Source organism: Tamandua tetradactyla (assembly GCF_023851605.1).
Source record: "Tamandua tetradactyla isolate mTamTet1 chromosome 22 unlocalized genomic scaffold, mTamTet1.pri SUPER_22_unloc_3, whole genome shotgun sequence".
Lineage (NCBI taxonomy): Eukaryota > Metazoa > Chordata > Mammalia > Pilosa > Myrmecophagidae > Tamandua > Tamandua tetradactyla.
Window position 1 is genome coordinate 465972 of NW_027518253.1, and position 72089 is coordinate 538060.

The 72089-nt window shown below is 35.1% G+C and overlaps 1 protein-coding gene and 4 pseudogenes across 1 annotated transcript; all 5 read right to left on the reverse strand.

Moving 5' to 3' along the window:
* Positions 1-4769: 4769 nt before the first annotated feature.
* LOC143673008 (olfactory receptor 5M9-like) lies at positions 4770-18606 on the reverse strand (annotated as a pseudogene).
* Positions 18607-29184: 10578 nt separating this feature from the next.
* LOC143672962 (olfactory receptor 5M9-like) lies at positions 29185-30126 on the reverse strand. The gene has a single exon (XM_077147375.1). It carries the CDS (start codon positions 30124-30126, stop codon positions 29185-29187), a length of 942 nt encoding a protein of 313 aa, XP_077003490.1.
* Positions 30127-34137: 4011 nt separating this feature from the next.
* LOC143672963 (olfactory receptor 5M3-like) lies at positions 34138-35063 on the reverse strand (annotated as a pseudogene).
* A 13219-nt stretch (positions 35064-48282) lies between these two features.
* LOC143672997 (olfactory receptor 5M3-like) lies at positions 48283-49569 on the reverse strand (annotated as a pseudogene).
* Positions 49570-64598: 15029 nt separating this feature from the next.
* Positions 64599-65502, reverse strand: LOC143673006 (olfactory receptor 5M5-like; annotated as a pseudogene).
* Positions 65503-72089: the final 6587 nt, after the last annotated feature.

Sequence of the window (72089 nt, forward strand, 5' to 3'; positions counted from 1 at the left end):
GTCATATTTTCCTTCAACTCATTAATTTGATTTAGAAAATTTATATGAACATCCTTAATTATTTATTTCAACTCCTGTATCTCAGTTGAGGTGTTAGTTTGCTTCTTAACTTGGCCATAATTTTGTTCTTCCTGATTTGAGTGATGATGTTTGGCTGTTGTTTAGCATCTGATTTTCTTACTCATTTATTCTGGAGGTAGTTTTCTCTCTTTTGCCTATGGTTTTCTTGTGCTTTTTTTCTCTATTTGCTCATCTTTCTCACAAGCCAATTGTCAGATTGGCACTGTCCCCCAATATCTCCCAAAACTGGGCTTCCACCTCAGGCTGACTCAGAGATATTGGGTAGGCACTGTGCACAATAGCTCTGTTTTTTCACCTGCTCATGAGAGCTTTGTTTGTTTTAGGGCTCTGCATTAACAATTGCATAATCCATATTTCTCAGCCAAAACAGATGTAGGTTCCTGTGAAGGGGATCTAGACCAGATCCAGAGGTCCTGAGACAAGTTCTGTAAAGTCTCTGAAAATCCTTTCAATTCTCTTGCACTTTCCTGTCTGCCTAGAAGTGGGTGCTGTTCAGTAATTTGATTGTTCTCAAAAAATGTTTACCCTTTTGTGTCCAGGCTGTGTATGACTGAGCAGATTTGAAACTGTGAGGTTCCTCTTCCCTCACTTTGCCAGGAAAACTTTGGCTTAATGTGGGGCTATGTCACTGTGCTGCTTTGAAACTATTATGTATCCCAGAGAATCCTGTCCTCTTAATTCAAATCCAGTCTTGTTGGGGCAGACCTATTGTTTCGGTGGGCCTTTTTGACTAGGTTGTTTCCATGAATTCAACCTGCCCATTTGAGTGGATGGAGATGTGACCCCAACCATTAAGGATGGGCCTTAAGCATTTTACTGGAGCCATGCATACACCTATAAAGAGAATAAAAGGCATAAAACATAAAAAGACCCCAGAGCCAACACGGAGAGCAGAGATGAAACCAGGCCCAGTTGTTTGGAGATGCTAAGAAATTAAATCCAGAGTTTGCCCTGAAGAAGCTAAGAAAGGATTCATAGATGTTTAGAGATGCTGATAGAGCCATTTGAAACCAGAAGCTGGAAGGGAAGGACAGGAGACATTACCATATGCCTTGCTATATACTAGAGAACCCTGGACTTGATTGGCCTTTCTTGATTTAAGATATCCTTTTTTGTGTATGTGCCTTGGTTTTGACATTTTAACGGCCTTAGAATTGTAACTTAGAACTTAATAAATTCCCTTTATAAAAGCCAGCCCCTTTCTAGTATATTTTATTCTGGTAATATTAATAAACCAAAAGAATTCTCCAATTTATTTGTGAAAGAAGACTCCCCCATCTCTCCTGTCTCCCAGGAAAGCTTCAAGCTGCCCACTAAAATTTCTTCGAGGAGTTGGAAAGGGCATTTGGACCCAGGACTGAAAACACAGCCTCTGCCATGTTTACTCAGATTTTTGCCTCTCACTATCCTGGGGCCTTGAAATGTCCTCTGCTATCACCCAAGCTTCCAAATAATGGGGCTTTATCTCATTTCGCTGAGGGTTTTTATAGTCTGTGTCCCTGATCAAAGATGAGAAGGGCTATTTCTGTGCCCTTCCCATACCGAAAACGAGTGAGGGGAAGGTGAAAAAACCAGCCAGCTTGAGACAGAATTTTCTTTCCAGAATTTGTTTTTCCTTTTTTGGCTCAAGAATTATAAGGTCCTTCTCCAGTCTTTATCCTCCTCCAAAGTTCAAATAATTCAAAATTGTCTTTATTCTCATTGCATCTTTCTGGGGAGAAACTTTCAGTAGCTGTTTATGTCACCATATTGATCATGTTACTCCATGGAAGTGTTAATTCTTGAATAGTAATTTTTGGTTTTCTTGTTGAAAATATTCTGCATTTTTCAAAGCAGGAATTAATGTTATTTTTCACTGAAAATTAATTAGATATTGAAAAAACTAACTGATTATAAATTTTTGAAGTAATTCACATGGAACATTATCATTTCCTTTAGCTTAGAAAAATGACACTTTTAAAAACATATTATTGGTGTACACAGGTAGTTTGGTGAGAAGGCTCACCTTCCATGTGGAAGACCTGGATTTGACTCCCAGGTCATGCACCCCCCACCCCCCCAAAAAAAAATATGTTATTCCTGCTCGCAAATTTATACTCATATTTTTAGAAAGTAGTGTTTGAAAATGAAATGGTTACCAACTTATTCAAAGTTTTCCTGAGTTCACAAGTAGATATATTTAACTGTCCTATTAATTTTTTTCATTGAGTATTACGCTTAACCCTTTATTTAACATAATATATTTTTATAAAGATAGGTATTTGTAGACTAATATTTTGTTCCTGCAAGGGGAAACAAGGTAGCAGGGAATAAAAAATTGTCTTCTTTTTCTTATTCAATATAATTTAATATTTTCTGAATGTGAAAAATTAAATACCTTTACAAACATATACAAGTTTATTTTATTTTGCTTTGATTCTATCTTTAGTATATACCCTTCAATTGACATGTTTTTATTCACCCTTTTGATTTAGCCCTACATAAATGTGAATAACCATGGTGAAGAGTTTGAAAAGGGATGTGTTTATGTGTTCAGAAATCTTTCTGCACTGAACAATATCCTATCACAAGTCAAAATACATATAATGCATCTGATTACAATTCTGTGGCCCCAGTAATTTGTCTCTGGCCCGACCTTCTTTTTTCTCAGCAGGTAAGAGACTGGAATGAATAGCTGCAGGAACTAGCACCAGGGTTACAGAATCAATGCTTTATAACTTTTTTGTTCTTAGAGAGATTAAAACGATTCTTTCTGCTCATTTCAGCTCTAAGCATTCTGATTTTGGTACTGAACTTTGGGAAAATTTCATTAATTTCTTTTGGATTCTTGACTCCATACACTATTACGCTTTCTGCTCAGTAACCTGGCTTTTTGGACCTTTGTTACAACTCTTTAATAGCCCCCCCAGTTCTTGGAGACCCTCCTTACTAAACACAAATATTTATCTTTCAATGCACGTGCAACACAGCTGATTTCAGAGATGTTCTTGGTTGCTGTACTGGTTTATGATTATTCTGTGGTCATCTGCAATCCTCTTCTTTGTGGGATGTTCATGCCCCCAAAATGTGTCTGCAACAATACAGCTTCTCAGGATACACCCAGATGACATAAAAGTAGGAATTCAAACATACCTTTTGAATAGGGACATTATTCACAGTTGTCAAAAAATGGGGAAAAAGGTGTCCATCGACCCATCAATGGAAAAAGAAAATGTGGTATATACATATGATGGAATATTATTCAGCAGTAAGGAGAAGTTGAATCCTGAAGTATGCAACAAAATGAATGAACCCTAGGGACGCTATTTAAAAGTAAAATAAGTAAGACACAAAAGAAAGCATATTGATATGAAATACTTATAATATGTAAATTCATCGACATAAAATATAAAACAGAAGTTATCAGGACCTAAAATGAGGCCAGAGAATGGGGAGCAATTGCTTATTATGTACTGAATGTTTTAATTAGATTGTACTAAATTATATCAAAATGGAAAAGGTGATGGTAGTATGTTATTATGATAATAATTAGCAGTACTGAATAGTGGGTGAATGTATGGAAAGGTGAAATTAGAGTCATTTATTTCATCATAAGGAAAGTTGGAGTTTAAAACATGGACATGCATAACAGTGAATATTATGGTGGACTGTGATTGTGATTAAATAAACAAATATAAAAAGTATTAAAAAGTTCTTTCATGAACTAGAACAAATGTAAGACTATTATAAGGAGTTAATTATAGAGTGGTATAGAGACAAACTTATCTATTGCAAACTATGGACAAGAGTGATACTTTAATATTCTCTCATCAAGTAACAAATGAACTTCACCAACACCATGGGTCAACTCTTAGGTAGAGGAATAAGAGGTATAGGAGTATTGGAGACTTACTTTTTTGTTCTTGTTTCTTCTTTAGATTAATGAAGATATTCTAAAATTAATCATGAGATATCATGAGATCATGAGTTAATGTGAACCATTGATTTTATACTTTGGATGGGTTATATACAGTGTGAATATATTACAACAAAGTTACAAAAAACAGGTAGGCCTCGGTGGCTCAGCAGGCAGAGTTCTTGCCTGCCATGCCTGAGATCCAGGCTTGATTCCTGGTGCATGCCGATGCAAAAAAAAAATTACAAAAAAGTTAATATTACTATTAAGAGGCTGTAATCAAACCACATTTTCAAATTAGATTATTAGCCAAGGGGTTAATGGGACAACATTATATGGCCTAAGTTCAGAAGTTAAACATCAGAAAACACATACTCATACATTCTGTGTTTATGATTGTTTTAATGAGGACTTTTCAAAGATATTCCATCTTAAAGTTCAGAAAAAAATACATCAGAATATACATGAATGAATAGAGTTAGGGTGGTAAAACAGATAATTAGAATGCAAATGTTGCTTCCTATCCAATGTCACATATTGAGGACAAATATTATTATCACATTAAGTAATAACTTTTTTAAACTACTAAAATGATGTCAGTTTTAATAAAATCATTAGATATGTACAACACAGCATGACAAGTCTGCACAGTCCATTCTTGAAGTAAGGCATAATGGTGTTTGAATCTATTAGTGTAAGCAAGAATTGCCCATAGAAAGTCATTTGTGAACAAGGACATTTATACTTTGTCATTTATAATATTTTCCAATGTAACAAAATAACTATTGCAGTTTCACCATCTCAAGTTAGCCTTGATGATTGATTTGTTGGCCACCTCTTTCACATCCTTGCTTCTTACACTGTAGGTCATGGGATTCAGCATGGGAATCACCATGGTATAAAACCCAGCCACCATTTCCCCCTACCTCACAGACTCCTCCATGGGCTGCCTGAGATACATGAATATGAGGGTACCATAAAACATGGTAACAGCTGTCAAGTGGGACCCACAGGTGGAGAAGGCTTTCTTCCTCCCATCAGCAGAGCACATGTGCAGCACAGCTACTACAATGAGGGTGTAGGAGATGAGGACAACAGAGAGGGAATATGTGAGGTTAATGCCAGCCATGACCATCATTGTGTATTCTTTGATGTGGACTCCACCACAGGCAATCTTGATGAGAGGGGGATCTGCACAATAGAAGTGGTTGATTTCAAAATTCCCATGGAAGTACAAGCCATAGGTCCACAGTGTGCACATTAGACTAACAGAGAATACCTAGACATAAGGCACAGAGATGAGTTGAACACAGGCTGTCCTAGACATTTTGTTGCCATAAAGCAAAGGACAGCAGATGGCCATGTAGTGATCAAAGGCCATCACTGTGAAGTTGTAGACTTCCACATGGATGAGGGCAATGGAGAAGTAACATTGCACAAAGCACCCCACATAAGACATGGTTTTTTTTTTTTTTTAATATATTTTTTTTATTAATTAAAAAAAGAATTAACAAAACAATTAGAAATCATTCCAATCTACATGTACAATCAGTAATTCTTAATAACATCACATAGTTGCATATTCATCATTTCTTAGTACATTTGCATCGATTTAGAAAAAGAAATAAAAAGACAACAGAATAAGAATTAAAACAATAATAGAAAGAAAAAAAACAAAAAAAACAAAAACAAAATACCTATACCTCACATGCAGCTTCATTCAGTGTTTTAACATAATTGCATTACAATTGGGTAGTATTGTGCTGTCCATTTCTGAGTTTTTATATCCAGTCCCGTTGTACAGTCTGTATCCCTTCATCTCCAATTATCCCTTCTCTTTTTTTTTTTAATTAACGGAAAAAAAGAAATTAACCCAACATTTAGAGATCATACCATTCTACACATGCAATCATTAATTCTTAACATCATCACATAGATGCATGATCATCATTTCTTAGTACATTTGCATTGGTTTAGAAGAACTAGCAACATAACCGAAAAAGATATAGAATGTTAATATAGAGAAAAAAATAAAAGTAATAATAGTAAAATCAAAACAAAACAACACAAAACAAAACAAAAACCTATAGCTCAGATGCAGCTTCATTCAGTGTTTTAACATGATTACTTTACAATTAGGTATTATTGTGCTGTCCATTTTTGAGTTTTTGTATCTAGTCCTGTTGCACAGTCTGTATCCCTTCAGCTTCAATTACCCATTGTCTTACCCTGTTTCTAACTCCTGCTGAACTCTGTTACCAATGACATATTTCAAGTATATTCTCGAATGCCCGTTCACATCAGTGGGACCATACAGTATTGTCCTTTAGTTTTTGGCTGGATTCACTCAGCATAATATTCTCTAGGTCCATCCATGTTATTACATGGTTCATAAGTTTATCTTGTCTTAAAGCTGCATAATATTCCATCGCATGTATATACCACAGTTCGTTTAGCCACTCTTCTGTTGATGGAGATTTTGGCTGTTTCCATCTCTTTGCAATTGTAAATAATGCTGCTATAAACATTGGTGTGCAAATGTCCGTTTGTGTCTTTGCCCTTAAGTCCTTTGAGTAGATACCTAGCAATGGTATTGCTGGGTCGTATGGCAATTCTATATTCAGCTTTTTGAGGAACCGCCAAACTGCCTTCCACAGTGGTTGCACCCTTTGACATTCCCACCAACAGTGGATAAGTGTGCCTCTTTCTCCGCATCCTCTCCAGCACTTGTCATCTTCTGTTTTGTTGATAATGGCCATTCTGGTGGGTGTGAGATGATATCTCATTGTGGTTTTGATTTGCATTTCTCTAATGGCCAGGGACATTGAGCATCTCTTCATGTGCCTCTTGGCCATCCGTATTTCCTCTTCTGAGAGGTGTCTGTTCAAGTCTTTTTCCATTTTGTAATTGGGTTGGCTGTCTTTTTGTTGTTGAGATGAACAATCTCTTTATAAATTCTGGATACTAGACCTTTATCTGATATATCATTTCCAAATATTGTCTCCCATTGTGAAGGCTGTCTTTCTACTTTCTTGATGAAGTTCTTTGATGCTCAAAAGTGTTTAATTTTGAGGAGTTCCCATTTATTTATTTCCTTCTTCAGTGCTCTTGCTTTAGGTTTAAGGTCCATAAAACTGCCTCCAGTTGTAAGATCCATAAGATATCTCCCAACATTTTCCTCTAACTGTTTTATGGTCTTAGACCTAATGTTTAGATCTTTGATCCATTTTGAGTTAACTTTTGTATAGGGTGTGAGAGATGGGTCTTCTTTCATTCTTTTGCATATGGATATCCAGTTCTCTAGGCACCATTTATTGAAGAGACTGCTCTGTCCCAGGTGAGTTGGCTTGACTGCCTTATCAAAGATCAAATATCCATAGATGAGAGGGTCTATATCTGAGCACTTTATTCGATTCCATTGGTCGATATATCTATCTTTATGCCAATACCATGCTGTTTTGACCACTGTGGCTTCATAATATGCCTTAAAGACAGGCAGCGCGAGACCTCCAGCTTCGTTTTTTTTCCTCAAGATGTTTTTAGCAATTCGGGGCACCCTGCCCTTCCAGATAAATTTGCTTATTGGTTTTTCTATTTCTGAAAAATAAGTTGTTGGGATTTTGATTGGTATTGCATTGAATCTGTAAATCAACTTAGGTAGGATTGACATCTTAACTATATTTAGTCTTCCAATCCATGAACACGGTATGCCCTTCCATCTATTTAGGTCTTCTGTGATTTCTTTTAGCAGTTTTTTGTAGTTTTCTTTATATAGGTTTTTTGTCTCTTTAGTTAAATTTATTCCTAGGTATTTTATTCTTTTAGTTGCAATTGTAAATGGGATTCGTTTCTTGATTTCCCCCTCAGCTTGTTCATTACTAGTGTATAGAAATGCTACAGATTTTTGAATGTTGATCTTGTAACCTGCTACTTTGCTGTACTCATTTATTAGCTCTAGTAGTTTTGTTGTGGATTTTTCCGGGTTTTCGACGTATAGTATCATATCGTCTGCAAACAGTGATAGTTTTACTTCTTCCTTTCCAATTTTGATGCCTTGTATTTTTTTTCTTGTCTAATTGCTCTGGCTAGAACCTCCAACACAATGTTGAATAATAGTGGTGATAGTGGACATCCTTGTCTTGTTCCTGATCTTAGGGGAAAGTTTTCAATTTTTCCCCTTGAGGATGATATTAGCTGTGGGTTTTTCATATATTCCCTCTATCATTTTAAGGAAGTTCCCTTGTATTCCTATCTTTTGAAGTGTTTTCAACAGGAAAGGATGTTGAATCTTGTCAAATGCCTTCTCTGCATCAATTGAGATGATCATGTGATTTTTCTGCTTTGATTTGTTGATATGGTGTATTACATTAATTGATTTTCTTATGTTGAACATCCTTGCATACCTGGGATGAATCCTACTTGGTCATGATGCATAATTCTTTTAATGTGTTGCTGGATTCGATTTGCTAGAATTTGTTGAGGATTTTGCATCTATATTCATTAGAGAGATTGGTCTGTAGTTTTCTTTTTTTGTAATATCTTTGCCTGGTTTTGGTATGAGGGTGATGTTGGCTTCATAGAATGAATTAGGTAGTTTTCCTCCACTTCGATTTTTTTGAAGAGTTTGAGGAGAGTTGGTACTAATTCTTTCTGGAACGTTTGGTAGAATTCACATGTGAAGCCATCTGGTCCTGGACTTTTCTTTTTAGGGAGCTTTTGAATGACTAATTCAATTTCTTTACTTGTGATTGGTTTGTTGAGGTCATCTATGTCTTCTTGAGTCAAAGTTGGTTGTTCATGTCTTTCCAGGAACCTGTCCATTTCCTCTAAATTGTTGTATTTATTAGCGTAAAGTTGTTCATAGTATCCTGTTATTACCTCCTTTATTTCTGTGAGGTCAGTAGTTATGTCTCCTCTTCCATTTCTGATCTTATTTATTTGCATCCTCTCTCTTCTTCTTTTTGTCAATCTTGCTAAGGGCCCATCAATCTTATTGATTTTCTCATAGAACCAGCTTCTGGCCTTATTGATTTTCTCTATTGTTTTCATGTTTTCAATTTCATTTATTTCTGCTCTAATCTTTGTTATTTCTTTCCTTTTGCTTGCTTTGGGGTTAGCTTGCTGTTCTTTCTCCAGTTCTTCCAAATAGATAGTTAATTCCTGAATTTTTGCCTTTTCTTCTTTTCTGATATAGGAATTTAGAGCAATAAATTTCCCTCTTAGCACTGCCTTTGCTGCGTCCCATAAGTTTTGATATGTTGTGTTTTCATTTTCATTCGCCTCGAGGTATTTGCTAATTTCCCTTGCAATTTCTTCTTTGACCCAGTCGTTGTTTAGGAGTGTGTTGTTGAGCCTCCACGTATTTGTGAATTTTCTGGCACTCTGCCTATTATTGATTTCCAACATCATTCCTTTATGGTCCGAGAAAGTGTTGTGTAAGATTTCAATCTTTTTAAATTTGTTAAGACTTGCTTTGTGACCCAGCATATGGTCTATCTTTGAGAATGATCCATGAGCACTTGAGAAAAAGGTGTATCCTGCTGTTGTGGGATGTAATGTCCTATAAATGTCTATCAAGTCTAGTTCATTTATAGTAATATTCAGATTCTCTATTTCTTTGTTGATCCTCTGTCTAGATGTTCTGTCCCTTGATGAGAGTGGTGAGTTGAAGTCTCCAATTATTATGGTATATGAGTCTATTTCCCTTTTCAGTGTTTGCAGTATATTCCTCACGTATTTTGGGGCATTCTGATTCGGTGCGTAAATATTTATGATTGTTATGTCTTCTTGTTTAATTGTTCCTTTTATTAGTATATAGTGTCCTTCTTTGTCTCTTTTAACTGTTTTACATTTGAAGTCTAATTTGTTGGATATTAGTATAGCCACTCCTGCTCTTTTCTGGTTGTTATTTGCATGAAATATCTTTTCCCAACCTTTCACTTTCAACCTATGTTTATCTTTGGGTCTAAGATGTGTTTCCTGTAGACAGCATATAGAAGGATCCTGTTTTTTAATCCATTCTGCCAATCTATGTCTTTTGATTGGGGAATTCAGTCCATTGACATTTAGTGTTATTACTGTTTGGATAATATTTTCCTCTAACATTTTGCCTTTTGTATTATATATCATATCTGATTTTCCTTCTTTCTACACTCTTTTCCATATCTCTCTCTTCTGTCTTTTTGTATCTGACTCTAGTGCTCCCTTTAGTATTTCTTGCAGAGCTGGTCTCTTGGTCACAAATTCTTTCAGTGACTTTTTGTCTGAGAATGTTTTAATTTCTCCCTCATTTTTGAAGGATAATTTTGCTGGATATAGGAGTCTTGGTTGGCAGTTTTTCTCTTTTAGTATTTTAAATATATCATCCCACTGTCTTCTAGCTTCCATGGTTTCTGCTGAGAAATCTACACAAAGTCTTATTGGGTTTCCCTTGTATGTAATGGATTGTTTTTCTCTTGCTGCTTTCAAGATCTTCTCTTTCTCTTTGACCTCTGACATTCTAACTAGTAAGTGTCTTGGAGAACGCCTATTTGGGTCTAATCTCTTTGGGGTGCGCTGCACTTCTTGGATCTGTAATTTTAGGTCTTTCATAAGAGTTGGGAAATTTTCAGTGATAATTTCTTCCATTAGTTTTTCTCCTCCTTTTCCCTTCTCTTCTCCTTCTGGGACACCCACAACACATATATTTGTGCGGTTCAAATTGTCCTTGAGTTCCCTGATACCCTGTTCAAAGTTTTCCATTCTTTTCCCTATAGTTTCTGTTTCTTTTTGGAATTCAGATGTTCCATCCTCCAAATCACTAATTCTATCTTCTGTCTCTTTAAATCTATCATTGTAGCTATCCATTATTTTTTCTATGTTTGCTACTTTATCCTTCACTTCCATAAGTTCTGCGATTTGTGTTTTCAGTTTTTCTATTTCTTCTTTATGTTCAGCCCATGTCCTCTTCATGTCCTCCCTCAATTTATCGATTTCATTTTTGAAGAGGTTTTCCATTTCTGTTCGTATATTCAACATTAGTTGTCTCAGCTCTTGTGTCTCATTTGAGCTATTGGTTTGTTCCTTTGACTGAGCCATATTCTCAGTCTTTTGAGCGTGGACAGTTATCTTCTGCTGCTGGTGTCTGGGCATTTATTCAGATTTCTCTTGGTGTTGGACCCAGCAAGGTTGTAATATTTTTCTGTGAAATCTCTGGGTTCTGTTTTTCTTATCCTGCCCAGTAGGTGACGCTCGTGGCACCTGTTTGTCTGCGGGTCCCACCAGTAAAAGGTGCTGTGGGACCTTAAACTTTGGAAAACTCTCGCCGTCCTGGGGGTTCGCTAGCTGAAGTGGCTTGAGCTGGCCCGGGGTCCGAAACCAGGGAGGGTTGCTGGTCGCTGCAGCCAGGGAAAGAGCCCGTCCGAATTTCCTAGTCGGCCCTGGGCAACAAGCGTGGCAGGAGGGCGCCAGTGGCAGCGGCCCGCCCGAGAGAGTGCACGTTCCCCGGGAGTCACGGGGTCACCGTTCTCCGCAGCCTGGGGGTTTCCGATCCAATTCTCTCAGTTGATCCGGGGGCTGCGCGTGGTGTGGGCGCCAGCCGTCTTTGTTTCAGGGGACCGCCTCTCCAATTCTCCCAGCTTGCCCGGGAAGGGGGAAGGGAGTAACTCCAGCCGCTTGCCACCCCGCCCGGTAAGGCCCGCGCGCCTCGGCGATCTCACCCGAGCTGCTTCTCTCAGCCAGCCAGCCGTTCCAGGATGGGGTACGCTGTCTTTTTTATCTCTGTTGTGGCTTTGGGCGCTTTCTGTATCGTTTCTACTCCCCTAGTAGGTGTCCTGGAGAAGAAACTAAGATCCGCGCGTCTTACTAAGCCGCCATCTTCCTGTACATCTAAGACATGGTTTTTACCTCTGATAATAAGTTTCCCAGCATTTTGGGGGTGACATTGGATGAGAACCAGATATCTACAAATGACAAATGACTCAAGAAAAAGTACATTGGGATGGAGGAGGCGCCCATAGTTCGTGGTGTACTTGGCCCATGTGTATGGGAGTAAATTACTTCTTGTTCATGCCTGAAACTGAGGCAATTTATTCAAATTTTATGAACAGAAACAATGAAAAGAATTGTTGTTCTTTAGGAGGTGGGGCTAAGATGGTGGCTTAGTAAGGTACGTGCATCTTAGTTCCTCCTCCAAAGCAACTACTAGGTGAACTGAAACAGTGCAGAACAGCTCCCGGGGCTATAGCAGGGGATGGACACACAGCATACCCCAGTCTGGACTGGCTAGTCAGGCTGCAAGACTCGGCTGTGGTGAGATCCCTGAGCGGAGTGTGATTTCCCAAGCAGCGGCAGCTGCGGCGGCTGGAGATACTCCCTCCCTCCTTCCCTGGCCGGCTGAGAGTCTCAGAGAGGCAAGTTTCCCAAGCCAAGGCGGCCAGCGCCCCTCTTTTGAGGGTGGCTTCGAGTCTCGGCTTCGAGTCCGCGGCTATGAGTCTCGGATCAGAGGGCTATCCAAGCCGCAGTGGCCCTACTCCGCGGGCGGCTTCCTGGTACGGTGGGGAATTCCCCAGGCTGCGGCGGCCGGTGACTGACACCCCTCCCCCATGGGTGACTTCCTGGTCCGGTGGCGAATTCCCTGGGCCCGCTGCGGCCGGCGACCAGCCACAGGGTCCCCTCAAGCCGCGGTGGACAATGACCCCACCACACGCGACCCCCTGAACCAACGGAGAGAATTGGATTGGAAATCCCCAGGACACGGAGATCGGTGACCGGGGAGATCCATTCCAAACACGTGAGACAAACGCGTGCCATGAGCGCCACCTACTGGGCAGGATAAGAAAAACAGAACCCAGAGATTTCACAGAAAAATCTTACAACCTTGTTGGGTCTGACACTCAGGGAAATCTGACTAAATGCCCAGATGCCAGCAGCAGAAGATAGTGGTCCACGCTCAGAAGATTGAGAATATGGCCAGTGAAAGGAACAAACCAATAGTTCAAATGAGATACAAGAGCTGAGACAACTAATGCTGAATATACGAACAGAAATGGAAAACCTCTTCAAAAATGAAATCGATAAATTGAGGGAGGACATGAAGAGGACATGGGCTGAACATAAAGAAGAAATAGAAAAACTGAAAAAACAAATCACAGAGCTTATGGAAGTGAAGGATAAAGTAGAAAAGATGGAAAGAACAATGGATACCTACAATGATAGATTTAAAGAGACAGAAGATAGAATTAGTGATTTGGATGGAACATCTGAATTCCAAAAAGAAACAGAAACTATTGGGAAAAGAATGGAAAAATTTGAACAGGGTATCAGGGAACTCAAGGACAATATGAAGTACACAAATATACGTGTTGTGGGTGTCCCAGAAGGAGAAGAGAAGGGAAAAGGAGGAGAAAAACTAATGGAAGAAATTATCACTGAAATTTCCCAAATCTTATGGAAGACCTAAAATTACAGTTCCAAGAAGTGCAGTGCACCCCAAAGAGATTAGACCCAAATAGGCGTTCTCCAAGACACTTACTAGTTAGAATGTCAGAGGTCAAAGAGAAAGAGAGGATCTTGAAAGCAGCAAGAGAAAAGCAATCCATCATGTACAAGGGAAACCCAATAAGACTATGTGTAGATTTCTCAGCAGAAACCATGGAGGCAAGAAGACAGTGGGATGATATATTTAAATTACTAAAAGAGAAAAACTGCCAACCAAGACTCCTATATCCAGCAAAATTATCCTTCAAAAATGAGGGAGAAATTAAAACATTCTCAGACAAAAAGTCACTGAGAGAATTTGTGACCAAGAGACCAGCTCTGCAATAAATACAATAAAGGGAGCACTGGAGTCAGATACAAAAAGACAGAAGAGAGAGCAATGGAGAAGACTGTAGAAAGAAGGAAAATCAGATATGATATATATAATACAAAAGGCAAAATGGTAGAAGAAAATATTATCCAAACAGTAATAACACTAAATGTTAATGGACTGAATTCCCCAATCAAAAGACATAGATTGGCAGAATGGATTAAAAAACAGGATCCTTCTATATGCTGCCTACAGGAAACACATCTTAGACCCAAAGATAAACATAGGTTGAAAGTGAAAGGTTGGGAAAAGATATTTCATGCAAATAACAACCAGAAAAGAGCAGGAGTGGCTATACTAATATCCAACAAATTAGACTTCAAATGAAAAACTGTTAAAAGAGACAAAGAAGAACAATATATACTAATAAAAAGAACAATTAAACAAGAAGACATAACAATCATAAATATTTATGCGCCAAACCAGAATGCCCCAAAATACGTGAGGAATACACTGCAAACACTGAAAAGGGAAATAGACTCATATACCATAATAGTTGGAGACTTCAATTCCCCACTCTCATCAATGGACAGAACATCTAGACAGAGGATCAATAAAGAAATAGAGAATCTGAATATTACTATAAATGAGCTAGACTTAACAGACATTTATAGGACATTACCTTCCACAACAGCAGGATACACATTTTTCTCAAGTGCTCATGGATGATTCTCAAAGATAGACCATATGCTGGGTCACAAAGCAATCTTAACAAATTTAAAAAGATTGAAATCATACACAACACTTTCTCGGATCATAAAGGAATGAAGTTGGAAATCAATACTAGGCGTAGTGCCAGAAAATTCACAAATACGTGGAGGCTCAACAGCACACTCCTAAACAACGAGTGGGTCAAAGAAGAAATTGCTAGAGAAATTAGCAAATACCTCGAGGCAAATGAAAATGAAAACACAACATATCAAAACTTATGGGACACAGAAAGGCAGTGCTAAGAGGGAAATTTATTGCCTTAAATGCCTATATCAGAAAAGAAGAAAAGGCAAAAATTCAGGAATTAACTGTCCACTTGGAAGAACTGGAGACAGAACAGCAAACTAATCCCAAAGCAAGCAAAAGGAAAGAAATAGGAAAGATCGGAGCAGAAATAAATGAAATTGAAAACAATAGAGAAAATCAATAAGGCCAGAAGTTGGTTCTATGAGAAAATCAATAAGATTGATGGGCCCTTAGCAAGATTGAAAAAAGAAGATGAGAGAGGATGCAAATAAATAAGATCAGAAATGGAAGAGGAGACATAACTACTGACCTCACAGAAATAAAGGAGGTAACAACAGGATACTATGAACAACTTTACGCTAATAAATACAACAATTTAGAGGAAATGGACAGGTTCCTGGAAAGACATGAACAACCAACTTTGACTCAAGAAGACATAGATGATCTCAGCAAACAAATCACAAGTAAAGAAATTGAATCAGTCATTTAAAAGCTTTCTAAAAAGAAAAGTCCAGGACAGACGGCTTCACATTTGAATTCTATCAAACATTCCAGAAAGAATTAGTACCAACTCTCCTCAAACTCTTCAAAAAAATCGAAGTGGACGGAAAACTACCTAATTCATTCTATGAAGCCAACATCACCCTCATACCAAAACCAGGCAAAGATATTACAAAAAAAAGAAAACTACAGAGCAATCTCTCTAATGAATATAGATGCAAAAATCTTCAACATAATTCTAGCAAATCGAATCCAGCAACACATTAAAAGAATTATGCATCATGACCAAGTAGGATTCATCCCAGGTATGCAAGGATGCTTCAACATAAGAAAATCAATTAATGTAATACACCATATCAACAAATCAAAGCAGAAAAATCACATGATCATCTCAATTGATGAAGAGAAGGCATTTGACAAGATTCAACATCCTTTCCTGTTGAAAACACTTCAAAAGATAGGAATACAAGGGAACTTCCTTAAAATGATAGAGGGAATATATGAAAAACCCACAGCTAATATCACCCTCAATGGGGAAAAATTGAAAACTTTCCCCCTAAGATCAGGAACAAGACAAGGATGTCCAGTATCACCACTATTATTCAACATTGTGTTGGAGGTTCTAGCCAGAGCAATTAGACAAGAAAAAGAAATACAAGGCATCAAAATTGGAAAGGAAGAAGTAAAACTATCACTGTTTGCAGATGATATGATACTATACGTTGAAAACCCGGAAAAATCCACAACAAAACTACTAGAGCTAACAAATGAGCACAGCAAAGTAGCAGGTTACAAGATCAACATTCAAAAATCTGTAGCATTTCTATACACTAGCAATGAACAAGCGGAGGGGGAAATCAAGAAACGAATCCCATTTACAATTGCAACTAAAAGAATAAAATACCTAGTAATAAATTTAACTAAAGAGACAAAAAGCCTATATAAAGAAAGCTACAAAAAACTGCTAAAAGAAATCACAGAAGACCTAAATAGATGGAAGGGCATACCGTGTTCATGGATTGGAAGACTAAATATAGTTAAGATGTCAATCCTACCTAAATTGATTTACAGATTCAATGCAATACCAATCAAAATCCCAACAACTTATTTTTCAGAAATAGAAAAACGAATAAGCAAATTTATCTGGAAGGGCAGGGTGCCCCGAATTGCTAAAAACATCTTGAGGAAAAAAACGAAGCTGGAAGTCTCGCGCTGCCTGACTTTAAGGCATATTATGAAGCCACAGTGGTCAAAACAGCATGGTATTGGCATAAAGATAGATATATCGACCAATGGAATCGAATAAAGTGCTCAGATATAGACCCTCTCATCTATGGATATTTGATCTTTGATAAGGCAGTCAAGCCAACTCACCTGGGACAGAACAATCTCTTGAATAAATGGTGCCTAGAGAACTGGATATCCATATGCAAAAGAATGAAAGAAGACCCATCTCTCACACCCTACACAAAAGTTAACTCAAAATGGATCAAAGATCTAAACATTAGGTCTAAGACCATAAAACAGTTAGAGGAAAATGTAGGGAGATATCTTATGAATCTTACAATTGGAGGCAGTTTTATGGACCTTAAACCTAAAGCAAGAGCACTGAAGAAGGAAATAAATAAATGGGAGCTCCTCAAAATTAAACACTTTTGAGCATCAAAGAACTTCATCAATAAAGTAGAAAGACAGCCTACACAATGGGAATCAATATTTGGAAACGACATATCAGATAAAGGTCTAGTATCCAGAATATATAATGAGATTGTTTAACTCAACAACAAAAAGACAGCCAACCCAATTACAAAATGAGAAAAAGACTTGAATAGACACCTCTCAGAGGAGGAAATACAAACGGCCAAAAGGCACATGAAGAGATGCTCAATGTCCCTGGCCATTAGAGAAATGCAAATCAAAACCACAATGAGATACCATCTCACACCCACCAGAATGGCCATTATCAACAAAACAGAAAATGACAAGTGCTGGAGAGGATGCGGTGAAAGAGGCACCCTTATCCACTGTTGGTGGGAATGTCAAATGGTGTAACCACTGTGGAAGGCAGTTTGGCAGTTCCTTAAAAAACTGAATATAGAATTGCCATACGACCAAGCAATACCATTGCTGGGAATCTACTCAAAGGAATTAAGGGCAAATCTCAAACGGACATTTGCACACCAATGTTTATAGCAGTGTTATTTACAACTGCAAAGAGATGGAAACAGCCAAAATGTCCATCAACAGACGAGTGGCTACACAAACTGTGGTATATACATACAATGGAATATTATGCATCCTTAAGGCAGGATAACTTATGAAGCATGTAATAACATAGATGGACCTAGAGAACATTATGCTGAGTGAGTCTAGCCAAAAACTAAAAGACAAATACTGTATGGTCCCAATGATGTGACTCGACACTTGAGAATAAAGTTGGAATATGTCATTGGTAACAGAGTTCAGCAGGAGTTAGAAACAGGGTAAGATAATGTTTAATTGGAGCTGATGGGATACAGACTGTGCAACAGGACTAGATACAAAAACTCAAAAATGAACAGCACAATAATACCTAATTGTAAAGTAATCATGTTAAATCCCTGAATGAAGCTGCATCCGAGCTATAGGTTTTTGTTTTGTTTTGTTTTGTTCTTACTATTATTACTTTTATTTTTTTCTCTATATTAACATTCTATATCTTTTTTGGTTGTATTGCTAGTTCTTCTAAACCGATCCAAATGTACTAAGAAACGATGATCATGCATCTATTTGATGATGTTAAGAATTACTGATTGCATATGTAGAATGGTATGATTTCTAAAAAAAAAAAATGGACAGCACAATACTACCCAATTGTAATGTAATTATGTTAAAACACTGAATGAAGCTGCATCTGAGCTATAGTATTTTTTAAATTTTTTTCTTATATATATATTTTTTATTTTTATTTTTTCTCTATATTATCATTTTATTTCTTTTTCTGTTGTCTTACTATTTCTTTTTCTAAATCGATGCGTATGTACTAAGAAATGATGATCATACATTTATGTGATGATATTAAGAATTACTGATTGCATATGTAGAATGGAATGATTTCTAAATGTTGTGTTAGTTAATTTTTTTAATTAATAAAAAAATGTAAAAAAAAAAAGTACATTGGGCTGTGAAGCTGGGGACTGATGCAGATCAAAATGATCATACCAATGTTCCCTAACAGAGCAACAATGTAAACTAGTAGGAACACCACAAAAAAGAGAACCTGTAGCTCCTGGCAACTAGTCAACCCCAGCAGAATAAAGTCTGTCACATCTGTGAAATTTGGCATTTCCTTATCAGAGGCCCAGCCTGTTTTGCCTATAGAGAAAGTCAAAGCATGAAGAGGATTTTTTTGTTGTTGAAACATTTAAGTCACATTCATCCTTACTCTAAATCAAATCATTTAGGAAATGATGTAGGGTTTGCACATTGCTCAAGAGAAAGATAATATAGGCATAATTGTTTTTTTCCCTATGCATTATAAAGTTACAATTTGTCTTTTTCCAGTGTTTCATATTCAAAATTTGTAGATAACATTCATTGCAAATAAATATAGTATTAGAATTTGGCAATTATATCTTTCTAGATTATTACAGTAGATATACTTAAAATCAGAGAGCACAAGCATGACCAAATTCCGATTGAGAGTTGTAAAACAAGACTCAAACTATTGCAGTATATTATTGGATGGAAAAGAAATTAGAGACACAGAGATGATTGAATATAAACCCAGATCAGGTAGCCAGTTGTTTAGTCAGAAGTCAATCGAATATCTTTTCCATGTTTATAGCTGCCTTTAATTATTGACTAAAATTGAAAATTATATATTACCCATTTTTACATGCATTAGAGAGTAAGCTTTCACTGTTTAACTTTTGTACAGTGAATGGCCCTATATGTTGGTCTTATAGTTTAGTTCTTGATATGTTTGTCCTACATTATACCAAAATACTTTGTCATATGATTTCCAAATATGAGGTTCAGCCTCATATTTTACTTTATTTTTGCTTTGAATTCTTCTGATTTGATTGCTACCATGGCAAGGGAGAGGTAAGATGGAAGTAACAGCATGACTCTCTTTTTATAATCTCAGAAAAGCAAATTTCAACTGTATCAGTCACTTAGTGTCACTATCAAAATATAACAATAGATACATATTGAGGAAAAATATCACTGATGGGCTTTATTAACTGCAGTGGCTCATTTCAGATTCCATTGTTTCTCACAGAACCAGCCCTAACCATTCAAATCCCAATTTCAAGTTATCACAGAGAAAATACCACCAAATAATATTGTGGTAATTAGATTCAGGTGTTAACTTGGCAAGGTGAACATGTCTCGTTCTGTTGATGTGGACATGAGCCAATGGTACGTGAGCCTCATCTGTCGCTGATTACATCCACAGTCAGCTAGGAGGCATGCCTGCTGCATCAAATGATATTTGATTCAATTGGCTGGTGCTTAAATGAAAGAGCTCAATGTATTATAGCACAAGTAGCTCAGCATACTTCATCCCAGCACTCGCAGCTCTGCCCAGGCCTTTGGAAATGCAGGAAGGAATCACCCCAGGGAAAGTTGTTGGAACCCAGAGACCTGGAAAGAAGGTGAGCAGAGATCACCCTGTGCCTTCCCAGGTAAGAAAGAACCTCAGTTGAAAGTTAGCTGCTTTTCCTCTGTATAAATGTACATTTTTAAGTAAATAAATCTCCTTTTATTAAAAGCCAATCCATCTCTGGTGTATTGCATTCTGGCAGCTAGAAAACCAGAACAAATGCTTTCCCCAGTTGGCTTCTTACAAGAGGCAAAAGCTTTACAAGTGTTTAAGGAAGTATGTGTATGATTAGGACCATCTTGGGAATTCAAGCTCTCCTTAATAATAGTGTGTGAACACTTAGCATACACTGGTGTGCAAATTGGCCTTTGTTTATAATTGGTTTTATTAACCTATTCTACAAACATAAAGGACAACTAATAATATGCAGATGTATTTATTAGATGGTATCTCAAACTATCATAAATTCTGTAAATATGTGTGTGAAGAAGATACACAAGATTCCTGCTATCATCATAACACATTCTTATTGAACAGACACAAATAATTAACAAATGAGATATTTTAGGTAGTAGGGACAATTGTGAGAAAAGTTTAGCCTGCTAAGAAGATTGGGAATAAGAGGGAGAAGATGAAGAAAGTATCACCAAAGAAAATTTTTCTGAGGCTAATTTTTCAATGAGTTGAAGTAGCCAGCTTTGTAAAAATTGGGTGAAAAAAGTTCAAGTTCAAAACCTCAGAAGAGGAAATGTTAGCTTGTCATATTCCAAATGCAGGTTACTAGAAAGATTCTTTCTATATTAAAGAGTGAATAAACTTTATGATATTTCATGGTCCCTTCACTTTATGTATATACTGCTACTAAGTGAAGGGACCATGAAATATACAGTATATATTACATAGGAAGTTAATCTCTATGGACTATTTTGCTAACCTTAAAATGGTAAATAAGAGTAATTGACATATTATGTTTAAAATGAATTGGGCACATTACATAATAGGTCTGAAGTTTCAATACTGATCTAAAGTTTCTTCTTATAAATTTTCATGAAATGAAAATAAAAAAATAAATGTTCTATTTTGTTTCATGTGTGGAAATAGCCAGATAAGAGCTATAGACATCGTAAATAGAGCTAAGCTCATAGACTTTCCTACTTAAAAACTCCTGACTTTCAAAGCATGAACACATCATTCTGTAACAGAGAGCTCTACTTGCATTAATCAAACCACTATATTCTTTTAAATACAAGATATTATATAAAAATTAAACATCTTAGAAATATAAGCTAATATTACTTGCTGTAAAAGATCAGTTTTCTAGCCTATTTTCCAATTTTGTTTCAATTCTTATGTGGAGTGTGAATATATCTTCCTCTACAAATAATTGTTAGTTATCTGATAGTAGAGTTTACCTTATTCCTCTTGGGATTCCTTAAGCTAATGAGCTCACTTGTTATATATCTAAAACAAACCCTCAGAAATATTGTCAAGCACATGTTTTAAAGCCTCCTGAAATCAGCTTCATACAATGTATTTAAATTCCAATGTTTAAACCTATGAAAATTCCTTCTAGTAGAAGTAGCAGCAGATTTAAAAGATTAAGAATAGGTGGCTTACTGACAGCTTTCTGAGCCCTCTGCATGCAAAGGTGATATGAAACAGGCTCTATTACCATCTCCATTTCAGGAACTGAAGTACTGAGAGATTCAGAGGTTCCCTGGGTCAGACAGGATTGATGGGATTGACATGCAAACTAATAAGTTGACTCCTGTATTACATCCTTAACCACCTCTTATGGATGCCTCCATGATAATCTATTCTATTATTCAATTTCTTTTAAAAGTTCAGTTTGATTGCCCTTCCAGACAGAGGAAAGTCATTCTTTTGGTACTTCATCTTTGATCGACTAGCTGAGGCTTGCATGACTCTCCACATGAAAGGTGGGCTACAGATAATAGTAGACCATTGCTTTTCCATTCCCTCCAAAGTTAGGTGATCTCAACAACATAGAATCAGATGACTAAGTGATGTTTATTACATATTGCACACCATATTATCTATTTAGACCATTGGGAGGATGGAATATAGAGTATGAAAGTACAGACTCATCTGTATTAACATTTCGGGAATTTCTTAAGGAGAAAAACTGAAGGAAAAATCATGTCTCCAAGCCCTTATACTGAACAATATCCACTGTCCATTTATACATATTTAAAAAGAACAATGTTAAAACCATTTTTATGTAACTGTGTAAGAAGAACAAATGAAGAATGAATGAGTTCTAAAAATCCCCATTATAATTAGTACATTCTTATCTAGTTTTGAATGATACGCATAAAAATAAGAAAATATACCAGAAATACAGCTTCACACATTAAAATATTGTGCTAGCAAATAAATTCAAGTTGAAGGTCTTCAACTTCTCTTTAAATACAGATTACAGTAAAATGATTGGACTGCATTAATCTGAACTGCAATTAATTAAATTGGTTAGAATTGAATTAATCCTAATTGCAGAGTTCAGAACTTACAAACTTACCTTCAACAGAGGAGAACAGCCAATGAGTGATTTCTCAACATTTATAATAGTCTTGAATATTGGGAGCATCTCCCTAAGGGACCATGCATGTAATAATGAAAGAAATAATAATTAAAATTATAGAAACATCTCAGTGACAGGATATAGGAATAAGCATTCACTGGAAGAATAATTCTTATGAAATCAAGAGATCAAAATCAATCTACCAGGTTCACATGGGTTCTGTCCTCTTTATGTCACACTTAGAAATCATGCATCTCAGAATATCTTTGGTTTCTAGTATATAAAATTTTGATAAATCACTTTCTTTCCTTTGCTGCTATACCCCTAATAAGTACCATTTTCAGGATAGATGATTATAGCAATGCATGTTCTTTGCATTGCTTGATAATTTTCACAGATGACACCTGCCTCAATAGTCGGGGTCATGTGGAGACAATATGGAAGAAGGAATTTAGGGAGAGGTCATTGGTGAAGTAGTAGATTGTAGTATAAAGAATTCCCCCCTCTGCATTCATAGTTTCTTGGATATAGTAAGGCACAGTTTTGAGATGAAACAGCTCTGAAATCAAATCTTGGCTCTACCACCTTAACTGTGGGATGTATGACAAGTAACATGATTTTAACTTCAATTGTCTCACTGTGGACTAGAAAATTTCATTCTTACAGTGTCATTTGGGGACAATTAAGAGATGACTGTCAGCCTGCTGTCAGCTGCAAATAAACTGCTAAAACAAATGGAATTATTTGCATAAACTATGCAGTTTACAAGTATTAACTCACCATCTACATAGTCATCTAAGTAGTGACTAATTTTATCTCCATTAGTAGATGACTAATATTAACTCCATTTTGAAAAATGAAAGGTGTATTTTGTAAAGTAAATATGAACTTCAGTTTATTTATTCATTTATTTATTTTTGAGACCTAACATATACCTATCCTGAAGAATGACCCACGAGCACTAGAGAAGAATGCATGTTCTCCTATTTTGGGGTTGTATGTTCTATACATGTCTGCCTAGTGAATTTATAGTATCATTCAAGTCTTCTATTTCCTTTTTGGTCTTCTCTCTAGATGTTCTACCCATTATTGAAAATGTTCTGTTGGCATTTTCAATGTTGGTTGTCTAACAATAGACAATCTTCTTTTTCTCTCTTCCAATCTGTCAGTATTTGCTTCATACACTTTGTGGTCTGCCTGGTATTCATATCTATGTATAGTTGTAATATTTCTTGTTGATCTGAATAACCCATTTATCAGCATATCATGTCCTTCTTTACCACTTATAACACTTTTAATTAGTTAAAGTCTATTTTGTCTGATATTTGCATGATAGCATGGGTCTCTTTTGGTTATCATATTTTTTAAGCACTTTAATCCTCACACCATATAATCCATCCATTTGTACCTCTATGGCCCTTGGTATAATCACAGAGCTGTGCATTCATCACCACAGTTAATTTGAGAACATTTTCATTTGAGCTTAAGTTTTTCAACCAAGTTTTCCAAGTGAACAAGTGAAATAATTGGTGACCTAAGCTGTTCATTAACTCTAAACTATGTCCTGCTTCTGTTTGCTCTGGAAACCTATGGGCAGAATTGTGTTCAGGTAAAGCTTTGCTTTTTTTTTTTTTTTTTTACTTCACTCAGTGCCCAAATACTCTGAACTCTTGAGTTCCTTCCCATCATTTATGGAGGAAAGCCATTTTGTGATCTCATTTGCACTACAGAACTATACCTAATACCCACTGTGGCAAGAAAATCTAAATTTGAAAGGAAGAAAATATGTGAGTGTGTTTGAAAGAGAAAGAAAAAAAGGGACAGAGTTAAAGAAAAAGACACAGAGGAAGAAGGGAGATAAATATGCTCTATGGTTACATATATTGGTGATGGTTAAATATAATTAAGCTGATAGTTGTAAAAATAATTATAACAGTGCCACCAATTTTTAAAATATGCTTTGCAGGAGTTTCCTGAATTTTCAGCAAATGACAAAAATCACTTTAAGCTCTGCCAAAGAATCTAATCCGATGGGCATTATAAATCAGAGAACTCTTGGAGATCATGGACTGTAATCTATGACACTGGATGTGAAATAAGTGAGTGGTCCAGCATTGCCCACAAATTAACTTGAAGTTTGAAAACCCAAATAGCAACATTTATTAATCACTGTCCATGACTTATTTATTCTTCATGTAATAATAACTCTCATAAAAGGTAAGCAGGAAGTGTTTCATTTTTGAAAATCTGAAATAATGAAGATAATTCAAACCTTTCTGCCAAATACTGCTGTTTTAAAAGCTTTATAATTATTATATATTTTTTTATTTTAGCATTTGTTCCCCTATTATTTATTTTTAATCTATATGTTCTGCTCATCTGTTGACAAGGTAGATAAAAGGAGCATCAGACACAAGGTTTTCACAATCACACAGTCACATTGTGAAAGCTATATAATTATTCAATCATCATCAAGAAACATGGCTAGTAGAACACAGCTCCACATTTTCAGACAGTTCCCTCCAGCCTCGCCATTACATCTTGAATAACAAGGCAATATCTACTTAATGCATAAGAATAAACTCCAGGATAACCTCTCAACTCTGTTTGGAATCTCTCAGCCATTGACATTTTGTCTCACTTCACTCTTCCCCCTTTTGGTTGAAAAGGTTTTCTCAATCCCTTGATGCTGAGTCTCAGCTCATTCTAGGATTTCTGTCCCATGTTGCCAGGAAGGTCCACACCCCTGGGAGTCATGTTCCACTCAGACAGGGGGAAGGTGGTGAGTTTGCTTGTTGTATTGGCTGGATTTTTTGAAGTATATTCATAATCAGTACCTATTTTTGGCATATATATGTTTTCTAATAAATGGCAAGTAAACAGTTTTACTGACAAAATACGTTTAAGTCATCTGCGATGTAACATTAAATAAGTTAATTCTTAGGGTCCTTAGGGTCTGAATTTTTACAACTAAAGACAGTAATATTACAATTTCATCTAAATTAGTAATCCGTTTACATACACAAATAGTTTTATAAAGGTTGCCCATGCTATCTGTGTATATTTGTGTGGAAATGAACACATACGTGTTTCTGGTTCCCTTTACAGAAAATACAAATTCAACAAAGGACAAAGAAGAATAATTCTTCTCACTTAGACACTATCTTGTTTTATTTTTGGATCATTGAGGAGAAATTTGTATTTACTTATGTGTAAATAAAGTACTTATGTGTAAATACTTTGTATTTACTTATGTGTTAATAAAAGCGTGTGAATTGCATTTCACTAGCTATTTATCATCAGCTCCAAAACAAAAAATGGTTGCTCAATTGAATTACTGATTATTAACCTGAGGACACATAGACTTTCAGGAAATATATTGTTTCCTCAGGTTGGTGGTTTATGAAATGAAGTACAAAAGATATCAGAATACTTTATTATTATCATGACAGGAAATTAATGTTCACAACAAATAGCATTCCTTCACTAAATATTATATTTCTTTCAAATATAAAAATTAACCAAAGAAATTAGGCACTGTATCTTAGTCCCAGAGGTGCAAAGTATTCAAAATAAATGTCAATTGAATCTGTTAAGTGGAGTCCATGAAGCTATGCTTTTATAATGACACATGCATCTAATTCTGTGTACTGTTTCATCAGGCTATAGGCCAAAGCTAGTTTGGCTAAGGCAGGTGAGAAGTGCACTATTTGGCACCTTAAAGTTAAAATACAGTAGTTACTATAGTCTGTAAAGACAAACAATTACCAAGATGTTTATCTTATGAAACAGCAAGACATGGGAAAATAATTAAATATATGTTTTGCTGTTTTGAAAGTGAAGTCTCTGAAGAGTTCTGACCTTCCTCACAATGAAAACAGAATTAAACAATTTCATCCATATTAGTTGAGACTAATAGCTTAAAATTGTGCTATGAAAGAAAATGAAATATGTTGTTAATTTTCTGCACCATAAATTATTCTCCAGATAGACAAGTGAATAATTATTTTTAAAATTCACTCACTGAATTTTTAAACAGGAAAAACTCTCTTTTGATTTTAGCTAAGTATTTAGACTTCTTTTTCATTAGGTATCTTTTTTGTTAACTTTTTATTGTAGTGGTAATTATTCAATTCAAATCTTCCCCTTGTAGATGCTTTTAATTATATATATTAATTAGTCCTCACTACTTACATCACCAGAAATGGATTAATCTCCTGTTTTTTTAATAACAGTTTTATTTAGATGTAAATCACATATCTTATAATTTACCTATTGAAAGTGTTCAATTTAATGTCTTTTAGTCTCTTCAGATTTGTACAGACATCATTACAACAAATTTTAGAACATTTTCATCACCTCAGCAAGAAAACCTTTGTCATTGGCAGTCATTACCTTCTCCTCCCCAGGCCTCAAGCAATGTAAATGTCCTTCTGTCTCTTTGACTGCTTCTATTCTGGACATTTCATGTAAATGGATTCTTACCATATGTGGTCTTTTATGACTTTCATTTAATGCCTCAAAGTTCATCCATGTTACAGCATGTATCAATACTTCATTCCTTTTTATGGCTGAATAACACTGCATTATATGCCTGTGCCAAATTGGTTTTTATCCGTTCATCAGTTGATGGATGTTTGGACTGTTTCCACTTTCAGACTATTATGAATCTTGCTGTCATGAGCATTCATGCATGTACAAATTTCTGTTTGGAAATATGCTCAATTTTCTAGGAGAACTTCAATATTTAGGAGTGGAGTTCCTGGATCAGAAGGTAACTCTATATTTAGCTATGCCAGAAATTGCTGGATTATTTTCCACTGTGACTGAACCGTTTCACAGTCTCCAAATGTATATGAGTTACAATTTCCCCACATGTTGACTAACATCTGTTACCATGTGTGTTTGTTTGTTTTGTTATTTATTTTATTTTTCTAATGCAAGTCTTTATTTTGTACTTATCTACCCATACACTGGATAAAGGGAGGGTCACACACAAGGATTATACAATTATATGATTTTATGACAAAAGAAATGTAATGTACAATCATTATCAAAGCCCAAATCTACTGGATTACAATTTAACAATTTCAGCTTTTCCCTTCTGGATATCCTAATGCACTAGAAACTTAAAAGAAATATGTGCATGATGAGTTAGTAGTCATAATCATTTGTTAAATCCTAATTTCTCAGTCACACCTCCTTTTCTTCTTTGATCATTCCCTCACTCTTCAGCAGTATCTGGGCAATGACCAACTTAACTTCTTTGTGCTGGGCAAAGGTGCTAACTTTGTGGGGTAGAGAAATGAAACTGATTGATGTTCTTGGAGACACTGGTACCTCTGGTTTTCAAAGCTTATCTGACATAGGATCAGTCTTAAAATTTCTATGAAATCTTAGATAGAGCTCAGGGTTCTTTAGGGTTTTCAGGAATAATGTTGGTTGGGGTTTGATGAGATACTGTGGCAATTTTCAATATATGGCCAAATCTTTGAGTAACCTCTAGAATGGACCCTCAACTCTGTTTGAAAACTCTTAGCCACTGAACCTTTGTTTTGTTTCATTACTTTTCCTCCTTTGGTCAAGAAAGTATTTTCAGACTCATGATGCCAGGATCAGGTTCATCCCTTGAAGTCATGTCCTGCACACCAGGGAGAATTAAACTCTGGTAAGTCATATTCCAAATAAGAGGGAGGATGGTGAATTTATTTTCAGAGTTTGGCTTGGTGAGAGAGCCACATCAGGAGCAACTAAAAGATTCTATGTGAGTAACTCTTAGGTATAAGTGTAAATAGGCTTAGCTTCATCAAAGAGGAAACAAGTTTCATAAGTGCAAGCCTCAAGATCAAGGTCTTTGCTTATTAAATTGAGAGTCACTTATGCTTGAGAGAATATTAAGACTTTCCAAGGTGGGAAAGTTCAATAGCTGCACATTTTTTCACCAGTCCTGCAAGGGAACTTTGTAAATAATTTTTATTTGCTGCCCAAAACACTCCTGAATATATCAATGCATTGCATCAACCTGTCCAGAATATGAAGATGGCACTGACTATTTTATATTCCCTGTAATTAGGTTATTTAAATAAACTGATAAAACAGGCTGAATTAGTGCTGCAGAAAACTTAAGTTTTGGACAAAATGAACATATCTTCCTTTGGTCTGAAGTTGAAGTTTCAACTTATAACCATATCACTCTTTACCATGTAGTCTGATTAACCTTAGTCCTAACCAGATCCCTTCTTTCATATCTCTAATTGAAATCTGATCTCTTTCTCAGCTTCTTTAATAGTTTCTGTATGGAGTCATGTTGAGTTTCTGAGCTGCAGAACTTTAACTCTGAATCTCAGGGATCACACAGATACCTAACATTCCAGGAAACTACCAGGCTACACGCAAAGAGCCCAATATCTACAAATTTAGAAATAACAGTTAATACTTAGGAATAAATGTGACTGTTGTGAATGCTTACAATCTTGGAAACTTCATGATGCATCTTATTGAACATTGTGTACTCCTTAATGATCAATTTCCCAATCCATGTCCACTTTCTAACTCCTGATGGCCTATGTTCATCAATACAATTCTCACAGTTGCTCATTAAAGTGAATTTACATTACTGAGACCCAGCACCAGGAATGGGTCAATCTACTATTTTGAATCCCAATTTAAATCTCTCTCTCTCTCTTTCAGTGCATAATTCTTCAGTGTAACTTTCCTATGCCTTGACATTAATAGTTTGCCTGAAAAGTATCTGTGAAACATATGAGATATAATTAGTCAATTTTTTTCAATAAAAATGTTTTGCTGATTACTTTGCTCATAGCTTCTTTCACATCCTTATTCCTCAGACTGTAGATCATGGGATTCAGGATGGGAATCACTGTGGTATAAAACACAGCCACCATTTTCCCCTGCTCCACAGACTCCTCCGTGGGCTGCCTGAGATACATGAATATGAGGGTCCCATAAAATATGGTAACAGCTGTCAAGTGGGACCCACAAGTGGAGAAGATCATCTTTCTCCCATCAGCAGAGAGCATGTGCAGCACAGCTACAACAATGAGGGTGTAGGAGATGAGGACAACAGAGAGGGAATATGTGAGGTTAATGCCAGCCATGACCATCATTGTGTATTCTTTGATGTGGACCCCACCATAGGCAATCTTGATGAGTGGAGGATCTGCACAATAGAAGTGGTTGATCTCAAAATTTCCACAGAAGTACAAGCCATAGGTCCACAGTGTGCACATTAGACTAACTGAGAATTCATAGACATAAGCCACAGAGATGAGTCGAATACAGACTGTCTTAGACATTTTGCTGCCATAAAGCAAAGGGTGACAGATGGACATGTAGGGATCAAAGGCCATCACTGCCAAGATGTAGATTTCCACATGGCCAAGGGCAATGAAGAGGTAACATTGCACCAAACAACCCACATAGGAAATAGTTTTTGCCTCTGATAATAATTTTTTCAGCATTTTGGGGGTGACATCGGATGAGAACCAGATATCTACAAATGACAAATGACTCAAGAAAAAGTACCTTGGGCTCTGAAGCCAGGGACTAATATTGATCAAAATGATCATACCAATGTTTCCTAACAGAGTGACAATGTAAGCTAGTAGGAATACCACATAAAAGAGAACCTGTAGCTCCTGGCAACTAGTCAGCTCGAGCAGAATAAATTCTGTCACATCTGTGAAATTTGGCATTTCCTTACCAGAGTCCCAGCCTGTTTTGCCTACAGAGAAACTAAAAACATGAAGAGGATTTTTTAATTGCTGAAACATTTAAGTCACATTTATCCTTATTCTAAATCAAATTGTTTATGAAACAATGTAGAGTTTGTACAATGTTCAAGAGACAAATAATATAGGCATAATTGTTTCCTTCAATATACCTTATAGACAGTTACAATTTATCTTTTTCTAGTTTCTTACCTGAAAAATTGGTAGATAACTTTCGTTATTAATATGTAAGTTTTAGAGTCTAGTATAGTATATGGTAGTAGAGTTAGCTCATTACATCTTTGCTAGATTATTACAGCAAGCATAACTTAAAATCAGAGAGCATAAACATGATGTAAGTACAACTGAGAGTTCTAAGACAAAGACTCAACCTATTCCATCATATCCTGTGACAGAAAAGAAACTTTAGACCTTGAAATGTTAAAATATAAACCCAGATCAGCTAGAAAATTAGTAAGCAAGAGGTGCCCTTTGACAATTCATCAAACATTATTTTCATATGTCATATTTACCTCTCAATGTGAACAAGAGTTTAAGTATACATGAGATTACTCTTTTTTGCATGCCTTGGAAAGTAACACTCCCCTGTATAATTTTCATGGACAATGGTCTTACATATTGGCTTTACAATCTAATTATTGATGTATTTGTACAACAGTTTATCAAACTACTTTATCTTAAGCTTTCCAAATATTAGATTCAGGCTCATATTTTATTATATTTTTACTACAAATTATTCTGGTGTGATTGCTAACATCTGCAAGGGTGATGTAAAAGGGAAGTAAGAGCATAAACTCTTCCTGTTTTTATTATCTCAGCAAAGTAAGCTACAAGTGTATCAATCACTTAGCATCACTATCAGAATGTAACAATAGATAAATATGGAGGTAAAATATTATTGATGTGCTTTATTCACTGCAGTGGTTCATTTCAGATTTCATTAGTTTTCAGAAACAATAAATACCATCCCTAACCATTCAAATCACAGCTAAAAGTCACTACAAAAAAATCTCCAAACAATACAGTTTGCTTCTTACAAGGAACCAAAGCATGTCATGAGTACTCAAGGATGTATCTCTAGGATTAGAACCATAACAGAAATTTAAGCTCTCCATAACAATGGAGCTGTAATACTCACTGATGTACAAATGGGCCTAGTTTATAATTGGTTTCATTAACTTATCCTGTAAGCATCAAGGACAACTGATGATATGTCAGATGTATTTATTACATGTTATCTCAAACTTTTCTAAATTTTGGAAATGTATAGGTGAATCATATATGCAAGATTCCTGTTCTTATTATAATTCATTCTTATTGAAGAGCAATAAGTAAACAAATTATTTTAGGTCATAAGAACATTCATGCCAAATGTTTAGCATGCTAAAAAGATTGGGAATAAGGGGGAAGAAGATGCATAATGTATGACCAAAGAAAATTGTCTCCAAGGAGATGGCTTTCAGGTTTGTATGAAGTAGTCAACTTTGTAAAAATTGGGGAAAAGAAGAACTCAAGTTCAGTGGCTCAAAGAACTTTAAGCTTGGTATGTTCCCAATGAGCATTGCTAGAAAGAACCTTTTGTATATTAAAGAATGAATGAACTTTAATGATCATATCATGTTCCCTTCACTTACTAGCAATATACCTTTAGGAAGTTAATCTCTATGGAATATTTGGTTATCCTGAAAATGCTTAAAATGAGAAATAAAAATACTATGTTTAAAATGAATAACTGCATAAAACTTAAGTTTCAATACTGGTCTAAGTTTCCCTTTATTTTAGATTTCCAAGAGAGTAGGTTCTCTATTTTAGTTCATATGTGGAAATAACCAGATGAGAGCTGAAGACACTGGGAAAAGGACTCAGTACACAGACTTTCCTATGTTAAAATTCCTGACCTTGGAGGTATGAACCCATGATTCTCTAAGTAGCAGAGTGCTACTTGGGTAAATTGAACTAATATATACCATCTTTATATGCTATAATGATAGTATATAAATATTCAAGCATCTCAGAAATATAAGCTAATACCACCTATCATAGTGATCCATTTCATTTTCTAATTTTGATTCAGTTCCTCTATGGTGTATGAATTTATCTTTCTCTACAAATAATCATTAACACCTTGGCAGTAGAGTTTGATTTATCCCTCTTGGAATCCCTTAAGCTAAGAAGCTCACTTGTTATATATATAAAACAGAGACTCAGGAATATTCACAAACCCAGTTTTTAAAAAAGCCTCCTGATCCTGAGATCAGCTTCATACAATACATCTAAATTCCAGTATTTTAAACCTAAGAAAATTTTTTTTACTAACGGTAGCAGATAGTTCAAAACATTAAGAATAGTAAACTTTCAGACTGCTTTCTAAGTTCTCTGCATGCAAAGGTGATATGAAACAGGTTCTACTAACATCTCCATTTGAGGAACTGAAGCATTGAGAGATTTAGAGCCTCCTCAGGTCAGATCTGAGTGACAGGATTGAGAAGCAAACCAATAAATTGACTCCCATATTATACCTTTAACCACCTCTTCTGGTTGCCTCTTCAATTATCTATTCAATTATTCTTTTTATTTTAATTTAAATTTCAGTTTGATTGCCCTTCCAGACAGAAGAATGTCTTTTGGATAGTTCATCTTTGATGGAGTAACTGAGAGTTGCATGACTCTCCCCATGAAGGCTGAGCTGCAGAGCATTGCCTCCCCATTCCTTCCAAAGTTAGGTGATCCAACAACATAGTATCAAGTGACTAAGTGTTGTCTATTATATAGTACACATCATATTACCTATACACAATAGGGATGATGGAATATGTAACATAAAAATGCAGAATCATCTGTGTTAAAACTTCAGGAATTTCCCATGGGAAAAACATGAAGGAATAATCATGTCTCCATACTTCATGCTGAATCCATACTCCCAACCCCATTCATACACATTTTTGAAGAACCATGTGAAAATCAATTTTCATTATCTATAAAGAATGGTTAAAGAAGAACAAATGAGATATATCAAGTTTTATAAATCTCCATTATAAGGATCACATTCTTAGATAGCTTTGACCATACTATGGACACAAATAAGAAAATGTAATAGAAATACATCTTCACACAGTAAAATATAAGTTTAGCAAATAAATCTAAGGTTAAGGTTTTCATCTTCTCTTTAAATATGGATTAAAATAAAATGATTGGGCTGCATTAATCTGAATTATCGAGAGTTCAGATTTTCAGACTTACCTTCACCAGAGGAGAACAGCAAATGAGTGATGTCTCAACATTTATAATATACTCTTGAATTTTTGGAGCATCTCCCTAAGGGACCAACCACGTAATTATGAAAGAAACAATAATCAAAATTCTAGAAATGTCTCATGGATAGGATAGGGAAGAAGTACTAATTGCAAGAATAATTCCTATAATGGAATCAAGAGATCCAAATTGTCTACCAATTTCCCAGTAAAATAATCAAATGTGTAAGTTTTACTGTTTTGAAAGTGGAAATCTCTGAAGAGTTAGTCCCTTTTTCAGAGTGAAAGAAGAGTTAAACAATGTCATAGATATTAGAGAGACTCTCATTTAAAAAACTATGCCTTAAAACAAAATTAAATATGCTGGTAATTTTCTCTGCCACTAATTCCCCTTTAAATAGGCAAATAAATAGCATCTTTTAAAATGCATCTGCTGAATTTTTGAATTTGAACACCTTTTCAATGATCACTTTTTCCACTTTTTATTGTAATAACAATTGTGCCGATCAAAATTTTCCACTTTAACAACTTTCGATTTTATCATATCAATTAATCCTCACTAATTACATCACCAGGAATGGGTCAATCTATTGTTTTTACTCCCAATTTGAGTGTCTCTCTTTCAAAACACAGGTCTTCAGCTTAACTTTCCTATGTTCTTGACAGAAATATGTTGCCCAACAAATATTTGTGAAACATATGAGACAATTCATTCAGTTTTGTTTTATTGACATAGTTTCCTGATCACTTTGTTCATGGCTTCTTTCACATCCTTGTTCCTCAGACTGTAGATCATGGAGTTCAGCATGGAATCACCGTGGTGTAAAACATGGCCACCATTTTCCGCTGCTCCACAGACTACTCTGTGGGCTGCCTGAGATACATGAATACGAGGGTCCCATAAAATATGGTAACAGCTGTCAAGTGGGACCCGCAGGTGGAGAAGGCCTTCTTTCTCCCATCAGCACAGCGCATGTGTAGAATAGTGATGAGAATGAACAGATAAGAGATGATAACTATCATCAGTGAATATGTGAAGTTAATGCCTGCAAGTATGATCATTTTATATTCTTTTAAAAAGGTCCCAGCACAGGCCATTTTGATGAGAGGTGGGTCTGCACAGTAGAAGTAGTTGATTTCAATTTTCCCACAGAAGTACAAGCCATATGTCCATAGCATTGCTGCCAGACTAGTCAGAAAACCATATATGTAAGGGAAATAAATCAGTCGAATACAAACAACCCTTGGCATTCCACTGCCATAGAGTAGGGGGTTTCCAATTACCATATATCTATCGAAGGCCATCATAGCAAGAATAAAAATTTCTACATGCACAAGGGCAATGAAGAAAAAACACTGTACTAAACAACCTGCATAAGAAATAGTTTTTGTCTCTGATAACAGATTTTCCAGCATTTTAGGGGTGACATTGGAAGAAAACCAGATATCAATGAATGACAAATGGCTGAGATAAAAGTACATGGGACTATTAAGTTGTGGACTGGCCTTAATTATCATGATTGTACCCAAATGGCCAACAATGGTGATAAAATAGACCATGAGAAAAATAATGAAGAAGAGAACTTGCCATTCCTTGCAACTAGTTAATCCCAAAAGGAAAAACTCTGTCACATCAGTGAAATTGAGCATTGTTGTAGTCATAAACCAGTAGTAGTTTAAAACTTGTGTAATCTAAAAGGAAAAAAGTGAAAAAAAAATCAGGAATTATTCATTTCTTAATCTATATATTGATTTTTTATCCATGGTTCCTGTCATTGCCACTTTATTGAGTATCTGTGACTGCACTTTTTCATTGTTTACAGCAAATGTTTTTGGTGCATAAGTTTTGCTATGTTGAAAGCATTAAAGCTAAGGAATAGGCTCTTTGAAGATAATTTAGATACATGAATACATAGATACTATTATATAGCAATTATAAAAAGTAATGGGCTTGAAACATTAGGGTGCTAAACATTTCATTGGTCCAACGTCCAAGACTACTTCTTAAACATCCTCTGTTGCCAAGGTTGTTTGGTATTTTCATATTTTTAGAGATATTTATGAAGGGTTAGATAGCTGTTTTTAACAGAATTTAGAAATCATCTTATACCTCTTGTCTCTTTTATCATTATAAGAATGTTCTCCATCATTAGAGATGGAAGCTACTGAATCATATAATTCATCAGCCCAAAATGTCAGATAATCTAACCTCATTCTTGCCATAATTTAAATTGAAAAGGGGGCAAATCGATCATAATAGCCACCCATTTCAACTATAAAATGATGAATCACTTATTCACATTAATGCATTATGTACAGTACCTGGATAGAGATTCCCCCATATCTAGCATGCAATTATAATCTACTAGAGAACAGCATTGCTATGTTCTGTTGATTCAAATGTGAGAAAGACAAGGAGATTAATGTCAGCATTTGTGCAAGAGCTAATTCTAATGAATACTTTCAAAACTTGTGATCTATTATTATAGAGTTATAATGGGAACAGAAATTGGGAAGTGATGCACTCAATTTCAGAGATTCTTTGGAATCTAAGAAAACCTGAATATTTTGAAAACGTATTTTCAAATTATAGGTTGTATAAAATGAACATTTTAGTAGAACAATGTTTCTCAAAATATATTACTGATAATACATTAATATCTTGCATGATGGCAGTAGAAATTATGGAGAAAAAACATGTGTTCCTTCATCAAATAATAACGGGAAATCTTTACACATTATCTAATCTCATAGGGATATACAATCTACTGAAATATAGTCAAACTATTAGAAAATTCATGAGAAAGAAATAGGTGAAAGTTAAACTAACATTTACTTAGCTTTAAAATTTTTAAAAATTATATGAGATTACATCAACATCATTGATCATTCATGCTCTTTAGAATAGAGAACAATTTTTAAATATGAATATTAAAATTTTTTTTCAGTAAGACAATGGATTTGTTGAAGATGAGAGTTAGGCCATGCCCTCTGATAGCTACATGTCATCTTTAGGGCAAATGGTAGGTCCTAATTTCTTAGTTTTGTCCTCCAGAATTATACTTTTATTCAACAATTTGTTGGACTCTATCCACAATTATCACTAGACAATCATTAAGAAAGAGAGCAGGTAAGCAGGTTAACCTCAATGCTGTGGTAAAAATAAGCAGACTCATATCCAGAAAAGTGATTCCTAATTTCCACCCATCACCCTTGGAAAGAAAATTTGTCCTTTTTATATTCAAGAAGAAAGCTGCAATTCAAAGTGACTTAGACTCTACATGGAGAGTCTCATGTTAAGTAATAAAAATTTATGGCATTAACAAGTGGATTAATAAAAAAATTAAAGAACAATGGTCTAAAATTGGATAAACTGCTTTGGAACATATGAGCTGGAAAATTAATCTCTAAGACCCTTTGTTTTATTGTACAAAACACACCTCCCCTCTCACTTACAATAGAAGTAGGTTAACTAAGATAGTGTGTGTGTTTATATATATATATATATATATCACTGAAATAGTGGAACATAACAAAACATTTAGAAGCAGATTCACACAAACATGGGCAACCAGCTTTTTTTATGCCATATGATTTTAAAATCGTCATCAAAGTCCGGTGTTACTGTGTTACTGGATGACAGTTCAACAACTTCAGGTATTTCCTTCTGGCTATTCTAAAACACTGGATACTAACAAAGAAGCATCTATATAATGTCAGTAGTCACAGTCATCTGTTACACCCTAATTTCTCCATTATACATCCTCTTTCTCATTAGATCTTCCTCTCAATCTTCAGGGAACAATAAAATTACTACAAAAAAAATTTCATAGATACTTAGAGTCTAGAGCATTCCCTAAAATTTTCAGGAATGCTGTTGGTTGGGGCATGACATACTGTGGTTCAACTAAAATTTAAACATTAAAATTTTCTAAAATTATGAACTGGTTTTTCAACTTTCCCTGTCATCCTCAACTTTTCTTTATGATTTTTTTTGAGGTGGGGGCATGGGAAAGAATAGCAAGATGGAAAGCAACATGAAACAATACCTATCTTTTGTGTTGGATATATGCCTCTTAGTGTGTTGCTGTATACTCAGATTTGAATATGTTCCTCACAGTTCTGGGGGTGTGGTGGGAATATTTTTTGAATACTCCAAATATGCTCCAGGATTACTGTGAGATGCTGGTGAGGATCAGCCATGGAGGAGGGCAGAAATAAGAAAGAGAGATGCCAGATAATAATGCTGTCTTAATGAAAAGATGTGCATTCAATGTGAGAAAGATGAATTTCCTGAACAGGAAAATTTGGAGTTTGAATGTACAATAAGATATATTTCAAGTGAGAAATTGATTATAATACATTTTAGACACTATGATAAGTGTTAGAAGAAATACAAATGAGTGGAGGTTCTGCATCTAGAAAGAGATTACAACCATCTCAACGTATCATACCTACTTTGTGTTTTAATAGTATTTGCCATTGATTGCCTATGTTTTTCAACCTCAGTTCATTTTCAAAGATTAGCATAGGAGAATTGTTATTTGACAGATCTATTGTGTGGTAGCAAGGAAGAGACAAACCACATGCAAGAAGGATACAAAAGATGGTGTTGGTGTTTTCAAAAAATGAAATATGAGACCATCTTACTGATGTGTAGCCAGGTGAGAGATAACAATGCTGAAACCATTGGAAACTGCAATGCTGAGATCTATCTCTGGATCTGTTTTTACAGACCTTAGGAGCACTGCAGGATTTTTCTTACCATCCAAGGCAAAGATACATACAACCTTCCCCTATTGTATCAGAATTTATTTCAAATTAAATTACCAATAAATGTGTTTTCTTCCCCCAGAACAGGTGTGAAGCAATCTTGAGGAGTTCATTAGTCAAAGAGATCTATTTCCATTGTCAGACTTAGGTTGAACTTTGGCGTCTTGATTTATTTTATGAATGTAGGCAAATTTTGTCTTGTTTCTCTGTTTTTGCATTGTCTGTGCCTTAGTAGCATGTAACAATAGCAATATTATCCATTTCACTGGGTGTTTGTATGAAGAGAGATATTGCACATTGACATATAATATAAATGTAAAGGGTGATACTTATTAAATACCCTCTTGGAAATTGAAGCTATTATTGATAGTTTATAATAATCATATAACCAAATCTCAAATCATATAACCAAATCTCTATTGAAACTTTACCTCTACTTTTCTTTTTCTCTCTCCCTTTCCATCTGTCTCTTACAAACACACATACACACATTTTAAAGAATAAAAAAAAGAAAATATAAGATACATATTCCATGCAACAATTCCAGATTGAAATATTTAGACCTACCAGAAATGAAGAGAAACATATTCCCAGTAAGAATGCTGAGTTAAACAGTGATTGCTACAAAATGAACAGTGAGAAACTTATATTGGGCAAGGGAACAATACTTATGTGAGGTCTCCTTGAAATGTTCACTTAGAAAATAAGGAGCAATTAAGAAGTTTCTCCCAGAAAAGTCTCTTGGGAAAGTACCTCTCTAGAGAAATAGTCAACTATTATTGTTGTTTTTTATTTATTTATATTTAATAACAGATCCATGTACTTTTCTTCTTTTTCAAGCTGTAGCTATTTTGAGTGAACCTGGGATCAAAAACCAAAATTTGCTTTGGGTTTGTGTCATACTCAAATCGTTGATAGGGTTATTCAACCTGCATATGCCAATCTTATGTTCTGTAATTCATGGTGTGTTCCACTCCCACTTGGCTTTTCCAGTTATAGATGAAACCAATGTAATCTCTTATAATTAAAATTATAGTATATAAAAACAGGAATAAACTATCTGCTTCAACTCCTTTGTTTTATAATAAGGAAAAGGAGGTGCATGACAATAATAATAGCAATAAGAATGCTTTTTTTAAAATTAATGCATTGCCAGATACTATGCTAATTTTATTCAGTTTAATTCTAATGTAACTTCCCCCTGAGAAAATAATTGTATGACCACTTTATTCCTTCATTTTAAGACTTATGGAGAAAATTTCTGGTTTCCCCCCAAATCCATTCTTTGTTTTCCATTTTAATAGTATTTGATTAGAAGGTCATCCTGTATAAAGTCTATAATTCCCAGCCTTCCTTCTGATGAGTTGACAATGTTCTATCCCATAAATTTAAATGGAAGTGTTAAAAGACAATTTCTTGCCTTTCTCAGAAGCAAGGTGCAGGATCTATCCCTTTTCCTTTCCAATGCTGTCATTCTGCTACATGAAATGTGCATGTGAGTTCTACAGTTCCATCTAAGACCATACAGATGAGAGTTAACCCCATCAATGGCAGATCAGAAGAATGCTTACATCTTGACTTTTATGTAAAAAAGAAATAAAAATGTCTCTTCCTTAAGCCACTGCTATTTTGACTTCTGTTGTTAGCAACCAGACCTAATTCTGAGACAGGTCTTTTTGCATTGGCCTTTCCACTATCTTGACTGTCCTTCCCCCGAGACTTCATGTAATTGCATTCTCCAATTCACCACCTAGGGAGACCTCCTTGAGAACTTCAGGAACTCCTGACCATAACTTACCACTGTGGTTATCCAACTAGCATCTGTCACTTTCTAAATTTTTATTTGTGTGTCTATTTATTGTCTATGCCCATTTCATCTGAAACTGAAGCTTGTGAATGCAGGGATCTTAACTGTCTTGGCCACAGCCCTGCCTCATACCTATAGCAATACTTAACACATGGGGCATGCCAATAAGTAGTTTTTGAATGAAAAAAATGGATAAAGTGGTCAGCCTTTTTAATAGGGAAGCTGCATAGGTAGCAGCAGCGCATATCTAAGCATCAGTCAGATACTTTTCAAAATCACATTGAAAAGCCTGAGGTATACAATGAGGTCATACTTTGGAGTTGAAAAGCACTAAAGTTCTGCAAATTACAGCTCTGTGTAAATCTTGAGAGACTTGTACCTGAGAGAATAATTACTGGTTTAAGAGAATAATTGCACCACTTAGAGCTAGGAAGTTACCATCCACAGAGTCTCAAGCCTAGCACTATAATGGGTAATCTATCTATTATGGGTTCTATGAATTGAGAATTCCTTTTAATTACAAATAATGTTTTAATTCTCTCTAATGTTGCATTAAGTTTAAATTTAATGTCAGCCTCTACAAGATACCAAATCACACTTAATGTGATTCCTCTGGATTTTGTGTCAAAACTGTGGTTCTCAATGTACGAAAATGTGAAAACCATTCATTTAGCACAGGGATATCTGGTAGGACAACTTTCACAAAACAAAAAAGTGAATTTTCATTATTCACATCCTAATCACAGTCCTCTCCAGACTGCAAAGAATATAGCTCAACCCATGAGCTATCTATATGACTCTGGTAAAAATTAATTTCTCTTTTCCTTGAGTCTCCTCAGGTAAAATTAATCATGTCTTCTGTTGTATTTCCAAAGCAGTTAGCTTTTATTGCTATTTGTAGTCACCACATTGTTTAAAGACCATTTTAAGTGCATACTTCATGATGCTAGACTACTAACAATTTGAAACAAGACACAGTGCCATATTCATCACTGTATCCCTGATAATTATGTAATTATCACATCTAAGCAATTTGCTAGATATTGTGGAGAATGCAGACAGGTGTGTAACATTTCCTGTCCTGTTGCCTTCCAATTGAATGTGGATGTCTAAGTTCTAGCACAGGAGATATTTGTGAGAATGTTGTGTACAACTTGAGGTCAAGCTGTTTTTTTGTTTAAAGAAAGAGGTTATGCTCTCCTCCTTTTATCACTTTTAGGTCTTCTGCATTCTGTTGCTTGGAATGTAGTCAGAGTGATGAGGTATCTTAATCCTGCAAAACATGACAAACTGAGAGAAGGAAGAAGCTGTCTTCCTGGTGAGCACATGGAAGAACCAGGCCATGCCAGGCTGCACTGCCCCCTTACCTGACAGAATAGACATCTGTCCACCCAATGTAGTTGGTGTCTCTATTGCATGCAGTTAAATGAATGCTGTATTTATACATTTAAACTGTAGATAGAAAATTAATAGAAGAGAGTTAGCATGCCAAATCTAAATTCAGTGCTTACGTTCTGGTGCTAAGAAGAAAATCAGTAAAACCCTCAAAAAGGCAGAGAGGCTCTTCCTTTGTTTGCTTTACAGGGCTATTGAACTGATTTTATTTCCCAAGATTGTTAACTTTCCTCTATTTTTAAAAATCTCTATTTTCAACTACTCTACCTTCATGTTCCATAATCTCTTTTTATAGCTTCTATCTTTTTGTTTCTCTATGCTGAAATCAGAACAATTTCTTCATCTCTATTTCAGCCTTGCTAATTTCCTTTGCTGTTGTGTTTTATATTATCATTATAAATTTTAAAAATTCTGCTACATATTTTTATTTCTAGTTGTTCTCTTTGATTCTTTTTCACATGAACTCAGTTGACTTCAAATCTCTTTACTTCCTCATAAATTTAAGTTAACTTTAATAATTTTTGTATGCTATATGGTGGGGGTCACATTTCATTTTTTTTCCCATGTAAGTATCTTCTTATTGCAGCACTGTTTGTTGAGTTTTTTGTTTTTTCATTTAATTTTTCATTCCTTTGCTTGTTTGTTTGGGAAGTATGTTGGCCAGGAATCAAACCCAGGTCTCATGCATGGCAGGTAAGAATTCTACCATTAAACTACCCTTGCACCCCTAATATTTTTAAATCTTTTAAATATTATAAATAAATGATATCTTAAGATGAGGTTTATCCTGTCTCAGATTCTTTTGACTCATGCAGTCAGGATCTCTTGTCATTGAAGCATTCAATAAAAGATAATAAACAGAATTGTGAGGTAACACCCAGCAGACCTGCAATTGAGATTTGGCCTAAAACCAGTTTAATGTCTCTTGCACACTTCTCCCACATGAACATTATAAACAGAGTTGAATAAGTATGAGGAGGGGGTCTGAACCTTAGACCTACTAAGGTAAAGCATGGAGAACTATTTTTCCCTAACTCCAAATGAAGAGGGAAGATTTCAGTGTGGTCATTTGAACAGTTAAATGCATATCCCCTGAAGTTGAAGTCTAAAACTAGAAAAAGAAAAATTTAAAAAAGGGATAAAATAACTTGCTACCTGTTTTGATAACAGAGCAAGGAAATTGTGCTGCCACTTGGAATACCAGATTTTTCACAGCAAAGGATGTGTGAGAAATAAAGGAACATTCTTCACTTCAAGAAAACTTCAATTCAAGGTTAAAGCAGTGGAAGAAAAGACTTTCTGAAAATGAAAGTGTCCCAGGTAGGGAAGACTCCTTGTTTGAGTATACAGAATCAATTTGTGAGAATAAGAGTAAAGAAAAGAATTTCTTGCTCCTTTTACCTATTTAGTCTCCCTGTTCCCCACAATTTGGATATTCTGAGGTAAAAAACAACAAATTGGAATTGGGAGACTTGAACTGAGTGAGGGAAAAAATAAACATTTTAATACCATCTTTACTTAATGAAGATTTCCTATTTTTGGCAGCCCCATTCTGGAGAAGTAGGGCAAGGCAGAGGTTTTATTCTCTGTAATGAAAAAGAAATCTAGTAATATCTAAGTCTGGATATTTTCAAATACCAAATTAAGACAGTTGGAACATAAAGTGTTCCATTACTGATGAGTGGCCAGTAAATTAAAAAAGCAAAAGAAAACATAAGGCCATCAGATTTTTTTATCCAAGGAAAGAAGAAGGACTTCTCCCTCTTAGAATATTTTAAAGCAACAACAGAGATAATACAATGCCCTTTGGGTTCAATATAATGATTATTTTCTATATGCAATAATTTTAATATTTGAAAAATTTGCAGGTTTGATTTTTTGGTGTTTTTTTTTGTTTTAGTTTATTACTCTCACTCTTGGTGCCCTATTTCCTCAAGTGCCCTATGATTGTTGGTTGTGATTTAATATGTGTTGAAATTTTAGCTATGAGAATTCTTACTGATTTGGGATGAAAAAATGTTCCTCTAGAAATATATTAAATTAGTTTCAACCAGGAGCCTGGGAGGCTTTCTATCTTAAGAACATATTAAACAAAATTATTGGCTTAGAGTTTTTAAGACAAGAATAAAAATATAAATGCACAATGTAAACTTGTAAGAGAGAAGCTTGTGACAATCATTTCTTAGGGAAATTTCCTCGACTCGCCTTTCTATTTCTCTCACTTCCCTTTGCTCTCCTCTCTTCACCAAGACTAAGCTTGAGTAGCAGACAAGTCTCTTGTCTTTTCCATTTAAAGGAAAGATACTTTTTTATTGAAACTTTATTCATCAAAGAAAAGATTATAACCCTTTAGGGTTGCAAGTGATGCAAGACTCTATTTGTAAGACTCATACATAAGCCATCATTTTAAGTGGGTCCTTTCGCTCTCCTATGCTTGCCACTTGGCAAAGATCTTAATCTTAGAGGATCCTTACTTTAAAAATAGTTAACATTCCTGAATTTTTCATTCTGTTTCAGTTTAGTTTCCAATAATTTACACTATTGCCAGATGACTTCTACATGCTTAAAAGATTTTAATGCTATCTACTCTTCCATTTTGTCAGAAACAACAGTCTTCAAATTTACATAAATTAATTGATCTGTGTTCCAGAATCCAAATGATTTGTTCCATTTATGGGTGGTGTTTTATGGTCTGTAATTCTGAAGTTGCATATACCATCTTCATTCCCTTGGAAAAATTCAAGACTGTTCTTTCTTTGTAAAATCTGTTATAATTGACAGCTCTATGACAGACATTAGAAATTTAAGACTGGCACAAAAGTTTAAAAAAATTGGGTAGATGGAAATACTAGTGGTCAATGAGAGGGAGGGGTAAGAAGTATGGTACGTATGAGTTTTTTTCTTTTTTTCTTCCTTTTCCTAGAGAGATACAAATGTTCCAAAAATGGTCTTGGTGATGAATACACAACTATGTGGATGATATTGTAAGCCATTAACTGTATACCATGTGTTCTAGTTTGCTAGATTCCAGAATGCAGTATACCAGAAATGGAATGACTTTTAAAAAGGAGAATTTAGTAAGTTGCTAGTTTACAGTCCTAAGGCTTTGAAGTGGCCCAAACAAAACAGTCTATAGAAAGGTTCAATCTAAGGCACCCAGGAAAAGATACCTTGGTTAAAGAAGGCCGATGACATTCATTTCTCTCTCAGCTGGGAGGGGACAGTGTGAACCTGGCAACATCTGCTAGCCTTCTCTCCAGGCTTCTTGCTTCATGAAGCTCCCTGGGAGGTGTTTTCCTTCTTCACATTCAAAGGTCACTGGCTGGTGGTTCTCTCATCCTTCTGTTGTGGTTCTTCGGATCTCTCTTCCTTCTCAAAATGCACTCTCTCCAAATGTCTTTCCTTCTAGAGGATTCCAGTAAACTTATCAAAACTCACATAGAATGGCTGGACACATGTCTCCATCTAATCAAATTTAATACCCAGTATTGATTGAGTCACGTCTTTGTAGAGATAATGTAGTCAGGTTTCCAACCTATAGTACTGAGTAAAGATTAGAAGGAGTTGAAACAACCATTGCTCCCACAAGATTGATTAGAATTAGAACATGTTTTTTTGAGGGTACATAAATCCTTTCAAACCAGCACACCATGTATGGAATGTTTGTATGTTATGAATGCTTGTATGTTAGTATGTTAAGTTTTATCAATAAAAATATTTAAAAAAATAAAATTAAAATTAAAAAAAGAAAGAAATTTAGGACTGGTAGGCTAAACCAGTGGAAAAGGAGTGCATTGAAAGAAAATTTAGTTGAAAATTCATTGATGCTGTTCTTTGAATTTCTAGAGACAGTCATCTATTTATATGTTTGGCAACTTAACTTTAGCAGTTCCTGAAATACTGAAGTGGAATTACAACAAGAGAAATAAATACATTTCTCTAATATAGAATAGAATCAAGAAATCAAGGATATTTTCTCTTTTATTCACTGAGAACAAATAACTAAAACAATGTTTGGAACATAATAAGCAGTCAATAAATATTTATTACATAAATGAGTGAATTATTTATAAACAACAGATTAGAATGCTGAGAATTAGACAAAAATAAATATAAAGTAATTAATGTAAATTTTAGCAAGTTTGGTATATCTGACTGCATAACCATTTAAGCTATTAGCATATTTTAATCAAAAGATGAAAAATATAAAATGGGCAATGAGTCTTAATTTAATTAGCAAATATCAATTAGGCTCTTATAGCAAAGATACTTAATCAGTAATGATTAAGACAAAATGGTCTCTTCTCTTGTGGACTTTAAAGTTCAGTGAGTTAATACTCTTATACATAGAGTTCATAGACAAATAATTACTTCAACTCAAATTATATGTTTATCCTAACAGAAAAATAGATCATATAAACACAATTACATTAATTCAAATGTCCAGCACTCATGTAATATTTAACTTCACTAGTAATACTCAGCAATACTTAAATTAAAATGAAATATTATTACATCTTACAAATTGACAAAGTTTTATAATCCATGGTGAGAACACAGAAATATGAGTCTCTTATTCAATATTCTTTGTTAGGTTTCTAGAATTACAGAAATAGAAATGTTTATATTTGTAGAGACTACATCATTGTAGAAGATTAAAGGAAATTGGGAACCAGGGGTGGGCAGAAGAGAGGATACTGGAGCTGTCTGCTTGATTTCTAGTATGTGTAGCCTTTTAGTCTTGAGATTGCCTGAGTTCACATCTGTTTAAAACTTTTTTCGACAAATCTAATGCATGCATGCTCAGGCAGGAAGGAAGAAATGTGTGGTATAAAGTGTGCTTTTAAAGTCAGATATAAAATGTATGACAAGGTAAAAATGAGCATGCTAGTACTATTACAGGACAGCTAGTTTCTGCTTCCACCAAATAAAACCCTAAATTAAAAACATAGAGAAAAAACAAATAAATATATCTCTCTATGTCCCCAAAATATTATGAAAGTAAATTGCCAAAATCTAATTAAAGAAGCACATTTCAAATTTCAGAACATTGGTGAGAAAATATCTTCACTTTATTATAGTCATTATAAGATGAATGTTAAAAGGAAAACATAGGATATTGTGTTAATTAATGCAAAGTAACAGAAATGGAGTGGCTTTTATAAAGGGAATTTAATAAGTTATAAGTTTACAGTTCTAAACCTATAAAAATGTCCAAATAAATGCACCAACAAGAAGTTACTTCCAATCAAGAAAGACCAATGGGTCAGGAACACCTCTGTCAGCTGGAAAGGCATGTGACTGGAACCTGCTGGTCCCTTGCTCATGGGCTCCTTATTTTTGGCATCTGTTCCTGTGAAGTTTCCTCACTTTGCTTCTATGGGGGTGGCTTTTGTCTCTTGGCTTCCCTTGGCTCTCTTCAGGTTCTCATTTGCTTAACATCACATGATGATGTCTGTTGGGCTCTGAGCATCTCCAAGCATCCCTGTCTCTATTTTCAGCATCTGTGTCAGCTCTGCTCTGAAGTTTCTGTCCACTTTCTGTTGGCTCTGAGCTCTCTCTAAAGTGTTTGCTCTTTTTTTTTTTTAATTAAAAAAAGAATTAACAAAACAATTAGAAATCATTCCAATCTACATGTACAATCAGTAATTCTTAATAACATCACATAGTTGCATATTCATCATTTCTTAGTACATTTGCATCGATTTAGAAAAAGAAATAAAAAGACAACAGAATAAGAATTAAAACAATAATAGAAAGAAAAAAAAACAAAAAAAAACAAAAACAAAAAACCTATACCTCACATGCAGCTTCATTCAGTGTTTTAACATAATTGCATTACAATTGGGTAGTATTGTGCTGTCCATTTCTGAGTTTTTATATCCAGTCCCGTTGTACAGTCTGTATCCCTTCATCTCCAATTATCCCTTCTCTTTTTTTTTTTTTAATTAACGGAAAAAAAGAAATTAACCCAACATTTAGAGATCATACCATTCTACACATGCACTCATTAATTCTTAACATCATCACATAGATGCATGATCATCTAAAGTACTCCAGTGAACTAATCAAAACCCACCTTCATTGGTTTAGTCACAAGTCCATCTAATCAAAAGATCATACCCACAATTAGGTGTGTGACATCTCTGTGAATATAATTTAATCAAAAAGTTTCCACCCTACAATACTGAATCAGGATTAAAAGAAATGGCTGCTCCCACAAGATCAGATGAGGATTAAAACATGGCTTTTCTAGGGCACATAATACTGTCAAACAAGCAAAGATATTAATAAGTGCAATTGACTCATATACATTTGAAAGTAAAAACTCATGAAGTAACTAGTTATAATGATTAATGTTGCAGAAATAGACTTTTTAACAGATTTCAACTAAAATATTCCATTGTCAGGGATGTTGTCATTAATTATAACAGTGGTTTACAATGTATTGGTACTCAATTTAAACATTTGTAAATAATAACATATAATCCAGAGCTAAAATCTATCCTAAGTGCAAGAATGAACAATTATAATTCTTTTAAAAGCAGAACTATAAGGGTGGATAATGAAATATCAAACAGCCATGAATAAGAATTCTCTATTCCAAAATAAACACTGAATCTTACATTGCATGAACAGGAAACATGGTAGATAAATTCTCATAATATTTTTTGTCATTTCAGATTTCACAGACCCAGAATGTTCTGGATTTACAGCATGCTTTTCCTGTTTATTATATCATTATTCTCTTTCCAATTGTATATTATTTTTTCTCTATTCACTGAAAATATAAGTTTCACTTTTCCTCAACTTATCCAGAAGAAATAATTAAGTCTATCCCTTCTGTTGGACTGTGTATTTTATCATATATGGCAAATTTCCATTTTATTTAGTTTAAAATGTTCTGCTGATTGTTTTGTTCATGGCCTCTTCTACATTATTATTTCTAAGACTATAGTACATAGGGTTCAACATAGTGAAAAGGAAACATCTAAGCAAAGACTGATGACAGTCTAGGTATTAGAAAGACAGTTTTTGGGTGCATCTAGATGATTATCCTGATACACTAGACACCAAAGATTTTGAAGATGTTTTGAAGGATTATTTGATTCATTCACTTGAAAAATATTTATTGGGCCATATTCTGTGCCAGATACTGTGCTAGCCATTGGAGATACAAAAAAGAGCAGGACATAGCTCTGCCTTCAAGGAAATTTCAGCTTTGTGGAGAACAAGAGTAAGTCAACAGGCAATTCCATTACAGTGTGATCATGAAGTGAAGTATGCATAGGTGCCTCAGACTCATTGGGAGAAGCCTGCTGAAGTTGCCATCAGTAGCCAAATAAATACTACCACAAATAAATGTGGTGTAAAACACAGTCACCATTTTTCCCTGCTCCACAGACTCTTCAGTTGGGCTTCTAAGATACATGAAGAAGAGAGTTCCATAAAATATGATGATGGTGGTCAGGTGGGACCCACATGTGGAAAAGGCTGCCTTTCTTCCTTCTGAAGAGCACATTTTTATGGTGGCAATAGAGATAAATATGTAGGAGATGATAATAATCAATAAGAAATAAGAGAGGTTGAAACCTGCCAAAGTCTGCAGAGTGTACTCGTTAATAAAGGTCCATTTGATGTGGGCTGGGTGTTCCCCGTAGAAGTGGTTGGTCTCAATGTTATCATAAAAGTACAAACCATGGGTCCAAAGTGTGGAGATGAGACTAATAAAGATGTTGTATATATAAGGAAAGACATTAGTTGAATACAAACAGTCCTTGACATTCTGCTGCCATAGAGCAGAGGGCTGTCAATTGCCATGTATCAGTCAAAGGCCATCACAGCAAGGGTGAAGATCTCTACATGGACAAAGGCAGTGAAGAAGAAACATTGCACAACTCAACCAGAGTAGGAAATGGTTTTAATCTCAGATAGCAGGTTTTCCAAAATTTTAGGTGTAACATTGGAGGAGAACCACACACCGGCAAAAGATAAATGATTGAGAAAAAAGAACATGGGGTTGTTGAGCTGGGGACTGAGCCTGATTAATAGGATCATGCCACTATTCCTAACCAAGGAGATAATGGAGACCAGTAAGAAAACCTTAAAGAAAAGGAGTTGTAATTCAGGATGACCAGTTAATCCCGAAGAATAAACTGTTGCATCAGTAAAACTTGGCATTTTCTTAAACCTAATCCAGGTAGAGATGCATTTAATCTAATGAAATAAATAGAAACCAGTAAATACACATAACAGATACATCCATTCCTCATTTATATTATCTTTTATTACTGTTGGATTTCAGAAAAAGAATTCAAGAAAAGGGAACTGTTGATGCAGAGCTCCTTCAGCCACCTCCTTAGCATCTTCAGCAGGTTCCTGGACCCAGATATGAACTGATTGCCATACTAGATAGTATTGTATTCTCCAGATGGTGCTGCTGATGACATCCACCCCCGCCAGCATCTCACCCTGCCTGATACATGCACCTGCACATCAAAGGAGAATACCTCTGCAATACCTATCATACCCTAAGTCAACGAGTGCCCATCCAATCAAGGAACAACACACCACCTAGTGAGCACCCTCCCCTACTGGTGTCACTTTCCCTTTGAGACATAACTCCCAGAACAAAGAGTTGGAGCCATTTTTCTGACTTCCATAGACCTTTGTATCAATGGCTTCCTTCTACTTCTTCCTCCTTTTGCTTCCCCAATAAATCTGTTAAGCTTTGACTCGCTCTCTCATGTGAAATGTTTAATGACTCTGTGACTAACATCTGGTGCTGAAACCTGGGATGGAGGACTGACTGAGGCTTCACTTTCCAGCCCCGTGGAGCTACAGGGGCAGCTTTCTAGCTGACTCCATCCCCCAAACCTTCACAGCTGTTCAGGTTTCCGTGTAATTAACAGCTTGAGTCTACAGGCTCAGACCATCTCAATGCAATGCCAGCTCACATCCACAACACTCAAACATCTACAAGTAATTCAGCCCTAGATAGGTGATGCTTACTGCCCAGATCCTCCCCTCAAGAGTTTTGTTTGACTGAGCATGGAATTCAGGGTGCCTCATTTGCACATGCAGCAGTCAAAGTCACTGGGGGGACACCTTGAGTGAAAGACTGCATGCACTTTCTTGGTTCCCGATAACAAACCAGGGATGCCTGCCTTTTTATCATGAAGGATCATGGATCTGGGTTGTTAGTTTCACTTAATTTTGTCCAGGATCTAGGGAACACTACAGCCTTCCTCAGGGTGCTGTTCAGGGAACACCACAGCTCGTTTTAGTATGGCACCTAAACCCAGCAATCATGGGAAATGATCAATCACTTCATTGGCTCTGAAACTACTCTTCTCCCAGAATCTACTCCTTTTGAATGTTTACACCATATTCAAAATAAACTCAAAATGGGAAATAAAACCACAGAAAACTCATTTCATTTTGCAATTCAATTTGGCCACAATAGCCTTTAAAACAACAAAATGCTGGCTGGAAAATGGCACTCTTTTTTTTTATTAACGGAAAGAAAAAAAAGAAATTAACACAGCATTTAGAAATCATACCATTCTACATATGCACTCAGTAATTCTTAACATCATCACATAGATGCATGATCATCGTTTCTTAGTACATTTGCATCGGTTTAGAGGAACTAGCAACACAACAGAAAAAGATATAAAATGTTAATATAGAGAAAAGAAATGAAAGTAGTAATAATAGTAAAAAAAAAACAAAAACCCTATAGCTCAGATGTTAAGGGCAAAGACACAAACAGACATTTGCACACCAATGTTTATAGCAGCGTTATTTACAATTGCAAAGAGATGGAAACAGCCAAAATGTCCATCAACAGAAGAATGGCTAAACAAACTGTGGTATATACATACGATGGAATATTATGCAGCTTTAAGACAAGATAAACTTATGAAGCATGTAATAACATGGATGGACCTAGAGAATATTATGCTGAGTGAGTCCAGTCAAAAACAAAAGGACAAATACTGTATGGTCCCACTGATGTGAACGGACATTCAAGAATAAACTTGAAATATGTCATTGGTAACAGAGTCCAGCAGTAGTTAGAAACAGGGTAAGATAATGGGTAATTGAAGCTGAAGGGATACAGACTGTGCAACAGGACTAGATACAAAAACTCAAAAATGGACAGCACAATAATACCTAATTGTAAAATAATCATGTTAAAACACTGAAAATGGCACTCTTGATTGACAAATACTCACTGAACTTAAGTGTAATGGTAAATGGTCAAAGATTCCCTATGCCCTAGATTTCTGAGTTCTTAGATCTCACCCTTTTCTGTGTCACTTGGTTGTATCAGGTCAAATATTCCTTCTCCACAAAAAGCCTTCTAAACTCTCTTCCTCCCCCGCAGAGACTATTAACCCCCTCAACAAATCACTTTAATGCCAAGGAGACTTTTATAAAACATCTTCTAAGCATTCTACCCTTCCCCCTACAGAGGTGTCCTTCAGTCACTTCTTCTTCAATCCAGCTAACCATCCCCCATCAAAGCCTAACAAAGTATTGGTTAATTGTTAAGCTAATGTGATAAATGTTTTATGTCTGTTTAATTGCTAACTAATGTATTCAGTGTGTTCTATGCAAGATTTATAGCCCTGGCCTAAATTTATCTGTTAACTATGCTCCCCAAAAAATAAGTAATCCAACAATTAAATTAATGTTTAATAAAGTTAAGTAAACCTATTTTAATGCTAACCAGTGTGTTACCTGGTTATAGCAGAAAATAATGTCTATTTTAAGCAGTCAATACCTATTTGTTAGCTAGCATGTTCAGTTCAATTATAAATTGGTATGTTCCTACATTTATATTAATCAAACATAACTCATTACTTGTTACACAATTTTTTCTAAATACAAGGACTACTATTATACTTAAAGTTAAAGATATTACAGTAAAAAGCATTCTGAAAAAAGTAAAAATGGAATAAAATAGCATTCAATCAAAAACACCCCATGGCCCAGTAAGTCAATAATTTCCTTCTCGAAAAATGAAAATTTAAAAATAGTCATAACAAAAGGGCAATAGTCAAGTAGTGAAATTAAAGGCAGTGTCAAACCCAATACTTAAAAAAGAAGTAAATATCATTTATTTACTAATTCATAAGCAGTGGTAAATAAATTAACTATTTAAAAAGTGCCTGTTTATATTCCAAACCCAAACAAAAATTTCTTACTTCCTCCATTATTTTATAATATCTCTATCTTTTCTCTCTTTCATAAATATTATATTGGAAAAAAATATGCAGGTTCAAAAGCTTCCTAAATTTATTATCAAATTTATTTCTAATTATATTCAGTCTAAATAAATAAAAACTATAAATAAAATAAACATAAAAAGTAATATTCATAAAAAAAATTCATTTGTTATAATCATTGCTAACTAACCCTGAATAGGTACACAAAATAATAAAAAGATAAGGAAACTAAATTTTGTTATAATCATTGTTAATTATAAGCTCAAAATAATCATAAAAAGTTGTAAAAAAGGAATTTATAAATATAAATTCTGTCTGTCATAAAATAATTTTAAAAAGTTGTAAAAAAGGGGGGTTTGTAAAAATTAATTCTGCCCATCATAGTCTGTGCTAACCAAAATTTAATTGGTCTGTTTATCATATATTTCAAAAAAAAGGAAAGCTTTTGCAATCAGTTACAAGCACAAAATATGTTCTTCCATAATCAGAAAATAAAAATTATCTCTAGTTATTTTTCTTACAATTCTGTGGTATTTATTATTAAAAAAATTAATGAAAGTGTAAAGTAGCTTAACATGAATCCACTACTCTTATCAGAAAAAAGAAAAAAAGAGAAAAAAGCCTCTTAAGCATCACATTGATTAAATAATTTTTGAAATTTTGAAAGTCAACCTAGATAAGAATTGAATCCCTGTCAGCTATTGTTCACATTGCCAACTCGTTTAATGATTTCAAGCATCTGTCTTTAAAATCATCACCTCCCTTAGGCTTTGAACCATAATATTCCATGATGGTCTGTCATTTTCATTTCTCTCTGCTTTAAAACTATTGAAATTGAAATCAGGAACTTTGCACTTATTTACCTTTATATTCCTGTTCATTAGCCCAGGGCTATGAGAAAATGAAAGAGAAGTATTTTAATCTAATTTACCCTTTTTTGATTATTGGGGTTAATCATTATAAAAACTAAGTATACTTTGAAGCAGTCAAAAAGTGATGTCTTATACAACTGTTAAACATAAACATCTAATTCTTATTTCAGCCTAATTTATTATGCCTTTGGAGATAGATGATAGGTAGATAAATGGTTGATAGAGAGATGAATAGATAAGCAGAGAATTAGTAGCTATATATTTAGTCATTCCTTTATTCCCTATTTCCTTGCTTTATTCTCCATTTCTTTTAAATTTCCTTAGAAATTTGAGCAAAATGAGAGAAATAAAATGCTGAGTAAAGAGCTATATAATTCTTTTGTAAACATTTAAGTCTAAATTTATGAAATTTCTAAAATGTATTAGAAAACAAGAGAAATATTTTGAAGAATTGGGGAGAAGGTTATTTTTGTCTTGTTACTGTATCAGACTAAGTTGGTTAGCTATCTGGATATTGTAAACCTAGCACATTTTAATGCTCTAAATATTTTGAGCCATTTTATGAACAGGAATTTTTTCACAAATGTTCTATTTATTTGTGGCCCAAAGGATAGCAAAACTGATGGTGCTTCATAAAACTCTCTTGAATTTGCCACAGAAGTACAAATTAAAAGAATATCATTATCATCATCACTTCCCAGCTGAGCCCTGGTGATGCTGAGTAGTTGAGATAGAACAAAGATTACATGGATTTTTTTTATTGCATTAAGAATTATAGTTGAATAAAATTTGAGATGTTTCATTAATAGTAAAATGATTAAAATCTAGGTTTCAAACTCAGCTCTTTCGTTTGCTAGATGTGCAACCTTACATTATTGATTTAATATTGCTGTGTTCAGTTTTCTCATGGAAAAATGGAATAGTGACTGGGTCCACTTATGGGATTGTTATGAGGATTAACTAAGAAAATATGCATGAGTATTACAGTAAGCACTGGCTTAAGAGATCCTTAAGCTTTGGGTTCTAGTCCAGATTCCATTATTAAATTTGTTTATCTGGGCTCAATTTCCTGATGTGTATAAATAGGAGACTGATTGCATTAAGGGATTTCTACCAAGGCTAAGAATTCTATTAAAAGAACCAAAAGTATATTGTGCACTACTTCATTGGGTTTTGAGAAAAATTGGTTAATAGTCACTTTTCCCCCCAAGGAATCTTTAATTTAACTGAACTTTTCTGAGGAACTATTAAAAAAATATGGATATCTTCAAAATTTCTGTAAGGAAGCCTCAAGTGCCTCTAATATAATCTGTTTAGGTTGCCTGTTACTCACTAAGGAAGCTATGCATCTCAGTCAGAAGGTTCTCAGCTTTTATTGGATGTAGTAAATGTAAATAACTCAGATTATGATTATTTTTTTCCTTGGATAATCACAAAAATTTCCCAGTATCAAAAGAAAAAAGTTTAATATGACTCTCAAATTTTCTTATAAATTGAAAAATCTCTTATTGCCATGTAACTGAAGAGTTTAGGATTGCTGGTCTTCAAAAGACTGTATTGTTTTGATGATGCCTTGCTTTGAGCATTTTCAAGTCCTCAGTACTATAAGCCTGTGAACTAATAAATTCCCACTGTTTACTGGATTTCATCAGCCTAGCAGACTAAAAATGCCTGTGCTGGTTTGAAATGATGTATGTCCCTAGAAAAGCCATGCTTTAACCTAAATCCAAAGGCAGAATAATCCCTATTCAATACTCTAGGTTTGAAACCATAATCAGATCATCTCCCAGGAGATGTGATTTAATCAAGAGTAGTTGTTAAGCTGGATTAGATGACAACATGTCTCCACCTATTCAGTTGGATCTTGATAAGTTTCTGGAGTCTATAAAGAAGGAAACATTTTGAATGAATGAAGGAGATTCAGAGAGAGCAGAGCAGAATGACATAGTCATGAGAAGCAGAGTCCATCAGCAAGCGACCTTTGGAGATGAAGAAGGAAAATGCCTCCTGGGGAGCTTTATGAAACAGGAAGTCAGGAGAAGAAGCTAGCAGATGATGCTGTGTTCACCATGTGCCCTTCCAGATGAGAGAGGAAACTGACCATGTTCACCATGTGCCTTTCCAGATGAGAGAAAAACTCTGACTGTGTTTTCCATGTGCCTTCCACTTGAGAGAGAAACCCTGCACTTCCTTGGCCTTCTTGAACCAAGGTATCTTTCCCTGAATGCCTCAGATTGGACATTTCTATAGACTTGTTTTAATTGGGACATTTTCTCAGTCTTAGAACTGTAAACTAGCAACTCATTAAATTCCCCTTTTTAAAAGCCATTCCATTTCTGATATATTGCATTCTGGTAGCTAGTAAACTAGAACAGAGCCTGTTGCAAATAAGTAACTATTTTTTGTACATCACTACATTTGTAAACATGTTATTGGCATTGTACACCTGTTAGCAATTTTAATTCAATGACTCTGTGATTTTGTATGAGGTTAGAAAGATGAATGATAGATAAATAGATTAGATAGAAGCATAGATAGGTTGATGATAGATAGATAGATAGACAGATAGATAGATAGATAGATAGAATGTAGGTAGACAGATAGATGGAGAGAAAGATTGAAAATGACAGTTATTCTAAAGAAACCAGAAACAATATTATCTGATTACTGTTTAGTACCTCTTTATGGGATAGAATCTCATTGATTAGGTAAGTCTGCTTATATTTCTGCCACTGATAAATTGTGGTCTTTGTACTAGACCATGAAGAAAAAAATGCACAGTTGATTTCCATTGCCACATTGGAGCCTCTTCAGTCTCACTTCCTAAAAGCCCTCAGCAAAACATGCTATGTCAATGGAGAATTACAAGGATGTCTAGAGGATTGATACTTTCAACTGATTTTATAAGAACATGTAAACTCTCAGTATCAATGAACCTACCTTGTACATGAAGAAAAACTGTTCTTGGAAAGATCTCTTCAAGTCATCATGAATGCATAATTCAGAGAATTTATTAGGGCTGGAAATCCCACTAAGGGATTTTCTCACTGGAAAATTTAGACAGGAACATGAAGTAGTAATTAAAAATGCCTCACCTGGGACAGAACAGTGTCTTCAATAAATGGTGCCTACAGAACTGGATATCCACATGCAAAAGAATGAAAGAGGATCTATATCTCATATCCTATACAAAAATTAACTCAAAATGGATCAAAGACCTAAACATTATATCTAAGATCATCAAACTTTCAAAAGAAAATGTAGGGAAATATCTTATAAAATTTATAATAGGAGGTGGTTTCCTAAACCTTATACCCAAAGCACAAGCATTGAAGAAAGAAAGAAAGAAATGGGAACTCCTCAAAATTAAACACTTTTGTGTATCAAAGAACTTCATCAAGAAAGTAAAAAGACAACCTACACAATGGGAAACAATATGTGGAAATGATATATCAGAATATATAAAGAGATTGCTTGGCTCAACAACCAAAAAACAGACAAACTAATTACAAAATGGGCAAAAGACATGAATAGACACTTCTCAGGAGAGGAAATAAAAATGGCCAAAAGCCACATGAAAAGATGCTCAACTTCCCTGGCTATTAGATAAATGCAAATCAAAACCACAATGATATATCATCTCACACCCACCAGAATGACCATTATCAATAAAACAGAAAATGACAAGTGCTGGAGAAGATGTGGAGAAAGAGGCACACTTATCCACTGTTGGTGGCAATGACAAATGGTACAACCACTGTGGAAGGCAGTTTGGTGGTTCCTCAGGAAGCTAAGTATAGAATTGCCATATGACCTGGCAATTGCTAGGAATCTACTCAGAGGACATGAGGGCAAGGACACAAATGGACATTTGCACACCAATGTTTGTAGAAACATTATTTACAATTGCAAAGAGATGGAAACACTGAAAATGTCAATCAACAGACAAGTGGCTAAACAAGCTGTAGTATATATATATATACAATGGAATATGTGCAGCTGTAAAACAGAATAAAGTTATGAAGTATGCAATACTTCAGCAACATGGATGGGCCTTGAGGATATATGCTGAGTGAGATTAGCCAGAAACAAAAGGACAAATACTGTATGGTCTCACTGATATGAACTGACATTAGTGAATGAACTTGGAGAATTTCATTTGGAAGCAGAGAACATCAGGTGATAGAAATAGGGTAGATATTGGGTAATTGGAGTTGAAAGGATATAGATTCTGCAATAGGACTGATTGTAAAAATTCAGAAATGAGTAGCACAATACTACCTAACTGTAATATAATAATGTTAGAACACTGTATGAAGCTGAATGTGAGAATGATAGAGGGAAGAGGGCTTGGGGCACAAATGAAATCAGAAGGAAAAATAGATGATGAAGACTGAGACGGTATAATCTAGGAATGCCTAGAGTGTATAATGATAATGACTAAATACACAAATTAAAAAATGTTTTTGCATGAGAAAAAAAAGAAACCATTCTGAATACCCATAAATAAAATCAATATTAGAAATATGTTAAATTCACTCATCTGTACAAATAAATCATTTGTAAACTTTTTATTGTTAACCCAGAGTTGAAAATCATTGATATATAGATGTTGGTTACAGGCAAAATTTGGTTTTCAGGCCAATTTTAACTGATTCACAAAGTATTTTTAAAATAAGAAAATTTCATGCACATTTCTGTATTTCCAGCTTCTCTTAAAATATCATAAGATCTGGCAAGTCTAGTTCTCCTTTTCTGCATAATAATTGGATCAAGCTAAGTAACTATTCCTTGTGGAAAAGCACATATGCTTCATTTCAGCACATTCCCACCAGTTCATACTGCATTACATGCAGTTCATTTTTGTCACTGTCTGGCCTTGGTAGACATTTGCAACTTCTGGCCTGGATCATATTTTCTGATATAAAACATTAGAGAGACTTCAAAACTTTGCACCTTTTCTCCAAGGAAGCAAAAACAAAAACATCCAAGACAAATAGCCACCCATCACATTTTTAAATATCTCTAAAGAATGAAAATTGTATGTGAAAACATATACATATATTCAAACCAGCATATTTTTAAATGCCACATATTGCTTCATCTATAATAGAAAATGAAATTCAAAGGCATATAACTCTCAGCAGAATTCCACATTAAAAAAATAAGGCCTAACCTAAAGAAACTGATATTTTGCTTTCTTCCCAACATGAATTTACTTTTTCTGAGACCTGAAGTCTGTGCTGATTTTAGTTTTGGAGGAGGTCTGTTTTGCTAAGCTCTCAAAATTTCCAAGCTCACAGTTCTTTGAAGTAACTCACCACAATATACTCTAATAATGATTTTATTGTAAGCAAACATACTTGATGGAAGCAATTAAAATTATAAAATGATACCACTTGATTAGAATCACTAGATACAGTTAAGTTTACATAAATGGTAAAAGGTCCTCTTTTATAGTGTGAAATAAACAAGCTATGTGCACACACACACAGTTTTAAAATACCAGGTGTTTTACTTCAGTTCTTGGAAAAGAAGCCAGTTCTCCTGAGAAGTGAATCAAGAGCACATTTGCAAACAAGGGCACCAAGCTGATGCCCAGGGGAGGGGCCAGCTCCCTGAGTTAAAGGGAGACTCATTGAACTCATTGCTCCTGATTAATATCTACTTTATCTTATTTTCTAAGGTCTTCTGCCATCAGTGGTCTCTCTCCAAACCCCATAATTTACTATGGGTTTGAAATTGTTCTACTGATTAGTAAAAAAATGGAGTTTCTTATATTCACAAAGTTCTTTCTCATGCTAACAAAGGGATACAACATGGAGTCTTTTAGCAATAAACTAAGCAGACAATTCTCACTAAAAACACCCCAAATCAAGGTCAAAGATTGTAGAGTCTCTTGTGACATAATTATTTATTGCTGCTAATATTGAATCAGTCACAACATATATTATGAATAATCTTTACTACAGAGCAGGCAAAAAACTAGCACTTTTTTCTATTAGTGATAAATTCCTTTTTCAGTAAGAAAGAGTTGGTAAAATAAGAGAATAAACATTGGCATAGTTTATGTTCCCACTTCATTTATGAGCTCAAAATGCACTTCTATTTCTCGGAAAGAATTAATATTGTTATCTAAAATCCAGCTAATTTCTGTTTTTTGCTGTTCTTAAGTTTTCTCTGCTTTTTTTTCTCAACACTATATAAAAGGAAGTTTCTTCATATATGTATTTTATTGGTAGATGATTTCTAATGGCTCTCTTCCTCATGTTTATAGTTTCTACCAATTTAGGAGAGAAAAGAAATTAACATGCTTGAGAATTGAAATAAATAATCAATAAACATATTACAGGTGGATATAATTTTCAGTTCACAATCCCCATAATAAAAGATGCAAATTTGTTTCCTAGTTGAGAACAATCAATATTTTGCAGTACCATTGTATTAGATGGAAGAAGTGTAAGTGTATTACATCCTCTTCCTGATTTCCAAAGGATTGCATCACCATCCTAGGAGCTGAATGAACTCCAATCACTGAGATGCATGAAACTTCTTATCCTTGGTGCCATCATCTATAAACATTGACATGCATTTATTTATGTATGTATGTATTTATTTATTCATTACGTGCCTGGGATACAGTGGGTGTAAATACAATATCTGCTCTCATTGAGTCATAGCCATATGCTTGTGATATATCCTTGTTTTTATCTGATTCTTACTAACTTTTCCTTATTTGAAAGTTAGACCTTTTATGTTTTGCTGCTTTTATTTATTTCTATTTCCCTTTAAGAAACAGAGAACATCAAGCAATTATCTTACCCTGTCGGACCAGAGACATCTTAGAGTCTAGAACCTACCTCTCATGATGCAGGATGCTATAGTTGTTAGATTGGGAACTTGCTTCTTTCAGTGGTTCAGTTAGTAAAAAGCATACAGATCTTCTTCTAGCTTCCATGGCTTCTGCTGAGAAATCTACACATAGTCTTATTGGGTTTCCCTTGTATGTGACAGATTGTTTTTCTCTTGCTGCTTTCAAGATCCTCTCTTTCTCTTTGACCTCTGACATTCTAACTAGTAAGTGTCTTGGAGAACGCCTATTTGGGTCTATTCTCTTTGGGGTGCGCTGCACTTCTTGGATCTGCAAATTTAAGTCTTTCATAAGAGTTGGGAAATTTTCAGTGATAATTTCTTCCATTAGTTTTTCTCCTCCTTTTCCCTTCTCTTCTCCTTCTGGGACACCCACAACACGTATATTTGTGCGCTTCATATTGTCATTCAGTTCCCTGATCCCCTGCTCAAGTTTTTCCATTCTTTTCCCTATAGTCTCTGTTTCTTTTTGGAATTCAGATGTTCCATCCTCCAGTTCACTAATTGTAGCTTCTGTCTCTTTAGATCTACCATTGTAGGTATCCATTGTTTTTTCCATTTTTTCTTCTTTGTCCTTCACTCCCATAAGTTCTGTGATTTGTTTTTTCAGATTTTCTATTTCTTCTTTTTGTTCAGCCTATGTCTTCTTCATGTCCTCCCTCAATTTATTGATTTGGTTTTTGAAGAGTTTTTCCATTTCTGTTCGTATATTCAGCATTAGTTGTCTCAGCTCCTGTATCTCATTTGAACTATTGGTTTGTTCCTTTGACTGGGCCATATCTTCAATTTTCCGAGCGTCATCCATTATTTTCTGCTGGTGTCTGGGCATTTGATCAGATTTCCCTGGGTGTGGGACCCAGCTGGTTGAAAGGTTTTTCTGTGAAATCTCTGGGCTCTGTTTTTCTTTTCCTGCCCAGTAGGTGGCGCTCGTGGCGCTCGTCTGTCTGCATGGCAGTCGGCCTGGGAAACCGTGCGTGGAGGCGGGGGTCGCTGGCCGCTGCGGCTTGGGAGAGTGCCGGTCCCAACTGCCCAGCTGGCCCGAAATGCCAAGCGTGACGGGAGGGCCCCGCTATCCAATGTTCCCAGTCAGACCGGGGAGCCACATGCGTGGAGGGGACCCCAGTCGCCAGCCGCCCCAGCTGGGAAAACGCACGCCCCTTGGTTATCTCACTGCAGCAGATTCTCCCTGCCCATTCAGCCGCTCCAGAATGGGGCACGCTGTCTCCTTGGTCTCCGTCATGACTCCGGGAGCTGCTCCGCACCATTTCTGTCTCTTTAGTTGCTTTTCTGGAGGAGGAACCAAGACCCGCACATCCTACCAAGCTGCCATCTTCTCCAGAAGTTCATACAGGTCTTCTTAAAACTTCACTTCTGCAAACCTAATGGAAGGTCTGTCACATCCTCTCCAAATCCCCAAGTGCATCCCATGGGAAGAGAGAAAGGGACATAGACTTTCTTTTTCTCAGGTAACCAAAACGCTTTGGTTACTTCTAGCTTAAGTTTGCCTCCTCCCTTCCTTCAAATTAGTTTTTTTCCCCTAGATGTTTTAATTAACTAATCTTTCACACTTGTTGATTGCTTGAGCTCCTTTTCCATATGTATGTAATATATAATTGTGTAAAATTAATCAGCATTAACTCAATAGAATTATTAATAATGATAATCTAGAAAACAAGACTGGACATCTCTCAGTCAAGAATTTTTTTTCTCTCATATGCTGTATGGCAGGGTCACCATTCATTATTTCTCCATGTAAGTATCCCTTTATTGCAGCAGAATTTTGTTGAACTTTTTGATTGTTTGTTTTGATTGATTGTTTGTTTGGGAAGTGCATGGATCTGGTGTTGAACCCAGATCTCTGGCATAAGAGTCAACAAGTTTTAATAAATGCTCATAATCCCTGAGAACTATATCTCACTGATACAAAAACATTTTGAAGTACAATGTCATAGCTCATCATCCAGAGAATGGGGAATAGATTCATCCTATCAATGTAGTCATCGATTTAAAAATGGACAGTGTCTTTTAACATTGAAACTCATCAGTGTTTTCATAAACAAAATCAACATTTTGAAAAGTTGTACTGCCACTGGCAGATTTGTTATCAAGCCAAAGTCTTATTTATTGAACGGATGGCAATTTTTTATTAGACACTATTAATCTAACAATATAATGGTAATATTATATACGAATTCCCATCTTGTCCTTCCCTTAGCTTAGATAAGAGAGGAAACATCACTGGATCTGGCCAGCACTTGGAATATCAGGCGCATTCTCCTCTTCTAGATTTGTCTTCTCTCATTATACAATAATTCATTCTGTGATCTCAAATATGTATGTTTCTGTATTCAATTTTTAAAGATCTGCACAATGTATTTCTCAGGTCAGCTAAGTAACTTGATTTCAATTCTTTCTTGATTCCTGGATTTGAATTGATTGACATAAAATGGTTAGAAATGTATTAAGAATCCTGTAAGAACAATGTCTATAAAGATCAAAGGACGTCTCCTCTGTTGCAGCTTATAATTGTGCACTTGTGTTTATTGCTAGATTAGTTTAAGGAATTATAAACTGATAAAAATTAAGTAAGAAAATTATAGTGTGCCTATGCTTTGTTGATTTAGCAATAGCAATTATCACCATGCTCTAATAATCTCAAAGATTCAGGAATGTTGTAATGCTATTAAGGCCATATTAGAATCTCAGGTACTAAATTGGTAGAGAAAAGAGTGGAAAGTCAGAATAGTTATGTCACTTACTTCACATATGAGTGAACTTCACTGCCCATTTCTTCATCTAAACACAGTTGTGCATAATAACTAAATACAGGAGTTTATAAAATAACTTTAATGAAGCATTGCAAAATTTATTCTATGTGTTAAGATCCTTGAACAGAAAAGAAAGAAAATTTTAGGTAAAGTTACTTCTTCTATATAATATTGACTTCTAGCATAGCCCTTAGAATAAGTCCACAAAATAATAGGTGAGGAAGACAGTTTTGATAATGCAAGAAAAGTGTTACTTGACTTTAACACTGGGCCTCTGAAGAATATTTAATTTATTTGAAAACTATTTTATAAAAGAGTTTACTGAACAATACTTATGGAACCCTTAGCATGTATCCCAAACCCTCCCATCTGTAAATAAAATACTTTAAATTTCAATTGCTGGTATTCATTGGAAGTGTTTTAACAATGCATTACTTAGAGTAAGATGGGGTAAGACTGAAAAATGTTTAAAAATAAAAATCACTGGTCATTTAAACTGTACATGATATATAGTATGCAGCAAGAGTTTTAGCTTATACAAAGTTAGGTCATCATTTTAAATAGAGAAATAATACAAACCCTTCATTCACAGATAGAGAAATGGTTAACTTAAGTCTAGTCCCATAGCAAAGATTTCTGGGTTTAACTCTGCTCCTCATTATATAAAAGCCCTCAGATCAGATATTCTCTAAGATATTTCTAATTTTAAAGTTATTTAATTCTAGCAAGTGATTGAAAATACCAAAAGATGGAGAAAGATTTACACAGAAAGGTTTATTAAAATCATTTTTACTGGTTGAGTAGAACTTGTCAATAGATCTTGAAAGCAAATCAAAGGGTTAGGTGCCAAGTTATTGGCAAAGTAGGAACACCGAAGTGAGAATAGATTAGCTTGAACCTCTGTGTGTGTGTGTGTGTGTGTGTGTGCATGTGTGTGTAAGCTTGTGTGAAGTTACCTTCCTACGATCTCTGCTAGCCCAAGAAAGCTACCTTGACAACATTTTTTCTATGTTATTTTGGAAATTTGTTCACCAGTGCTGTAGAGGGTGTAGATAGCTCATTCCTTGACTCTCATTTCTTATTCTGGTCCACAGGGTCCTTGAATAAATATTGCCAAACGTCTTTGGCAGGTAGCTGTGGGGATGCGATTAGGTTTTGACCAATGAGATATAAGTACACATGTTGTATGGAAGATTTAGAGCATGTGAAGTTTATGTACACACACAAGCTAACTGTCTAACAGTCAATATGAATCATCAAAGGACTTTGAGAATATAAACTATATCAATATAAAACAAGATGGTGGGAGTCTAGGGACCTAATCTGGTTTACAAGTCAGAAAATGCCTAACTCCATTGTGTACCACAAACTTAAAATATGATATAACTAAATAATATTATATTATACACTCTTATGATAGCTTCAAACTTTTATTTTCCCAATGTTTGTTTCCCTATCACTTTTCACAATGCCTCTTTCACATCCTTGTTCCTGAGCCCATAGATCATGGGGTTCAGCATGGGATTCACTGTGGTATAAAATACAGCTACCATTTTGCCCTGCTCTACTGACTCTTTCGTTGGACATCTCAGATGCATGCAGAAGAGGGTCCCATAGAAAATTGTGACAACCCTCAGGTGGGAGCCACAGGTGGAAAAAACTTTTTCCTCCCCTCTGCTGAATAGCTTCTGAGGATGGCAACCAGGATGAACATGTAGGATGTGAGAATGATCAGGAGCGACTGAAGTTGCTGTAACCAGCCACTATGTACTTGGACAACTCTTTGCTATAGGTGTCCGAGCATGCCAGTTTGATAAGAGGAGGATCAGTAAAGTAGAAATGGTTGATCTCATTAGCACCACAGAAGGAGAGGTTGTAGGTCCTCAGAGTTTCCATCACACTGAGAAGGAAGCTGTAGACATAAGGAACAATGACCAAGCATATGCAGACACTCTTGGACATCTTGCTGTTGTAGAGCAGGGGGTTACAGATGGCCATGTAGCGGTCATAGGCCCTGACAGCCAACATGCAGTCCTTGGTGAGGACCGTGGTAATGACAATATTGCACTGCACCAAACACCCTGCATATGAGAGGGTCTTCTTCTCAGATAGGAAATTTTCTAGCATTTTGGGAGTGACATTTGTGGAGAAATACAGATCCAGAAGGGACAAACTTGACAGAAAAAAGTACATGGGAATGTGAAGTCGAGAATCAATTTTGATTAAAACAATCATGCCCAGGTATTCCACCACAGTGACAATGTAAACTATATGGAATAGCACAAAGAATGCAACTCGCAACTCTGGATGGCTTGTTAGACCCAAGAGAATAAATTCTGTCACCTCAGTGTAGTTTCTCCTGGACATTTCCTTGCCTTATGTGTGAGGCATGGCTTTATTACCCAGGAAAAGATAAGAATTTTGTTTTTATATCATTGAAAGCTTGGTTAAAAATTGTAATTTAACAATATCTAAAGCATTTTAGTTATGTCTCACTAGCATTTCTGCAATTAGATATGGGTAGATATGTGATAAAGAAAGTCTAAAAGTTTTTCCAAAAATGATTTTCTTTCAGGCGTTATTTTGTTATAACACTTGGAAAAATTGTAAAGCATCACCATATTTTGAAAAAGAGAAAAAAGCACATGTAAAAGAAGAAATTATAATAGAAATTTATAAAGGCATATTCTTCCTCTATGCACAGTGTCCTATGTACACATAGACATGTAGAAGGTTAGATAGGGTGTTAAGGAAGGCCTAGGTAAATTTCTTCATTTCCCCAAAGTGGGAAGTGATTTATCTAAGGGTGAGTACCTAACTGACAACAGACCCTCACCTCACATTTCTCAGTTCAGTGACCTACTGTCCTACCAGGTATCTCAACAAGTCCATCTCATTGTTTGGAACCCAACAAGAAGCTTTATTTCTGTATTTTCTGTTGTGATTGGAGGTGGTTGTGTGTGCAGTTTGTTTTATAACTTGATTGTTTAGGTACTCGGGTTAACTAATCATTTTGGTTGATAATTGAAAGTTGATCACATGTACCATTCTCTTCCATTTCCACACCCCCAATTTAGGCAATTTGTAGATAGTCTTGAGTGGGTAAATTTATGGTCCTTCTTCAGTACCTAGCATATGGATGAACTATTTACAGTCATTTTTGAGGTCTAAGCTTATGTTTAAGTTTGTCATTTTATTCCCAATTTCACCATACCTTAATACATGCCTGCTGCTTGACCTATTTTTTTTATTCCCACCTAGAAGAGCATCTTCCTTGGTATTCTTGGGTAATGCAATCCCTTTAAATCCACAAGCTTTCTATTTCCTCATGATGTCAATTCTAGTTAGTCATTAGGGTAAACTGAATTAACTTATTCACCCTAGATGATGCAAAAATCATTTTCAGGTTCTCAATCCATACTTCTTCCCTATTAATATACACAGAACACTCAATGGTCTGCTCTGCTTTGTTACCTTTGCCACAAAAAATTAAGTGTTCACTATGTCTGTGTGTGCATGTATTTATATATAAATAAAGATGTATTTAGATATGCAGATGAAATATAATCTAAAAGAAAACTACGTGTTACTTTAGCAAGAACATTCATTCATTCAACAAATGTTCATTGAATAGTGCCCTAAAAATTGAATAGCATGATAAAAATATTTGCAAAAAAATAACTATCAAAATTAAAAAATATATATCTACATGATATACCTCAGGATGAAGGAAAATAAAATCAAATACATGCCCTGAGGTGAAAGAAGGAAAAGTATACAAATGAAGTTGTAAGTTTATTTATAAAACCAAATGAACATTGTCTGACTAAATAATAGTTATGATGACAATGATGATAGTGATGAAGATGATGTAAAAAGTGTGTTTAAAAATATGGAGCTAACATATTCCAAAGTAAAATAGTAATTACAGAATTAAATCTTCAGAGTTAAAGTATTCTAAATTTCAAATATTTTTCATCAGGAGCATTAAGACAAGAGTTTTAGATATTTTAAGTTAAATATGCATAGTAAAATTCTAAGAGAAACAAACCAAAGAATAGTAGCAGTATAAAAACTAATAACTAGTAGAGACACTATTAAACAAAAATCAATCTTCATAAAAGGCAAGTTAAATAGTGGAAACAATTCCAAATATATCAATAATTGAGCAAGTGAATAGAACTCAGCTTTTCAGAATGAACATAAAATCAAAATTCAGATAAGATATTTTAAAAAGATATCCCTAAAACAAAAAAGACACAGAAAAAATGATGAAAAAATATATAATCCACAGCACTAATCAAAATAAAGCTTTCTTGGAAATGTTAATACTAGGAAAAAAAGACTTTTAGACCAAAAGCATTATTTGGAACAGGAAAAGTCAGTGTATAATAATAAAATATTTAGTCCATTGAGCAGATGTGGTAGTTAGGTTCAGATGTCAACTTGGCCAGGTGAACATGCCTAGTTCTGTTGCTGTAGACATGAGTAATGGTACATGAACCTCATCTGTTGCTCATTACATCTGCAGTTGGCTAGAAGGCATGCCTGCTTCAATTAATGATGTTTGACTTAATTGGCTGGTGCTTAAATGAGAGAGTGCAATGTATCAAAGCCCAAGCAGCTCAGCATACCTCATCTCAGTACTTGCAGCTCAGCCCAGGCCTTTGGAGATGCAGAAAGGAATCACCCTGGAGAGAGTTGTTGGAACCCAGAGGCCTAGAGAGAAGGTCAGCAGAGATCGCCCTGTGCCTTTCCACATAAGAAAGAACCTCAGCTGGAAGTTAGCTGCCTTCCCTCTGAAGAACTAATGAAATAAATCCCCTTTTATTAAAAGTCAATCTGTCTCTGGTGTGTCACATTCTGGCAGCTAGCAAATCAGAATAACAGATATGCAGATTTTAAGCTTTTATATACTAACGCCTCACTCCCCCCCAAAAATAAACACGAAAAATGTTACAAAAAACACAAAACCTTTAAATATAGAATACGATTGAGAAATAGATCACTAGATTGGAAGCCCTCAACATATCTCCCCCAAATATTTATTAGCAATCTGTTAAATAAGAGAAGTATTAAAGATATAGAAGAGCTGAATTAACAGCTAGCTAAATGTTTCATGGAAATAAAAAATCAGGATCCACAAATGAGAGAATTTTCTTAAGACTACATGAAAAATTACAAATATTATCATGAACAAGTTTAAACAGATTTCAAAAATGACTAACTTCAGACTACATAAGCTCATCACACCATATAATTAAGTTGGAAACTAAGAAAATTACAAAGTGAAACTGTAAAAATTACCATGCTCTGTTAAATTTTAAAAATCTGAATAAATGTGTCAAAGGAGAAATCATAACAGAAATTCATAAATAATGAAAACTGAATCATTATTAAAATACTACATATAAAAATTAGATTCACAGAGAAGAGGTCTTAAGCTTGTTTTTTGTTTGTTTGTTTTGTTTCTTTAATGCATTGGCTGGGAAATGAACCCAGGTCTCCTGCATGGAAGGCAAGCATTCTACTACTGAACTACATGAAAAGAAGAATTAATGGAGAAATTTTTAGACTTAAATATTTATGTTTAAAAAAGAAAAAGCCTGGTAAAGAAAGGTGAACAAAGGAGACACAGTCTTACACCATCTCCAGATGTTCCAAGACTTTCCACAGAATTCTAGATGCACATTTCAAGAAAAATTTCTTCCCCCAGTAGGGAACAGCAAAAACCTATACACTAGAATTAAAACCATATCTTCTCTTGCCTTCCAACACAATCTTCTGGGATTATTAGATGTATCCATAATACATATCCTGAACTTTCTTATCCCTCAATGCTCAGAGTCTCACTACCATCATCTGCATGAAATTCTCAAAGATTCCTCTCATTACACCTTTCATCTTTATTTATGACCTGCATGCCAGAAAGTCCAGCAACCCAGCTCATCCCCCATGTCACCTTCACTAATCTCCATCAGGCTCTCATCCTGTAGTTTCGCCCCTGCTTTCATCACTTCCCAATTCTTGAGACCTTTCTTCGACAGTTAGAATTCAAGGTCCACTATCAGCAAAATTGGCTATATCTTCAACTTCTTCTCTTTACCCCAGATCAAGGTTCAAATGACTTCAATATTGTCTGTTGGCTTAATTGATTATTTCAATGAGATAAAAGTTAAATTCCATCTTTACTTCACACCAATTGCAGAAATCATATTTTTAAATTCTGGTAGTGACTTCAGGTGCATTTCTTAAGTATTTGTAGCTTATCATTTGTATAGATGGTACATGTATTTTACTGAACATATCACAAATTGCATTAACCACATAATATACAAAAAAGTTGAAATATTATATATGCACATGTATTTTCAAATTTTAATTTACAAACAAATTTCAGTAATTTAACAGTACAGAAAAAATTTACAACTAAATATCTTTTTTTTCTACAGGACATTTTTGACATCAGCAAATGTTAATATCACAGAACTTGTCAGAAGGCTTTATAAAAATTTTCACACCATCTAACCAGAATCAGGAAAATGTATCATTTCATTCTTTATGAATATCAGTTTAACTAGTAGGCCTGGCTAATTTGCTGTTCAGTTATAATAGAAATAATATTGACATTTAATGAGTTCTTATCTTGCAGGCATCACACTAAAATGTTTCACATGTATTATCTCATTTAATTCCAACAACCATGCTATGAAACAGGTACTGCATTATTCCATTTTATGGTTAAGGAATTCCTGAGTTTAAATCCCATTTTCTTGGATATTAGGTTTTACAGAGTATTTCAACAATTGTACAAATACTATTACCATGAAATTGTATAGTTCAGAAAACTAACTCTGAAAAATATTGTAAGCATTCATTCATTTATGCATGTATGCTTATAGCAAGTAATTATTGGGCCCCTTTCATGTCCCAGACATGGTTCTGAATGTTAGAATCAATAAGGTAGACAAGATAGAGTAAATAGGTTCAGTTAGGTGGATAACAAGCTCAGAAATTTTAATATTGTGGCCTGATCTCACAGCTCAAATTGCAGGAATCAGGAAAGGAATCAAACATTCTAGTTTCCTGTCCAGCACTCTTTCTCTGTAATGTGCTACTTTCCCAGGAAATTTCATTGCTTCCTTTCAGTTGAATGGATTGCTTGTGGAAAAGTAACTGTTGGTAAATATTTTTAAAATCCAATTTACCTAATATTATGGCCTCCCTTTCTGCACAAGTGACTGGCACTATGGACAACTGTAAGGAAGACATGAATAAAACCCCTAGCCAGAAATAGTTATTTTTGAGATATACAGGTGGTAGAGACTCAGCTCCTATCAAAGTTAAAAGGTGAAGGAATGAGAGGAAAGACCAAAGCATCAGCAGTCTAACTGTCAAGTATAGGAAGAAATTCAGGCCAAGAATGTAGAATACTGCATAGGAATCATGTCCCAGTTGGTGGGAAGGAAGCTGAGAAGCTTTCCTTGTAACTCTCAGTCCATGAACAATTTCTCCAGAACAAAACTTGGATTTTGATACTAACTTAGTTTTGAAGGAACTTTCAGCCTTGCTCAGGCCACAAGTCCTCACCATAAAATGATGTCTCATTGGTCCATGCAGTTTTTCACAGAAATCGTGGTCACTAATCATATTTTAATTCTAAAATTGCAGAACTATGTAAAACAGAGAGCGCTAATATACAAATAAAACCAACATGACAAACTGCTCCAGGGAGTTAAGAAATGTCCCCAAAGTATTTGAATTTGTATATACTATTAGTAAATGCTATCATAAATAGGGAAAACCTAATTCTTAGCTTCCAACAATTTATATTTTAGTTAGAATAACATGTACTAGAGCATAATATAAGACAGTAGTAATAAAGGAATAAAAATGCTGGAAGAGTTTAAAAGCAGATAAGGAATAACCAAAAAAGACCTTATGAAGGAGAAGATACTTGTGAGACTTTTAAATAAGAAAGTGTCATTTAAATAAAGAGAGCTCTGAAGTAGCTTTTTAGAAACCATAACTTAATTTTCTAAACTAACATATTTCTCGTATTATTTAGCACTTGGAAATAATATTGCAGAAAATTTGAGTTTTAAATATCAAAGCTGATTATATTTCAAACTTGGGGCTTTTCTGACCTTTGAAGTAGTGCTGAATTTCACTGAGAGATTTTAAGCACATTATAAAGTAACCATTCGTGTGTTCTGAGTATAAAGTATACAGATGCCTGACTGTGTTCCAAACCCAAGAATAAATTTCTTCCTTCTTAAATTAAAAATAAGAAATGCCCCCAGATAAAATCACACACAGTCAGCCACTTTAATAATTATGAATAATTCTGCCAGAAGATGTGTAGTTTGACAAGACAGGGCAAGAATCCTTCATTCATGGATTGTTATAAGATCCTTGGCACAATTTAGTTCTTTAAGTATGATCTGGATTGACTTATATTTCAAGGGCCATGGTTGGAAAAGCAAAAACAAAACAAAACAAAAATATCACAAAGATAAAAAAAGAATCCCCAGGAGCACATGAATCACTTGTTAAAACCCCGGTCCTAGGCAGTTACAGGGTATGGGGAAAGATACCAAGCATTGGAAAGCATACCACCACCGCATAAAATAAGAGAACCAAAAGGGCCTCAGAAATTCTTCTTCCAAACTCTTTACTTTCAGATACTCAAGTTAAGAGACTACTTTCTCTTAAGATTAATGATCTATCAGGAAATGCCTGTTTGAGCACTTATTTACTTCTTAGCAGCCAAAAATTTTGAAAACGTTAGTGACACTATATGGCCCTATATTAATTTGTTCCTTTTTATAGAGCATGGTGACATTAATCACCAAGAGATTAAGGAAACCTGAAAACACAAAAAGAATAATGGAAACTAATACGATGAAAAAACATCTGCTTGGCATCCATGGCATGGGGGCGTTATGATTATA

Excerpts from the sequence above, each read along its gene's own strand:
- LOC143672962 (XM_077147375.1), bottom strand. The coding sequence starts at position 30,126 with ATGCCAAATTTCACAGATGTGACAGAATTTATTCTGCTCGAGCTGACT.